The 72089-nt window shown below is 41.8% G+C and overlaps 1 protein-coding gene across 1 annotated transcript; it reads left to right on the top strand.

The window, feature by feature from the left end:
- The first annotated feature begins 25260 nt into the window (after positions 1-25260).
- Positions 25261-56024, top strand: cbx7b (chromobox homolog 7b). Its single transcript, XM_030122456.1, has 6 exons — positions 25261-25618; positions 45291-45334; positions 45543-45608; positions 52782-52848; positions 52933-53266; positions 55084-56024. The coding sequence occupies exons 1-6, from the start codon at positions 25550-25552 to the stop codon at positions 55296-55298; spliced, it is 795 nt and encodes a 264-aa protein (XP_029978316.1). The 5' UTR covers positions 25261-25549; the 3' UTR covers positions 55299-56024.
- Positions 56025-72089: the final 16065 nt, after the last annotated feature.

Raw genomic sequence — 72089 nt, 5'->3', positions numbered from 1 at the left:
AGAGCCAGCATTTTACCTGTCCAGGTGACCATTTTTAATAAGACTGAGGGTCTGCTTTTACCTGATGAAACACTGGACAGTTTTGCCCTGATTGTTGCTGAGACACTTGGTAGAGTTTTCTCCCAAGTAAACCCAACCAACTGCCTTTTAGACCCAATTCCCACATCACTTATTAAGTTATTTTATGGATCCTTTAAAGGCGAGCTTTTAAACATTGTTAATTGCTCTCTTCAGACAGGCACCTTTCCCACTGCCTTTAAAACAGCAGTGGTGAGGCCCCTTCTGAAGAAAAGCAATTTGGACCCTGACACTTTTAATAACTACAGACCCATATCCAACTTACCTTTTTTAAGCAAAATTTTAGAGAAAGTTGTTTTTAATCAATTGAACGAATTTTTAAATAAAAACACCATTTTAGAGAACTATCAATCTGGTTTTAGGATTAATCACAGTACAGAGACAGCTCTTTTAAAGATCGTCAATGATCTCAGGTGCAACTTGGACTCACACAAGATCTCAGTCCTGGTGCTACTGGATCTGAGCGCTGCTTTTGATACAGTAGATCACCCAATTCTTTTAAATAGACTGAAACACCTGGTCGGCCTCTCTGGTACTGTTTTTAATTGGTTTCAATCCTATCTCATAGATAGAAAATTTTTGGTAAGTATGGATACATGCTCTTCAGCGATCCATGAAATTAGATGTAGTGTGCCCCAAGGCTCAATCTTAGGCACCTTACTTTTTAACCTATATATGCTTCCACTTAGGGATATCATCAGGAGACATGGCATCAACTTTCACAGCTATGCTGATGACACACAGCTGTACATTGCCATGTCTCCTGAAGACACTTGGCCAACTGATGCCCTTTATAACTGCATTTTAGCTATTAAAACCTGGATGGCAGAAAACTTCTTACAGCTCAACCAGGGCAAAACTGAAGTTTTAGTTGTCGGTCCTGTGGCTACGAGAGAGAAGTACTTACCAAAACTACAAGCATACTCTTTTAACCCATCTGTACAAGTAAAAAACCTGGGCGTTATCTTTGACCCTGAGCTCAACTTCATCCCACATATTAGATCTACCGTAAAAACAGGTTTCTATCACCTTAAGAACATAGCCAGAGTCCGTCCAGTTCTCTCTCGAGCCAACACGGAGATGCTGATGCAAGCTTTTATTTCCAGTAGAATCGACTACTGTAATGCCCTGCTTTCTGGTTTTCCCAAAGATAGAATCTCGCGACTCCAACTCCTACAGAATTCAGCCGCTCAAGTGCTGACGAAGACCAGAAGGCGGGGTCACATTACACCAGTTTTAAAATCACTGCATTGGCTCCCCATGTGTTTCAGGTTTGATTTTAAGGTTCTTTTAATAGTTTTTAAATGTCTTAACGGTCTTGTGCCTTCTTATCTTTTAGACTTGCTTTTACCTTATGAACCCTCATGGACCCTGAGGTCCTCTGGCACTGGCCTTTTAACAGTTCCAAAAGCTAATACAAAAACTCATGGCGAGGCAACTTTTCAACATTATGCTCCTCGCCTATGGAACAGCCTGCCAGGGAACCTCAGGGCCACAGAGAATGTAGACAATTTTAAAACCAGGCTCAAGACCCACCTCTTTAATTTGGTTTTTAACTAATGCCTCTGTTTTATCCACTCCAAGGTTTTATAGTTATTGTTACGGCTGGGGCCGTTGGCTGTTGTTTTTTTTTTTTTCCTTGTCTCCACCTTCAATCTGGAGCCAACTGGGAACACCTGAATTCAATTCGCCACCTGCCTATAAAAGCCTGGAGCTCCGACCATAAGGAGGAGACTGGGTCCACCGCTACAGTTTACTTTTTGTTTGTCGTAACTTTTGTTATTTATAAGTAATTTTGGCTATGTACAATTTCTTTTTTCTATAATAAATTTCCAGTCTTTTTGCTACAAGCGACCTGCTCTCCACGTTTTCCTTTGCTGTCTCCCGGACCATCTTTTTCTTTCTTTTAATTTTTGTCATGTGTCAGTACCCTAGACCTCCTGGCACGTAACAGTTTGGGGGCTCGTCCATTCCAGTGCCTCTTCTGACTCCAGATTGGGGGCTCGCTCTCGTCGGAGAGACCGTATGGTTGGCGTGTGTGTGAGTATGGTTGTCTGTGTGTGCTCCGGTGTGCTTTGATCTGGGTGTTTTGTGTGACCTACATTGCGCAAGTGTTTTACGTGACTTTCCCAGACTAGATTAGGGGTGTCCAGCTTGGTCGTTTTGCGACCACTCCGTCGGGTACCCATTTTTTTGTTTTAGTTTGTTGTTTTCGGGGCGAATCCCAGGTGGGGTGTATTCTCCGAAGGGGGTAGACGTGCAGAGCTTCGGCTGCTGTGATCTGTCTTTAAAGTGGCCTCGAGCCTGGCAAGTCCCAGAAGATGTGTTAGGGTGAGTTTTTCTGTAGGTAGGACTCTGGGATTGTTCATGTATTGTGCTTTGTGGTAATTTTTGTACGTTCTGATTGATTTCCTGTTCCACTGTGGAGGGTGTGTGGAGCGAGTGTATGTTGGGGTGCGTGCGCGCGCATGAAATTTTCTTTAGGTGCGCGGATGGCTCATTTGTGTCCAGGTGCAACCCAGCTGATTGTGAGTGTGCTCAGCTGTGATCCGGATCAGCGGTGACTTTGTCCGGTGAGTAATGGCTGCATTTGATTTAGTGGAGTTTGTAGCTAATCCTACTTTGACTGTGTTTGATGCCTGTAGGAAAAATGATTTGGTGGAGGTCGCCAGACACTATGGTATTACAGTCTCGACGGCGCTGCGCGTTGGTGAGTTACGCGAAGCAATATTGGCTGTCTTAGTTAATGAGGGTATTATGGATGTGCCCGAGTTGGGTGATTTCGGTGGTGAGTCGACGACAGCGGGAGGTGCAGTGGCGTCCCCGGTGGTTCATCATCTGGAGGCGGCAGTGGATGCGCGGCAGCCCACCGCAAGTGTGCGCACCAGTTCCACGGGTGAGTCGGAGGAAAAGCCTCGAACATCTGCAGATGTAAGTGCAGACTCTTTTCCTAGGGATCCCCGTGTGGACGTGCGTATAGCCCGGCTTAAATCCCAAAAAGAAGAAAGGGATCGGGAGTTTCAGCTCCGACGTGAGCTAGAGTTAAAACGGATTGAATTAGATGCTGCCACCGCCAGGGAGGTGGAATTAAAAAAGTTGGAGGTTGAATCAAAAAAATTGGAGGTCGAATCAGCTCTTCAGATGCGTAAATTAGAGTTGCAAGCGGCCCGAGGTTTAGACACAGAGCAACCTGTCTTGGTTGGGTCCCGTGAGGCATTTGATGTGTCTAAAAATATACAGCTCGTCCCGGTTTTTCGTGAGACAGAGGTAGAGTCTTATTTCGGTGCTTTTGAGCGCATTGCGTCCGCGTTACATTGGCCAGCAGACGTTTGGGCAATTTTACTCCAGTGTAAACTCAGTGGTAAAGCTTTAGAGGCCTGCGCCTCACTGTCTGTGTCTGATAGCTTGAATTATGAGACGTTAAAAGGCGCTATATTACGCGCTTTTGAGCTTGTGCCTTGAGGCTTATAGACAACGTTTTAGGGGGTTAAAGAAGCCATTCAGCCAGAGCTTTGTTGACTTTGCTCGTGAGAAAAGTCTTTTGTTTGACCGATGGTGTGCTGCTAATAAGGTTAACACTTTTGCTGCACTTCGTGAGCTGGTCTTGATTGAAGATTTTAAGAACTGTCTTCCAGAGCGTATTATTGTTTATTTAAATGAACAAAAAAGTTTCAACGCTCCAGCAAGCCGCTGTTGCAGCCGACGAATTCGCTCTTACACATAAAAATGTCTTTAACCGTGAGCCAACGCCTTTGTTGAAAGGTAATGGAAAATCCATTCAGTCTGGTTTAAAGCCTGAGAAGCCGAAACAATGCTTTTACTGCCACAAAACTGGTCACTTAATAGCAGAGTGTGATGAGCTGAAACGCAAGCAACCAGTTGGCTTATCCAAACCGAAAGGTGTTGGACTCGTTAAAACTGTTCCCACTGTGTTAGCTGGTGCTACTGATTCCTGTCAGCCTATTACTCCTGATGACTGTTTTAAACCGTTCATTTTTGAGGCTTTAGTTTCAGTTCCAGGAGAAGCCAAGCGCCAAGTTAAGGTCCTGCGAGATACAGGAGGCTCGCAGTCATTTATTTTGTCCAGTGTGTTGCCTCTCAGTGTTAAAACTGACTGTTGCTTAAGTACCGTTGTAAAAGGCATTGGTTTGAGTTATATACCGGCTCCGTTGCATAACATCCAGGTTGAATCCAAGTTGGTTAGTGGTGTGTTTAAAGTAGCTGTCCGTGACCAATTTCCTATTGATGGGATAGATTTCATTATGGGGAATGACGTTGCAGGTGGGAAAGTGTATCCATCCCCCGAGGTTGTTGACCAGCCTATGTCTGGCTCTGAAACAGATGAATTGGCCATGCAACATCCTGAGGTATTCTCTGTTAGCGTTTTGACTAGAGCTCAGTCTAAAAAGTTAGCTCAGGAAAATGTTGACGTTGATCTGTGTGATTCAGTGCTGGCCCCGGTTTTCTGTGAGGACAGTGCGCCCTCCTCTGGTCACATTAAGAATATCACAAAGGTCAAGGCCAATGGCAAAAAGCCAGAGTCCATCTCCCCACCATCACCTCCACTAAATACTGAGGCTTTGATTGAGGCTCAAAAGTCTGATCTAACCTTGTCAAAATGTTTTTCTGCTTTAGACAGTCCAGATGGAAAGCATTTATTCTTTCTTGAGAAAGGAGTTTTGATGCGCAAATGGGTCCCAAAGTCAGGTAGTCAATCTGGTTCTGATGACTGGTGCACTGTTTTTCAGATTGTGGTTCCAAAAGGCTACAGACAGCATGTTTTATCCATGGCTCATGAACATTTGTGGTCTGGTCACCTTGGTGTCACAAAAACCTATAATAATATTCTACAGCATTTTTTCTGGCCAGGTTTAAAAGGTGATGTAGTCCGCTTCTGTAACACCTGCATGACCTGTCAGGCTGTGGGGAAACCCAATCAAGTGGTTCCACCAGCTCCACTCCGCCCTGTTCCTGCTGTCGGTGAGCCATTTGAACACGTCATTGTTGATTGTGTGGGTCCTTTACCCAAGACTAAATCAGGAAATCAGTTTTTGCTGACTGCCATGTGTGTTTCTTCAAGGTTTCCTGAAGCAATTCCGTTAAGAAAAATTACAGCTCCAGCAATTATTAAGGCATTAACAAAGTTTTTTACAACATTCGGACTTCCTAAAGTTGTACAAACCGATCAGGGTACAAATTTCCTTTCCAAAGCCTTTGAGAAAACATTACAGTCCCTTGGTATAGCTCATGCTGTATCTAGTGCGTATCATCCAGAGTCACAGGGTGCCTTAGAGCGCTGGCATCAGACATTAAAATCCATGTTGAAGAAGTATTGCTTTGACACTGGTAGAGGCTGGGATGAGGGGGTACCATTTGTAGTTTTTGCTATTAGAAATGCTACTCGGGAGTCCATGGGGTTTAGTCCTTCTGAACTAGTGTTTGGGCATAAAATACGGGGTCCACTGAAAGTGCTGAAAGAACGTCTTCTGTCTTTGTCATCCTCCAAAATTAGTGTATCAGAGTTTGTCTCCAGGTGCCAGGAACAGTTACAGCAGGCTACTGTTTTAGCCAAGGAAGCCCTGTCTTCTTCTCAAGCTAATATGAAGGAGCGCTTTGATAAAAAAGCAGTGGTACGTCACTTCAAGCCAGGTGACAAAGTTCTAGTTTTGCTCCCTAGTCTTGGCTCTGCTTTATCAGCCCGTTTCTCTGGCCCTCATGTAGTCGATAGGAAGGTCTCTGACACAGATTACCTCATTCTAACCCCTGAGCGTCGAAGAAAGATCAGGCTGTGTCCTGTTAACATGCTTAAACCCTTCCATGAGAGACATGAATGTCCTGAACAGTCCATGTTAACTGTGTCTCCTATGTTTCCAGTGTGTTCAGATATTCCAGAGGAGGAAGACTTGGTGGAGCCTTGTGCTGCTCATCAGTCTGGTAGGCTGTCTAACACAGAGTTCATGTCTAAAGTAGACTCTCAGCTATCATACTTACCTGTGGAACAGCGTAGTGATATTGTGGCCCTACTACAGTCATACCCCTCACTATTTACTGACATTCCATCTCGTACCAATGTTCTAGAACATGACATTGATGTTGGATCAGCTGCTCCAATTAAACAACATGCTTATCGGTGTCCCATAGACAAGCGTGAGGCTATGAAAAAGGAGGTAAACTATCTGTTAGATAATGGACTAGCTAAACCAAGCCATAGTCCTTGGAGTTCGCCTTGTCTTCTCGCACCAAAATCTGATGGAACACCTCGTTTCTGTACCGACTTTAGGAGAGTTAATGCTGTTACTGTTCCTGATTCATTTCCACTACCACGTATGGAAGATTGTATAGACAGTATTGGTCCTGCAGTGCACATTACTAAATTAGACCTTTTAAAAGGCTACTGGCAGGTTCGATTAACTCTCAGGGCATCTGACATCTCTGCTTTTGTTACCCCAGACCATTTTCTGCAATATACCGTTATGGCATTTGGCATGAGGAATGCCCCTGCCACATTTCAACGCCTTATGCATTCAGTCCTTAGTGATGTTGCCCATTGTAAGGTGTATCTGGATGACATTGTAGTCTATACAGACACTTGGTCAGACCACCTTTCTTCCCTTTGTGAAGTGTTTCAGTGGTTGTCTCGTGCCAATCTTACTCTTAACCTGTCCAAATGTGAGTTTGGAAAAGCCACAGTAACCTATCTGGGTAAGGTTGTTGGTCATGGTAGAGTTCGACCTGTAAACACTAAAGTTGAGGCTGTTTTGTCAAATCCCACTCCAACTACAAGAAGGGAACTGCGTCGTTTTTTGGGTCTGGCAGGTTATTACCGGTGTTTCTGCAGAAACTTTTCTGTTTTGGTTCCTCCCCTTACTGCTCTGTGTAGTCCATCTGTAGCATTTGTCTGGTCTGAAGCTTGTGAGTGTGCTTTTCAAGCTGCGAAGTCGCTGTTGTGTAGTGCTCCTGTACTATCTGCTCCTAACTATTCAAAACCTTTCAGCCTTGAAGTTGATGCTAGTGCCAGTGGAGCAGGTGCTGTCCTTCTACAGGATGATGATGCTGGTGTACCTCATCCAATCTCATACTTCTCAGCTAAGTTTAAAAAGCATCAGCTTAATTATTCAACCATTGAGAAAGAAACTCTAGCTATGCTTTTGGCTCTCCAACACTTCTACGTCTATGTCAGTTCTACTCACAGCCCCGTCTTCATCTTCACAGATCATAACCCTCTTGTGTTTCTGTCCAAAATGTATAACCACAACCAGCGTTTAATGTGCTGGGCATTGATGGTTCAAGGCTACAACCTCATCATCAAGCACAAGAAGGGCAAGGACAACATCGTGGCTGATGCACTGTCCAGAACTGAAGACTGAAGATTACAGAAGATCCGTTATATCCTTTTTCATGTTATGTAGCAACCATTTGGTAACTAATGTAGCTGAGGAAATGTTAGCCTATGTTGTGTATTTTGAGTAATTTAGAGTAACAACATTTTTTTTTGTGCTAAAACTGTTATATTTACTCTTAAGGGGGGAAGTGTTACGGCTGGGGCCTTTGGCTGTTGTTTTTTTTTTTCCTTGTCTCCACCTTCAATCTGGGGCCAACTGGGAACACCTGAATTCAATTCGCCACCTGCCTATAAAAGCCTGGAGCTCCGACCATAAGGAGGAGACTGGGTCCACCGCTGCAGTTTACTTTTTGTTTGTCGTAACTTTTGTTATTTATAATTAATTTTGGCTATGTACAATTTCTTTTTTCTATAATGTGTTTATGTTTATGTTTATGTTTACGCATTTGGCAGACGCTTTTTTCCAAAGCGACTTACAGGGGAAAACCAATTAAATCACTCAATCAATCAAATTTTATTTATATAGCGCCAGATCACAAAAAAGTTATCTCTTGACATTTTATATATAGAGTTGGTCAAAACCAGACTCTAAGTCAATTTACAGAAACCCAACAGAATCCTCCAGGAGCAAACACTTGTGACTGGTGACAGTGGCGAGGAAAAACTTCCCTTTAACAGGCAGAAACCTCGAGCAGACCCAGACTCCTGGAGGATGGCCGTCTGCCTTGACCAGTTGGGGTTAAAGAGAGAGAGTAGAGAAGGGGAAAAAGAGAGAGCGATAGAGATAGAGACTGGGGGAGAGGGGGAGAGGGGGAGAAGGGGGGAGTAGGCGGAGACACATGGAGGCGGTTGAGGATAAGTGAGTGGTGATGATGAGGGCAGGGAAGAGGCCGGACCACCGCAGCAGGTCCAGAGATAATCGTGAAAGAATCTGTGGTTATCCTGGGAAAAACCTTATTAGAATATTTAAAATGGAATGTTTGAAAGTGCTAGGAAAGGAGGTGCTCTCGGAAGAGCTGGGTCTTCAGGAGCTTCTTGAAGATAGGCAGGGATGACTCTGTTCTTGTAGCACTTGGTAGAGCGTTCCACCAACGTGGAACGACCCATGAAAAGAGCCTGGATTGTCTTGTACAAGGTCTGGGGACCACCAGACTACGTTCCCCAGATGAGCGGAGTGGTCGTCGTAATAAATTTCCAGTCTTTTTGCTACAAGCGACCTGCTCTCCACGTTTTCCTTTGCTGTCTCCCAGACCATCTTTTTCTTTCTTTTAATTTTTGTCATGTGTCAGTACCCTAGACCTCCTGGCACGTAACAGTTATATTTTTATACATATATATCGTAGCAGTCACCCCTGCCACTAATCATACACCATACACCACACATTCACTTCTTCCACATGGCAAAAAATAGCCAGGTAGCATTACTATTCATAGCTTGGTGGGTGCACACACTGGGCTACATTTAAACATCTAAGTTAGTCTCCTGTGCTGTTTTTCCCATGAAACTGTACAAAAACACACAAACACAAATAAGTTTGAATTAGGTCTTTAATTATGTTAGATTCTATATTGTGAAATTTTGTTCCTAATTAGGCCCGAGCCGAGTAAAGCCGGTGCAGGGCCTATTGAGTCTGCAGTGGGCGCATGGGGACGAAATCGCCAGTGACGCGGTCGCCTTTCGCCACCGTCGCCACTCTCACACATATTCACGTTCACGGCACTGAGACCTTTCCGACGATGTACATGACATGTGTACAAGTCGCATATTTACACCTGCTCTGAATGAATGGGAGTCAATGGGACACGCCCACTCAGGGTCAGTCACGCGGGTGTAAGTGCACGACACGTGACATCTGACCCCACAGACATGTGGGGGACCTCGAGAGCTTTCAAATACAGTCAAATACGTGGTTGCCACGGTAACGCCTATATTGTTCTTGCTCAAATTATTATTAGGCCCGAGCCGAGTAAAGCCGGCGCAGGGCCTATTGAGTCTGCAGTGGGCGCATGGGGACGAAATCACCAGTGACGCGGTCGCCTTTCGCCACTGTCGCCACTCTCACTCATATTCACATTCACGGCACTGAGACCTTTCCGACGATGTACATGACATGTGCACAAATCGCATATTTACACCTGCTCAGAATGAATGGGAGTCAATGGGACACGCCCACTCGGGGTCAGTCACGTGGGTGTAGGTGCACGACAGGTGACATCTGACCCCACAGACATGTGGGGGAGCTCGAGAGCTTTGACATAAGGCCAAATACGTGGTTGCCATAGAAACGGCTATATTGTTCTTGCTCAGATTCTTATTATTTTTCTTTCTTTCTTTCTTTCTTTCTTTATTTATTTATTTATTTTCTTCTCCTGCTCTTTGAGCTCAATTTTGACCCCCTAAACATTTATGAAAACTCACCAAATTTTGCCGAAAATTCAGGAGTGCGAGAAATTGAATTTACATATAGGTTTCGTAGATGTCGGTTAAAGAAATGTTGTGGCAGCGCCCCCTTGAAAAGTGGAAATGCATTGCGCCAATGGGAGCACGTCCAACATAAAGCTTGTCATAGAGCCACGAAAATCGATACACAGATTCATCATGAGAAGACAAACAAAAAATATTATTATGGCCATGCCCCTAAACCCACCCTTAGTCGGCCATATTGGATTGAAATTTCCAAAATGCTGAGTCAGCGTTTTCGCTGACGTTGTATTTTAACTATCTCCTACTAAGCCGTTAGGCCAAATGAGCTCAAAATCGGTGTACAGTATCTAGACAAGTGGGGCATCAAAAGTTAGCCGAATTTTTTGAATCGGTGTCACCGTTTTTGTGCAACGAGGTTGCAAACTTTGCGAAGTTTTTTCGAAAATTTACCATCACAAAAATTGCTTCAGCTCAGACATACAAACACCGATTTGGCTGAAATTTGACTCAGACGTCCATCTCCCAGGCCTACACCCATTTATTAAAAGAAATTGAAGTTTTGCACTATAGCGCCCCCTACAAATGTACATTTACAAAAATGACATCAGTTCGGACATACGAACACTGATTTGGCTGAAATTTGACTCAGACATCTGTTTCCCAGGCCTACACCTATTTGTCAAAAGAAACTGAAATTTTGCACTACAGCGCCCCCTACAAATTTTTTTTATTTTTTTTATTAAAATTGCTTCAGTTCAGACATACAAACACCGATTTGGCTCAAATTTGACTTAGATGTCTATCTCCCAGGCCTACACCCATTTATCAGAAAAATTTGAAATTTGGTGCCATAGCGCCCCCTACAAATTTACCTTTACGAAAATTACTTCACTTCAGATATACGAACACCAATTTGGCTCAAATTTGAATCAGTTGTCAATCTCCCAGGCCTAAACCCATTTATCAGAAGAAATTGCCATGTCGCTCAGTAGCGCCCCCTACAAATTTACCTTCACGAAAATTGCATTATTTCAGACATACGAACACCGATTTGGCTCAAATTTGACTCAGTGGTACATCTCGCAGGCCTACACCCATTCAACGGAAGAAATTTAATTTTAGCTGCATAGCACCCCCTACAGATTTACTTATACAAAAATGTCCTTACTTCGGACATACGAGCAATGATTTCCCTCAAATTTGAATCAGTTGTCAATCTCCCAGGCCTACACCCATTCATCAGAAGAAACTGAAATTTGGTGCTTGAGCGCCACCTGCTGAACGATGGGCATACTTCCACTGGACGTGCCCTTGGCGAGGGCCTTTAGATGCCGCTTGCGGCTTTAATTATTTTTATTTTTTTAGGCCCGAGCCGAGTAAAGCTGGTGCAGGGCCTATTGAGTCTGCAGTGGGCGCATGGGGACGAAATCGCCAGTGACACGGTCGCCTTTCGCCACTGTCGCCACTCTCACACATATTCACATTCACGGCACTGAGACCTTTCCGACGATGTATATGACATGTGCACAAATCGCATATTTACACCTGCTCAGAATGAATGGGAGTCAATGGGACACGCACACTCAGGGTCAGTCACATGTGTGTAAGTGCACGACAGGTGACATCTGACCCCACACACATGTGGGGGACCTCGAGAACTTTCAAAAAAGGGCAAATACGTGGTTACCATAGAAACGGCTATATTGTTCTTGCTCAGATTATTATTAGGCCCGAGCCGAGTAAAGCCGGCGCAGGGCCTATTGAGTCTGCAGTGGGCGCATGGGGACGAAATCGCCAGTGACGCGGTCGCCTTTCGCCACTGTCACCACTCTCACACATATTCACATTCACGGAACTGAGACCTTTCCGACGATGTACATGACATGTGCACAAATCGCATATTTACACCTGCTCAGAATAAATGGGAGTCAATGGGACACGCCCACTCGGGGTCAGTCACATGTGTGTAAGTGCACGACAGGTGACATCTGACCCCACACACATGTGGGGGACCTCGAGAACTTTCAAAAAAAGGCAAATACGTGGTTGCCATAGAAACGGCTATATTGTTCTTGCTCAGATTATTATTATTATTATTTTTTTTTTTTTTTGTCTTATTTTTCTTTCTCCTGCGCTTTGAGCTCAATTTTGACCCTCTGAACATTTATGAAAACTCACCAAATTTTGCCTGTGTGAGAAATTGAATTTACATATAGGTTTCGTAGATGTCGGTAAAGAAATGTTGCGGCAGCGCCCCCTTGAAAAGTGGAAATGCATTGCGCCAATGGGAGCGCGTCCAACATAAAGTTTGTCATAGAGCCACGAAAATCGGTAGACAGATTCATCATGAGGAGACAAACAAAAAATATAATTATGGCCACGCCCCTAAACCAACCCTTAGTCGGCCATATTGGATTGAAATTTCCAAAATGCTGAGTCAGCGTTTTCGCTGAAGTTGTATTTTAACTATCTCCTACTAAGCCGTTTGGCTGAATGAGCTCAAAATCGGTGTACAGTATCTGGAGAAGTGGGGAATCAAAAGTTAGCTGAATTTTTTGAATCGGCATCACCGTTTTTGTGTGACAAGGTTGCAAACTTTGTGAAGTTTTTTCGAAAATTTACCATCATAAAAATTGCTTCAGCTCAGACATACGAACACCGATTTGGCTGAAATTTGACTCAGATATCTATCTCCAAGGCCTACACCCATTTATTAAAAGAAATTGAAATTTTGCATGATAGCGCCCCCTACAAATGTACATTTACAAAAATGAAATCAGTTCGGACATACGAGCACCAATTTGGGTCAAATTTAACTCAGACATCTGTCTCCCAGGCCTAAACCTATTTGTCAAAAGAAACTGAAATTTTGCACTACAGCGCCCCCTACAAAAATTTTTAATATTTTTTTATTAAAATTTCTTCAGTTCGGACATACGAACACCAATTTGGCTCAAATTACACTCAGACGTCTATATCCCAGGCCTACACCCATTTATCAGAAATATTTGAAATTCGGTGCCATAGCGCCCCCTACAATTTTACTTTTACAAAATTACTTCACGTTAGACATACGAATTCCAGTTTGGCTCAAATTTGAATCAGTGTTCAGTCTCCCAGGCCTACACCCATTAATCAAAAGAAATTGCCACTTCGCTCATTAGCGCTCCCTAATAATTTACCTTCACGAAAATTGCATTAATTCGGACATACGAACACTGATTTAGCTCAAATTTGACTCAGTGGTACATCTCGCAAACCTACACCCATTCAATGGTAGAAATTTATTTTTAGCTGCATAGCGCCCCCTACAGATTTACTTATACAAAACTTTCTTTAGTTCGGACATACAAACAAAGATTTGCCTCAAATTTGAATCAGTTGTCGATCTCCCAGGCCTACACCCATTCATCAGAAGACATTGAAATTTGGTGCTAGAGTGCCACCTGCTGAACGATGGACATACTTCTACTGGACGTGCCCGTGGCGAGGGCCTTTAGATGCCGCTTGCGGCTTTAATTATGTTTTTTCCTTTACTTACCATAATACTTCCTGGTTCTGGGCTGTGGAAAAGGACCTGAAGGGAGCATCAAGCTGCCTTTTATATTGCCTGAGTTAAATGAGGGAAATAGGCTCAGCCTGTCACACTGCACCATACCAGGTTTTTCTGAGAATTAAAGAGAGTGTGTAAATGCTATAAGTAATAAGATGACTCTTTTGATGTGTTTTTAAAAACACATAAATTGTTTTGTGATTTAACTATGGAAAATAATGTACGCAGTGAGATGAAATGGTTAATTAGTGCCAATTACAGATGGTATGGTCCAGTGGGAGGGGCCTAGCCTTTAAATGGAAGGGGTCTGACATTGCTTAGGGCAGTTAGATAAGGGCTGTGGTGCTGTGCAGACCTGTGTTATTTTTTTGTTGTTATTATCATTTTGTGCTTTTTTTCCTTGGATGCACTTAAGGGCAATAAAGCTCTTCACCTTTTTTTTTAATCAAATGGACTTTGTCTTGCTGTTTTTGCTTTAGTTTTAAGACCAAATTAGACTTTTTCCAGGCAGCCTTTTGGCAACCTACCCTCACTTCAGATTGAACTGTGACATTTGGTGGCAGTGGTGGGATGGCGACCCGAAAGATCCCCGGGGGGGCAAAGGAAAATCCATACCAGAAGTGCCACCGCTGAACTAGAGACTGATCCTGATCCTGATCCTGATCCAGAGGGTCCTGAATGGGAAACTGAGGAGGAAGAGGGGGTCCCACAACCCAGCCTCCCTATTCAGAATCATCATTGCAGGAGATGGTTACCATGCTACACCAGTTTATGGGTGCTCAGAGGGACAGAGAGGAAGCGCTCATAGGGGAAATCCGAGACCTACGGACAGCTATCCAAGCTTCCAGTCAACCACCGACACCAAGACCCCGTGACAGTTCCAGACCAGGGAGCGCTGCCTCTCTAGTAGAACTCCCCACTCCGCAGCCACCAGTTCCAGCTCCACGGAAGGACCCCAAGTTGCTTCCCTTCCAGTTTGGTGAGGATATTGAAGATTTCCTCCTCTGCTTTGAGCAGATTGGCAAAACCTGGGGATGGCCAGAGACTGAGTGGGCCTACAGACTTGTGCCTTTACTGACGGGAAAGGCATGGGAGGCCTATTCAGCCATGGATGAAGAGTAGTCTGACTCCTACCCAGACCTTAAACAAGCCCTGCTCGCCAAGTTTGACATTTCTGCAGAGACCTATCGCCAGCACTTCAGGGACCTAGCTGTACCCCAGGGGGAGGCACCAACCGAGACCTACCAACACTTGAAAGGCCTGCATCGTCGTTGGATCAAGCCAGACCAGTGCAGCGTGGAGGACATCGGGGAAACCATCGTGTTGTAGCAGCTGCTGAGAGTATTCCCACATGACATTCGCACATGGGTAAAGGAGCGAGAGCCCACCACTGGCTTAGAACCAGCCAAGCTCGCCACACAGTACATCAGTGCCAGAAGGCCTGGACAGACTCCATGGCGCCAGCCCAATAAAGTTCAAGGGGACAATAGACAAGAAGTTCAGAAGGGTAACTGTGTGATGCAGGGGATTGTGGGGGTCAGTAGAGGAGGTGGGCAGTGGGCTAGTAAGGGGGCTGGGGACACCAGTAGATATGGGCAGCAGGCTAGCAGCACTCGTGGGGAGATAATTTGTTTCTAATGCCAGCAGCCTTGCCATAAGGCCTCAGATTGTCCTCTTAAAAAGCCTAAACTGTCTGGTTACTGCTATGTTCCCCACAGGGAGTTGTCTAGAGAACCAGTTACCAGGTGTTCAGAAGAGGCCTCATTTCATCCAATTACTGTTAATGGGGTAAAGGTGCTGGCTTTGTTAGACAATGGGAGTTCCATGTCACTGATTAAGAGATGCTATTTGACAGACAGTGGTATTGACTATGGAAACAAAGCTGACATTGAATGTGTTCATGGGGACCAGAAATCTTACCCCACTTCTGAGGTTACCATTACTGTAGATGGACAGGCATTTTTGCTACAGGTGGGGGTTATTGACCATTTATCTGTTGATTGTATCCTGGGGAGGGATTTGCCAATTTTGCAAGATATAATTGCTGAAAAACATAAGAAAGCTGAACTGTGTGCTATGGTCACAAGGTCCCAGGTTAAAGCTGGCCTGGAGCCCCTCCCAGGTCTTGATGCTGATCTGTGCGAGGGTGGTTCCAAAGGCCCCAGAAAACCCAGGCGCCAATGTCGCATTGAAAAAATGCAAGGCTCGCCCACCAAGGTAGACACTTATCCTGAGCCTGTGAGTGTGAACTGGGACATACCACATGACATAAGACAATTGCAAATGTCTGATCCTATTGTCTTTCTTGTACAAGCAGGTACAAGATGGGGAGGGGAATGAAGGCTCTGGTGCTAGGTTTATGGTTGAAAATGACATTCTGTATGCAGTGGGTGATGTAGGTAAATGCTTAGTGGTACCAACCAGTTGTAGGCCTCTTGTCTTACATCTGGCACATACAGTATCCTGGGCAGGCCATCTAGGGCTGCAGAAAACGTACATGAGGTTGGGGTCATGGTTTTATTGGCCAACAATGTTTAATGATAAACAGTTCTGCACCATGTGCCCAGAGTGTCAGGTCACCACACACAGTAAATCCAAGCAGGCTCCATTACACCCATTACCTGTCATCAATACCCCTTTCCGCCGGATAGCCATGGATGTGGTTGGTCCTCTGTTGAAGAGCAGTTCCGGTGATCTGTGACTATCCCACACTTTTCCCAGAAGCTTTTCCTCTCAGCAGCATAAAGACATCCAGGATAATTAATGCACTTGTCCAGCTTTTCTCCCATGTAGGAGTGTCAGATGAGATCATCACCGACCAGGCTACTAACGTCACCTCTGGTACAATGAAACAACTGCAGAAGGAGCTGGGCATCAAAGGCATTCGGATGACTCCGTGCCATCCACAGACTGATGGCTTGGTTGAGCAATTCAACCAAACGCTAAAGCAAATGCTATGTAAGTTTGTCTCTGATACTGGCCGTGATTGGGACAAGTGGTTACCATTTGTCTTGTTTGCCTACAGGGAGGTGCCTCAAGCATCAACTGGTTTCTTTCCATTCGAGCTCCTTTATGGATGGCCTGTACAGGGGCCTTTGGATCTTCTGAGGAAGGAGTGGGAGGCAAGCAAGGAACCAGCACCAGAGGGAATCGTGTCCTACGTACTCCAGATGCGTGAACACCTTGAGAAGTACCGTGAAGAGGCCCGGGTTAACCTGGAGAGGGTGCAGCAGGACCAGAAGTGTTGGTATAACAAGAGGGCTCAACAGAGGGAGCTGACACCAGGTCAAAAAGTCCTTATCTTACTCCCCACCAGCAAAAACAAACTGTTGGCCAGATGGCAGGGGCCTTATAAGGTGCTGAGGAGGATGGGGCCAGTGACGTATGAGGTGGCTCACTCAGACAAGGGGAAGGCATCCCAGGTCTACCACATCAACCTGCTCAAAGAGTGGAAGGAACGTGAGAGTCCACCTTCCAGAGTGTTGCTAGTGCATCAGGTCAAAGAGGGGGATGGTGAGTATGACTCTAACCTGCACCAACTCCTCCAGCCAAAAAACCCTCACTTGGAGCATCTGCCCTCACAACACCAACAGGAGTTGCATAAGCTGTTCCAGGGGATGCCTAGGTTATTCCGGGAGGGTCCAAGGCAGACATCAATGATCCAACACACCATTCGTCTTCAAAAAGCAGACACCCCTCCCATTCGTCAGAGGCCGTACCGCATTCCAGAACGGTGGGTGGGATCTCTGAAAGATGAGGTCCAGAAGATGCTTGAACACGGGGTGATCGAGCCATCTAAGAGTGAGTGGTCCAGTCCCATGGTGATGGTGCCTAAGAAGGATGGCTCTCAACGGCCCTGCATCGACTTTAGGAAGGTTAATGCAGTATCCTGCTTTGACGCTTACCCCATGCCTCGCATAGACGACCTGGTGGAGCGTGTGGGGACTGCCAAGTACATAACCATGCTGGACCTTTGTAAAGGCTATTGGCAGATTCCACTGGAGGAGAGCTCAAAGCAGTATACCGCCTTCCGTACACCATCAGGACTGTATCAATTTACAGTGATGCCATTTGGATTGCGTGGAGCATCAGCAACATTTCAAAGGCTGATGGATGCTGTCCTCAGAGGCCTTGAATCCTTCAGCGCTGCTTACCTTGATGACATCGTTCATCTTCAGTTATACCTGGGAGGACCATCTCAACACCTGAGCCAAGTCCTAACCTGCATCGAGAAAGCTGGTTTGACCCTCAATGCTCAAAAGTGTGAGTGGGCCAAGGGTGAAGTCCATTATCTGGGGTTCCAGCTTGGAGACGGACATATCTGCCCTCTGGTGGACAAAGTTGAAGCCATCCGTAATGCCCAGCGCCCACGCACCAAGAAACAGGTGAGGTCGTTCGTAGGCCTTGTAGGGTGGTATTCTAACTTTATCCCCCACTACTCCACTCTGGCTACCCCTCTGACTAACCTGACTCGGAAAGGTGAACCCAACCCTGTAAAGTGGTCCCCAGAATGTGAGCAGTCTTTTACGGCTCTCAAGAATGCTGTGCTCTTCACCTGTCCTCTTCAGTCCTGATTTTCAGAAACGCTTTGTGGTACAGACAGATGCTTCAGATGTTGGCACTGGAGTGGTGTTGGCACAAGGAGATGAGGGAGAAGAGAGACCAGTGTTGTATCTCAGCCATAAGTTGGAGCCCCGAGAAACGAGGTACTCAACAGTTGAGAAGGAGGGCCTAGCCATTAAGTGGGCATTGGAAAGTCTGCGTTACTATCTTCTTGGAAGAGAGTTTGACTTGGAAACTGACCACAGGGCTCTGTCTTGGATCAACACAATGAAGGATCACACGATCAATCACACGATGGTATCTTGACCTACAACCCTTCCGTTTCAGAATTAGGCACAAATCCGGCAAGACCAACCTGCTGGCGGATTACCTGTGTCGGCTGACCACCACAAAGGAGCCAGGATAGAGGGGAGGTAATGTGGCAGTCACCCCTGCCACTAATCATACACCGTACACCACACATTCACTTCTTCCATATGGCAAACAATAGCCAGGTAGCATTACTATTCATAGCTTGGTGGGTGCACACACTGGGCTACATTTAAACATCTAAGTTAGTCTCCTGTGCTGTTTTTCCCATGAAATTGCACAAAAACACACAAACACAAATAAGTTTGAATTAGGTCTTTAATTATGTTAGATTCTATATTGTGAAATTTTGTTCCTAATTATGTTTTTTCCTTTACTTACCATAGTGCTTCCTGGTTCTGGGCTGTGGAAAAGGACGCAAAGGGAGCATCAGGCTGCCTTTTATAGTGCCCGAGTTAAACGAGGGAAATAGGCTCAGCCTGTCACACTGCACCATACCAGGTTTTTCTGAGAATTAAAGAGTGTGTAAATGCTATAAGTAATAAGATGACTCTTTTGATGTGTTTTTAAAAACACATAAATTGTTTTGTAATTTAACTATGGAAAAAAATGTACGCAGTGAGATGAAATGGTTAATTAGTGCCAATTATAAATGGTATAGTCCAGTGGGAGGGGCCTAGCCTTTAAATGGAAGGGGTCTGACATTGCTTAAGGCAGTTAGATAAGGGCTGTGGTGCTGTGCAGACCTGTGTTATTTTTTGTTATTATCATTTTGTGCTTTTTTCCTTGGATGCACTTAAGGGCAATAAAGCTCTTCACCTTTTTTTGAATCAAATGGACTTTGTCTTGTTGTTTTTGCTTTAGTTTTAAGACCAAATTAGACTTTTTCCAGGCAGCCTTTTGGCAACCTACCCTCACTTCAGGTCAAAGTGTGACATATATATATATTAAGTTTCTTTTAACCGAGGCTTCTGTTTTACCATTTTAATGTTTAATATTTATATTTATGTCTTACATTTAGATTCTTTTAATCAATTCTTTTTTTTATCTTTTTAATGTTTCTTATCTATATTTTCCAGTGTTTCATCAGAGGGAGCCCTCTGTGCTGGGGGGGCTGTGGACTCTGGTGGCTGTGGCGCCTTCTTTCACTGGGGTCTGCTTCTTTCTGGTGGGTGGGGGTCTCTGCCGCCGCGATGCAGTGGCAGTTGGCCCTCTCCCACTGGTGAGCGGCACTGTGTCGCTAGCGCCTGGTTGCCGGGGTCGGCAGCTGCCTCCTGGTACGGATGGCTCCCTCAGACAGTGCCTCCTCTTTTACTCTTTTACTTTCACTTTTACTTTCTGGTCCTCTCGTGTTAGTCTTTTTAAGTATGTCTGTGCTTGTGGGTGTGCATGTGTGTGTGTAAGTGGTTGGGTGGGTGGGTAGGTGGGGGTTGGTACTGATTTTTAAATTTATATGTAAAGCACTTTGTGCTACACCCTTAATGTATGAAAAGTGCTACATAAATAAAGATTGATTGATGGATTGTCGGCTTACATAAAATAAAAAAAAAAGTCAAGTTATTTAAACATAAATTTGGCCCTCCATTCCTTTTTAAGAAAATGGTCAGTGACCTCAACGTACCAAGTAAACAAGAAAATGTTGAAATTATGTTAAATTGAAACAAGGAAGTACAATGAGTGTGTTTTACTTACAGTGCAAGAAATGAAAAAGTAATTTCGTAGTGGTTTCTCTCTTGCTTTCACAAGCAGAATGTGTGCCGGTATTAAACTGAACTCTGTCAAGCAAAGGAGTATATCTCAAAATAGCTGCCAATCAAACTGAATTCAGCCCTTCGGCTCATCTTCCAATCAGCACTTGGAAGCCTAGTGTCCAGCCCGGCTGAGCTCTGCCCACAGCTCCATTCACCCCCAGAGACACCGAGTGTCCGGGGGCGGGACAACATTGTGACATTTATCCAATTACCGTCCAGGTTTGAGGCAATGAAAAAAACTGTTCCATGATGTCCCATTGAAGTCCATGGATGCCGGGCGTCTACGGGCAAATGCACTGACCATAGATCGTATGAGAACACAGGGCAATTGGACTGTATGAGAAGTGAACAACATCGAGTCCATTGGTCTGTGACAAAGCTGATTCTGAACAAACTCGCCTGTGAGATGAACGTGTTCTAACACATTTGTAGTCAATGAAATGTCAACACAACCGTACATATTTAAAGCTACACGTACTGATGTGGCATTTCTCACAGCACTTAGTAAAAGTTTGAACATGAACAACCCGCCTCTCTCCAAAGCCCCGCCCCCTTCCCTCTGCCTGAGCACTGAGGCTCCTCCTCCTCTCTCCTCCTCTCATCTGATGCGCGATGGAAACAGAGGAGGAAGCAGAGGCGGAGGTCCGGTCCGTTTTGGCGTGTCCGCGGACCCCTCCCTCAGTAATCAGATGCATCATCCACCTGCCGTGGGCCCGCGGCTCCTGTTCCATCAGTAGACCTGGTCTGTGCAGTACTGGGTCAGTGTCTTCACTGCAGTGCCCAGGGGATGGGCGTGCACACTGTGAACACGCGGCCTCCGCGAATTTTCCGTGGACATTTGAGGTTTCATAGTCCATACAATTATCATCTTACATCATCTTACATTGTGTGACACCATGTAATTGCACCTGTATGAGTCCCACCATCATAAAAGCTGAGCTTTATGCAGACCTGTTCAGTCCAGTACAGCTGACTTCCGGACTTTTATCTCCATCCTTCATTCATCAGACTCCCGTTTGTGCCCCTCAGTTGTTGTTTCTGTTCATAAATCCGTTTATTCCCTTCCACATGTGCATGTCAGTTCTATCCAAACACATCCTAGACAGTAGACTGTGGTCAGTGACAGGAGAAGCAGCACCAGTGAAGCGTCAGATTCAGAGGGACACATATCGGATGTGAGACGGCGATAATGGATCGGATGCTGGACGGCCGTAATGGATGATTGACAGGAGGCTCAGTCAGGTTCGGCCAATTATTTTATTTGGACCGACTGAAATGATTGGTCAGACTTTTATCAGAAATATATGAGAATTAAACATTTTTGAGTTTCAATACCTGGTGGATTTCTTTTACATTTTAGTTTGACACACACTTATTAGGAGCATTTTAAGATGACAAAAGAAAAGTGTAAAAATGCCACATCATACGGTATAGCTTTAACCATTTAATTTTCGTAATTTTAGAGGAAGCCAGGCTTCCCTTGCAGTCTATGAGAAATTACCGCTGCAGGACACCTTCTTTGGAACTCCATGGTCCTGCTCCCTGTTTCACTTTCCTACATGAAAAGTAATAAAAATGCAAAAATTAATAACAGAACACGTGATGACAGATTCATATCAGTGTGATGTGATATGTGAAATGTCTTACCTGGGCTGTTGTAAAGACCAGCAGACGATGGCACAAACAACCCGCAGGTTTGGAAAAAGAGGCAAGTCTATCCAGTGCATTTCAGGTGGAAATCACAATACATAAATAACTAGAAGCACTCGGAGAGCGCAGACCTCCGCCAAGGCTGATCAGTCCCCCCCCGCCCCCCGTGGCCCCCCCACCCCCGATCACCACCAAAATTTAATAATTTCTTCCTTATCCCATTTCCAACAAACCCTGAAAATTTCATCCAAATCTGTCCATAACTTTTTGAGTTATGTTGCACACTAACGGACAGACAAACAAACAAACAAACAAACAAACAAACAAACCAACCCTGGCAAAAACATAACCTCCTTGGCAGAGGTAATAAATCAGTGTTCCGCTCACGGCAACAACATGAATACATCCAGTTCTCTGATTTAGGTTTAGTTGACTGTTGACCAGTAAGCATTAGTATTAGGTTAACCTGACTTTTGACTAAACAACTGATGTGCCACTGACTACTGTTACAGCATGTAACAAACTAAACAGTGAATATTTCTGTGATATACATACCATTGGCTTATTCGGCTGTCAAAACTACTGCGACTGTTGTGGTCCTATAGTTTCTTATAATCCTGCATAAGTTTCTTCAGCTTTTCTCATATTTCTTTAGGCTTGTATCTTACATTTGGCTCCGACAGCTTGTTGGCTAATTTTACTCGAACCTCAATCATTTCATGTCTGCGATTCAAAGTCCCTCCGAATTTCCTCCTCCACAAAAATGCTCAAAAGAGCATGGACCTCGTCGTCTGTCCACTTGTCGTAGCTTCTCATTTGGTCCATTTTCTGAAATATCATAATTCAAAGCTTGTGGAAATGAAATAAAGAATGAATGAAATAGTGGCGGGTGAACGGAATGCAGAAACGCTGGGAGTGTAGTCCACCAATCTCCAGCACACAGCCCCGTCCCTAAGAATTCCTGGTAATATGAAAAGTACTACCTCCCTACCAGGAACTTCTTCAGGGAAAGTTTGGGGCTGAGGGGAAGTTTTTTACCTGGGTAATTTAAGTACAAACGCACTGTGTTTTTTCAAAGTTCAGGGTAATGCTTAAAGTTCCTGCAAAAGTTCCTGCAGTGGAAAAGGGCCTGAGGTTCAGAGTAATGCTCAAAGTTCCCGCAAAAGTTCCTGCAGTGGAACAGGGCCTATTGAGTGTAACGCCATCGGAATGCATTCATTTCTATTGCAGCTGATCTAGCAATTCCACTGCTAAGTTTATAAGATATTGTCATCTTTCAAATTATTGAAGGTATTTCCTGTATTAGCTGACATTTATGTTGTAAATTCTGTTTTCTTTGGTATGTATTATATCTTAAACAGCTGTTATGTTTGATTTTCAGCTGCAGCCCTATAGTTAGCTAACTTGAGTTGTCCAGCTGTTGAGATTTAACCACTATAACCACAAATTATGGAGTTTGGTAACATTAGTACAAATGTTGCTCTCAATGGGTTTTATTTTAGTTGTTTTGCTGAACCTGGTGGAGTTTGGTGAAATTTGTCAGCTAAGGTAATGAGCTACTTAGGAAGAGAGATGCTGTAGAGCTAAGCTCTGCCAATATAAGTTCATTAAAGTTATAATAATAATAATAATAATAATAATAATAATAATGTATTAGATTTATATAGCGCTTTTCTATGAACGCATAAAGTGCGTACAGTGGATCCATTATTCATTTGCTCTCACATTCACACTACAGTACATTTGTAGCCACAGCTGCCCTAGGGCAGGCTGATGAAGGCATGGCTGCCAATCCACACCTACGGCCCCTCCGACCACAACCGAACATCATACGCATTCATATACCAGTGTGAGTAGCAGCACTGGAGGCAAGGAGGGTGAAGTGTCTTGCCCAAAGACACAACAGCACATGACTAGGACAGAGCGGGATTCAAAGTGCCAACGCTTCAGTTATTGGACAACCCGCTCTACCATCCATCCATGACCCATGGCCGCTCAAAGTTATTATTAATGAGTAGAATTAGGAGGAGAAACTTCTGTAACTTGACGTTTGTAAGATCCGACTTGTCCTATATGAATTCTGAGTTTTGAGTTTGCTAATGTTGAGTTTTTAATGAATTTAGTGGCTGTGCTAATGTTAACATGCTAAGTTAGCCACTATGCTATCACCAGCTACCACCAACCTTTCCCCCCAAAATTTAAGTTTTCAAAGTAATAAATGCACTCATTTCAGTGGTCAACCCAACTAAAAAGTGTAACACGCAACAATACATACAGTGGTGACACAACAGTTGTGTGTGGTTTATTTTGAGATTTACCAAGCTCACTGCTGTTTTTCCCATTGGAGCGCTCAGTTCATTCGGAACTGTTCAGGCTGACATGAACCATGTGATCACCAGAGCGATGACATCAAAGCATGTTGTAACTCTCTTTATAGGGCTCTGATCTGCATAGCAGGGGTGTCCAGATCTGGTCCTCAATCTTACATGTTTTAGATGTATCCCTCTTCCAGTACACCTGATTCAAATGATGAGCCTACCATCAAGCTCTGCATAAGTTTGATAATGACTGTCAGGTGTGCTGGAAGAGGGAAATATCTAAAATATGCAGGATACCGGCCCTCAAGGACCAGAATTGGACACCCCTGGGCTAAAGCAATCATTTTGACTAGATGTTAACCCGGCCCACAGACTTTGATTGGTGAGGCTGACAGATAAAAGAAATTCATTGTGGCATTCTCGGGCAGACACAATGACATAATTAATTAATAGTGAAATAATTATATATGCTTAAATTGCTATTTTCATTAATTCATGACACATTTAAGTAATTATTTATACATGTATTTATTTATCTAATGTATGTATTTCCAATTTTAACTATTTAATGACTCATTTAATTTTGGCATCCTTGGCGCTCCATAATATTGAAGACATATTGAATAAGTTTTATTTGAAGGTAATTCTAAAGTATCTGATACATGTTATACAAAGTGTCAATTTAATTGCAACTTAATTTTAATGACGACATTTTTGTAATACCAGGTGATGTCATGTATAGAACATGTTTGAACCACAAGAATGTCATTATTAATTCTTTGTAATTGTAGCTATAGCTACACAGTGACTAACAACATATTTTTAAAAAATGCATAATAATTTTTTAATTCAGGTTGAAGATGGTTGCAGCTCCAAAGATCATGACAGGGGGAGAGTGCAGGGAAGTCCCATGATGTACCAGGATGTGCCAGGATGCTACCTTATATAATCCTATTTAAAGACTGTACTAGTGCTTTGTAAATTAATCAGTTAACACCAATAATTGTTGATTGTGAAGTGTTTTTCTCTGTGAACAATATGTGAGTATCTTGACACGTTGGCAGGTGGTTCTTTATAATCATGCATGCCTAAATTTTGGAATAATAAAGGGGCCGTTTTTTAGTCCCAGTCCGTCCCTGGAGGGAAGTCAATGCGCTAGTTAATTCCGAAAGTACTCCATGATGTTATTTTCAGTTTAATGTGTATTTTACTTAAATCACCCGGGGACCATCACTCTCCGAACACAGGGATGAGGCGGTCGCAAGTGCGCGCAAACCCGAGTACTGAGCGCGCGCCACCGTGGACGGATCCGCGCGGAGCTGTGTGCAGATGTGTCGCAGATTTTGTAAAGTCACTGAACGGATGTAGAGATCCAGCACAAGGAAGTCTCTCCGCGGTGAATGGGCCCGTAACTGAGGAAAACAAAGAAGCAGAGCGACGGAGAGGAAGAGGGGGAGACCCGAGGGAGCACTGTCCTAACCGCTTAACGTCGGCGTAGTTTAGCCCGGAGAAAGCTCACTTTGACAGTTAAAAATAACCGGACGCACTGTGTGCACGCAGATGGAGCTGTCAGCGATAGGAGAGCAGGTGTTCGCCGTGGAATCAATCGTCAAGAAGAGAGTTAGAAAGGTAATGCTTGGAAAATTGGGGCCAAATATTACGACTCTTCAGCAGCAGGACGTTGTTAGCATTTTAAAGGAAACAGAGCAAGACGTTTTGGGTGGAGAGGATGCTACTTTGGATGCTAATGTGAGCGTGAGAGATGAAATGGACAGAACTGCGCGTCTAAGCTGGTTATTTAAGGGGGCGGGTTACTGGAGAATGGCCCTTTAACGGAACGTGCGGAGTGTTGTCATCGCACTACGCCATAACATGTCAGGTGTTTGGCTAAATAAGCAGGAGGACATTAACCAAACGCCCTTCTTCAGGCCTCTTTGTTTTCTAATTGGGTTTGGGGGTAAGTTACCATGTGGTGTTAACACCCAGGTAGAAATTTGGCCCCCTTCAAATTACCTTATTTCCATGAATCAATGAACTGAAGCATTTAATATTAATGGACAGTTTAAAGTTTGTGCAGATATTAAAAGTTTGGCAGACATGGTCATGGTCAAGACTCTTTGAATCGCTTTTCTTTAGTTTGTCTTTATTTGTTTTGTGGTTTTTTTTGTTTTTGTTTTTGTTTTTTGGGGTGGGGGGGTGGGGGTTGTTAACCCAGCAGTGTAAAATTTCCAATATACGCTAGTTAGAATACCACAGAATGTTTGACAAACAAACTGAAGGAAATTACTTATAAAGATAATAGTAAAATTAATTATTAAAATCAGAGAGCACTGATATATGCAAAATTCAACTCATACATTTACAATCTATATGTATCCGTTTCAGTAATCAATCAGTCAATCAGATTTTATTTATATAACGTCACATCATAACAAAAGTTATCTCGTGACACTTTACATTTAGAGCTTTTCAAGACCAGACTCTTAAGCCAATTTACAGACACCCAACAGAATCCTCCAGGAGCAAACACTGGCAGAAACCTTGAGTAGACCCCAGCTCTTGGAGGATTGGTTGTCTGCCTTCACCAGTTGGGGTTTAAAAGAGAGGGTTAAAGAAAGACAGAGAGAGAGAGATGGGGAGGGGGGGCATGGATGCACAGCAAACTCAACAATAACTGTTAAAAACTAGAACTGCTGTTACTAGTATAACTACCAAAAAGTAGAACAAATATCCATAACTGTTATCACTACTGCAAGCACAAGTATTAACAGTGGATATACTACTACTGCAGCTGTTAGTACCAATAATAGAATCACAACTGTTTGGATAAATGAATGATGAGGATAATGGACTCAGGAGAGAAGCAGGACCACAGCAGCAGGTCCAAAGATGATCCAAGGAAACCTGTGAGGACATAAAGCACAGAGACTCCATGGAATAAGTGAAGTCAGTAACATGTATTTGCATGAATGTAACATGAATAGAGAAGAGAAGGAGCAGAGAGGAGCTCAGTGTATCATGAGAAGTATCTCAGTAGGCTCAGCCTATAGCAGCTTGATGAATTGTGCCCATCTGTCTTCTTGATCACATTCCAGAGGTTTTCAATGGGGTCTGGAAATTTGGATTAGTCTTTTGACTGATTCCAGAACTATGTTTACTGTAAATACTGAAAAATATGCAGTTTATTGGAATTGATAGTAAATATTTATTGACACAAGCAACAGTATTAACTCAATAGCATTTAACTTTTATCCCCCTCAGAGATGTTGTGTGCAACAAGTCACTTTGCTTGTGTACCACAGTAGCATTTATTCATCAGTCAGCATTAAGAGAAAGTTCTGTAGACTTGTAAATATACAAAGGCCAGTTTTAGAGTAACCACATGTGCCTAGATGCAGTTGTGAAACCACATGATGCACTCACTGGACTCTGTGTTCCACAACCTGTAGACTTTGACTTACTGAGTATGCAGAGGCATATTGAGTTGAACTCAATGCACTAATAATATAGTTTATTTTTTAAATTGTAATTTTTTTTCATTTAAGTTATGTTATCCTCCTTGTATATAATGAGGGGATATAACAGTAAGCATGTCTGTCTGTGTGCAGTAGGCTGCAATTCTGTCTGTTCCATCTATTTAATCTGATTGCCATCAATTTGCTGTGGCCATCGCAGCAATTATGTTTCCCATATGGTGTGGACTGAGTCAAGGTGCCATTTTCTGAAACTACTCGACACTTTTGGTGTTTCTGGATTCAGTGAAACTACATAAAAAATAGATAACAAAAAACACTTTTCAGTTTTGTGGGGGCAAAGGGGATATGCAATCCTCTGATGCTTTTGTTTTGTCAAATATTTATTGGAAAGAGAAGAAAAAAGTTCACAAGTTTACACACAGGATTTTCATGTGGTCCAGTGTCTAAGATTAGGGTGAATTGAGAAGGTTATGACTACAGAAATGAAGTATTGTATGCATAGATTTTTTGTCATAATGGTAACATTTAGTGAAAGCAAGAATTGTTGTGTTGTCCTAACCATAGAATGAGTGGTTTATATCTACTGAGGAGGGTGGTTCTCTTCTTCTCAGAGTCTGCTGTGTTCCACTACCGTGTTTCTACAGAACCACCCCCCCCACCCCCCCGCTCCACATTTGGTTACCTCTGTGTCAGTGCTGTAGAAATGTCTGGCCCAAAAATGGTGCATATTTACATGTAAAAGTACAAGTGATTATTTGACTTGTTTATTGCCCACAAAGTTACATGTCCATGCATGATGTTCTTCCTGTATATGGGGAAGGTGGTGAGTAAAATAATGTCGGGAAGCAGTAGTGACTTCATCCTCTGAGAATATGTTTGAGAGCTTGAAGTTGTTAGCGCATGATGTCACAGAGTTTTTGTGGCTTTACATGGTATAAGAAAGCCTAGTAAGTTATAGTAAATGCTAATCATAGATGTTTTCCAATGGCATGGACAACTTGGATTTAACATCAAGAATTAAAGAATGGAAAGACAGCATGAAATAGATCAAATCAAACCTTAAAGGTACAGTGTGTAACTCCCCTACCCTAGGTGGCACATACCTGAATCATTGCAAAGACAGCACGATTTTTCTGTTCTGGTGTTGCACTTACCTAACAGCTGGCACTTTGGGACAAAAAGCATTGGCTCTATCTTTTGCAATTTTCGAATTCTTTGTTTCTACAACCTGCCAAAATGGTGAGCACCTCAACTTCTGTCATCACTTCCATTGAGCGGCGAGGTAAGTGTAGAAAAATAAAAACATTCATAAACTGAATGTGAAAAAATTCAATCTATCAGTTGTCACGTGGATGTATTAAAAGAACGTGATTTTGGTTATTCTAGTTCTAGCGTTTTTTGTGATAGGATGATTCTGGTCATTCATGTTGCTGTCATAAAACCGGCAGAAATAATATCTCTAAAGTTATGTCCTTTTAGGGATTCAGTGTTTGTACTTATGTCGAGTTTTGTTTTTTTAGAGTAAGTGGATTCCTACGACCAGAGGGAGAGGCGGATGCAGGGGTAGGGGTAGAGGTAGGGGTCAAGGGAGAAGCAGGACTCCAGTTGGGCCAGGAAGGAGACCCATGACAGAGAAGGACAGAATCTTGGAGTTAGAGAGACTTCGGTGCAAAAGAGTGGAGGCTTGTAGAATAATGTCTTACTATGTCTTTGTTTTTTTTTCCACATGCGTATAGGCTGTAAACTATGCAAGTAGGCTTATGGACTACATCACTCACCATTTTGTGCGACTAATTTATGTTGTATATGCCTAAATTTATGTTGTGTATGCCTACATGAAATTGTTACCTATGATCTGCAATGCTGTTTAACCCTTTCATGCACGAATTATGAGAACCTTAATCAAAATTTTTTCCTGAGTGTTTTTATTCCTGTTTAGGCATGAAAAAAACAGTGCAATTGAAAATTTTCTTGTGGGAAAAAAAAAGATAAATAAATAAAATAAAATAAAAAGAATTTTAAAAATGTAAAAAATACATAAAAAAATAATAACACTGAAAAAAATTTCTTATGAACCTATTTTTCATAAAGTGGCAAAAATGTGCACTCAGCTGGACACCACACGTTTAATTTTTGACGCACAGAAACATGTATTGACTGATAAATTGTGTGAAAACTATGGGGAGGATTTGTGATTCTGGGGGTTCATGCTTCGGAGAGAGCTACATAATGATACTAATTCATGTCAGAAAAGATATGGAGTGTCTTAAAACTTTAGTAAAGATATGTCTAAAAAAAAACAAACAAACAAAAACAACAACAACAACGAAAAGAACAACAAAAATCCATGAATATACAAGAGAACAGCTGTAGAATAACTGTCCACTGGAGTGACCACTGCGCATGAAAGAGTTAATTCCTGTACCCTATATATGTAGTTAATATTTCATCAATAAAAGTAAAAGTATTACTTGAGTCATTATTTACACAAAGATAATAATATCTATTTTGTAAATAGTGACTCAAGTAATACTTTAAATCTGTTCTCACTAGAGTGCAGTTTGAGTTAATATTGTTTTTGCACAATTGTCAATCATCTTCTAATACCTACAATCATTTTGCCATAGTAAAAACTAATATCTTTCAATTTAAACTTGTATTTGTCTATCCAATAAGGGAAATAAGGGAGATGCCCCTGGAGGAGCTTCTGGAACGGTCAATCTCCATGGTGGAGAGACAACCTGGACTCATGTTTGATTTAATGGAGTCACACCGTCAAAGACGGGGAATCCCTCAGACCACCAACCAGGGATTACCTTGGTGCACCTGTGGCAACTGTCAAGAAATGTCCATAAATGTGGAAAACGTATGTTGTGGCCAAGAACCATCCAACTGTATTACCACCTTACCTCATTTCTCCCTCTACTGCCTAGATGAGGGCCACTTTCGTCTCCATCGACAATACAGGGAGGATGTCACTCTACTGGGCCAAGCCCCTCAGCCCTGAGATGACAACAGGGAATACAGATTTGCTGCCTTCACACATTTTATATTCCAGCAACATGGATGACTTGGTCAGGGAAACAGGAGGGTGATTTCCCAGCTTCTGTGTGACCCACATCAGAAACAAATTTCCTGACCCCCATGGACAGTACACAGGTTATAAACCTAGAGTATAAAGTTTGTACATTTTTGTATATAGTTTCTCATATTTATATTCAGTTGTAGATATATTGTAAGATTTTTTTTTTTTTTTTTTAAGTTTTCACAGGTTTGTGTATTTTGGGGTATTTATCTATTAAAACTGTTGTGTGCTATTGTTTCAACAGTTGATTCATTTGTCATAAAGTTTAACAATGTATAAAATTTCCAAAAAGGCAGAATGAGCCACAATTTTAATGTCAAAATCAGTAAAAGGTCACAGTAAGTAAATATTTACTTTATAAGTACAAATATGTACAACAACAAAAATTAACACGAGGTAGCCAGATGGTTAATTACTCTAAATCAGCAGTCTGGAAGGAAGTCCCTATAAAAGACAGAGTAGAAATATACAGATACGTACGAGGGCTGTTCAATAAGTTCATGGCCTCACCCAGAACAGAACAACACAGACTGATAATTTATATTTTATTTTTCAACATAATCTCCATTTACAGCAATGCACTTGGTCCATCGATGTTCAAGCATCACTATCCCATCACCATTGACACGGACCAATGCATTTGATTTTTACTCAGTATTTCTGGGTGAGGCCATGAACTTATTGAACAGCCCTCGTAGGTGTCATGCCATGCAGGAAAACTGTCTTGGGTCTCACAGGTTAAACATACAGTGGACCCATGGGCTGCATATTCAACATTTTCAGATACAAGCAACTAAAATGAAATCTTCATTCAGGCAACCTGTATGTTCTAAGAAATGTGATCAAGTCGAAGAAACCACACACATAGATGAGAAAAATGGGGGAGGACATGAAAACACTAGTCTGTCTCCAGCACCAAGTCTTACCATTATCAGACCATGCATTGTAGCACTGAGAGTAACAAACAACTCAATCCTGAGCACTTTTCCACAGTGTCACCCTGATATACAGATGATAGTAATCTTCAAATGAAAAATCGCAATACAAATTGAAATACAATGTGGAATTACCTGTTCAGGAGAAAGCATGCTACTTTGGCTCACTTAGGCTTTTGTCCACCATCATCTTTTTCCATATGAGCAACACCGATATTCACCCAATTTTTCTGTCGCCGTCGTTCACAAAGTTTAGTAGTGTCATCGCATTTTCTTTTCTTCATGACTTGAACCACGTATGTGTGATCCGCCATCTTCCACTACTTTCACACAGCTTACTAGTTTTCAGTAAGACTTCACTCTTATTCAGTTTTTTGTGTCAAGGGACGATTTGAGTCTCCGGACAATGTGAGTCACACATGTGTCGAAGCATTTGTCTCTGTCGGCCATCTTTTACAACTCGCTGCGGCAGCCTCGCTAGAACAAATTACTGTTGTATGAGTCAAATTATGTGAAAGTACAGAGACTTAACTTTACCTTCAAGGAGTATCTTTCTAGCGATCAGAAGTGATTTTGAGAGTCAATTTATATGTCTACATTCAGTTTCTTTCACAGCTGAGAGCCTATCCAGCTGACAAACATTTTGATCTATATCTGGGGGAAATTGAGCGGTGGAGGGTAATCATGACTCTATGCCAATGACTGTCCTAGTGACGTTGCTGTAGTGAGTCGTAAAAGATGGCTGACAGAGATAAATGCTTCTACACAATCGTGATTCACATCATCCAGAGACTCAAATTGCCCCCTGACATTTGGATTTCTTCTTCTTTTTCTTTTTCTTCTTCTTCTTCTTCTGCATTGGCAGTTGGCAAGCAATGAATAGTGTGCGTTGGATTTCTTTTGTAGCACCACCCTTTTCTACTGCCAGCTGCCTTTACAACCAATGGAGAAGCCCGCCTTATTCTAGAGGCGACTACTTCAGTTTTTGTCCTCTGTAGCTTCATGCAGGGAAAAAAATAGCATTGATAAGGGTGGCACCCAGCAAGCAGTACCCATGCTATGTATATTTAAACAGGTTTTTCTAGGCTAAATGTAATTGAACAAATTGTTTTGTTTTTTTTCCCCCACATTTTCTTTATTTCATTTTGGCATGGGCTTTATCACATGAAAACACCTGAAATGTTTTTTTTTTTTTCCATTAATACACTTCTTACACACCCACACATACAAAAAACATTCACATACATAATAAGAAAAAAAAAGAAGGGGGTCACATAAAAGGGAGAGGAAGGTGGCCACTGAGCATCAAATTGTCCTTGTATTATAGCCATAATGGATCGCTGACTCATGTATGAATATAGCTTTCCTCTACTTACTCTAAGGGTAATGTAATGTGGGCCTGGACGTACTCCAGAAAACGTCCCCATATGCTATTTTATATATACAGGGTGTCCCATAAGTCTCCATACATAGGAAAAATAAATGTTTCTTGACATAAACCATTTTTATTTATCTAGTATGCTCTATATGACTGCCATTTTGTCGGGAACACATTTCAATGCGTGTCCTCCACTGCTGAAGAACTATAAAGAAGAAATATAAAGAAATACATTTTAGAACCATATGTATTATGTCTCCTATGTATGGAGACTTATGGGACACCCTGTATATATATATATATATATATATATATATATATATATGTGTAATTTCCAACTGATCCTTTAACAGAATATCTAATTTTCTCAAGTTGGAGGAAGTAAAGTACATCTTTGACCCAGTGTATAAATGATGGAGGTTTGCTGTCTTTCCATCTGATCAAAATCAGGTGCCTTGCAAGGAGTGTAAGGAATGCAATACAATTAGACTCCTCCCTACTTAGGCCTAAGTGGTTAGATGTCACGCCAAACAGCCCAGTCAGTGAGCATGGTGAGATTGGCTTTTCCAGGAAGCCTAAGATTGTGTTAAAGATGGGTGACCAACAATAGTCTAACTTTGGGCATGACCAAGAGCATATGTGTGTGTGTGTGTGTGTCAGTGGCAACTGTTCATCTTTCAGAGAGGGGAAGCTCGTTATCGGCTTACATCAAAAAAAATTGTCAAGTTATTTAAACATAAATTCGGCCCTCCATTCCTTGTGATTTGTATATTTGTGTATTTACGGTGCAAGAAATGAACAAGTAATTTCGTAGTGGTTTCTCTCTTGATTTCACAAGCAGAATGCGTGACGGTAGTAAACTGAACTCTGTCAAGTGAAGGAGTATATCTCAAAATAGCTGTCAATCAAACCAGATTCAGCCTTTCAACTGATTCTCCAATCAGCACATGGAAGCCCAGCGTCCAGCCCAGCTGAGGTCCACCCACAGCTCCATTCACCCCTAGAGATGCCGAGCATCCGGGGGCAGGACAACATCGTGGCATTTATCCAATTACCTGTGGAGGACTGAACCTGCCAAATTTAAAAAAATATATACAGAAATATAAAAATGGCTTGATAAGTTCATTTCCATACCATTTATTTATCTATTTTGTCCTTATTTACATTTTTCCTTAAAAATAGAGGAAGATAATGCAAAAGGGGGAAAACTGAAGAGGTAAATATACCTCCTTTTGCATTTTCTTCCTCTATTTCTCCAAGCCTATTTATTTCTGCTCAACCTTTTTCCATTTCTTTATGCATTTATGCCTCTTTAGGGAAATGAAGGGGGCAGTCTTTAAAGGCGTGTCCTTAGGTCAGTTCTTCTCCTATTGGTCAATGTGTATTTGGCTGCTGTGCTATCGGTGCTGAATAGACCAGGGGTCCGTTTCACAAAGCGGGTTCAACAAACTCTGAGTCTGACCCTGAACTCTGAGTTGATCTAGTCTGAGATTGGAAACTCTGAGTTTTTGGATCCAGAACAGCTGATTTGAGTTAGTTTGATCAACTCGGAGTAGTTTCACCTGGAGTTAAGTGCGTGCATCACAACTATAAAAAGACAGCATCAATGAAGCCCTGAGTTGACGAGTCAATACATTTACAGGGAGAAACTGCTTGAATGGTAGAATATTAATTCATTTCATATAGGTGCAATCCTGCGGGGGAGAAGCGCACTTGGCAGCAGCAGAAGGGTCTCGACATCTTCCACTGGTCAGACCGGACACAGTGAGATGGATGTTCTGTAAACACCAGAGGTTGATTCTGTGGAATTCATGTGCAACTGTATCATGTAATGTCCTCCTTATGTAAAGGGAATACTGACGAAAATGTAAATAGAAAGCAATGCAGAAATAAATAGGTGACGCAGAAATAAGTAGAGGAAGAAAATGTAAAAAGAAAGTAATGCAGAAATAAATAGGTGATGCAGAAATAAATAGAGGAAGAAAATGCAAAAGGGGGAAAATGTAAATAGAAAGCAACGCAGAATAAAAATTAAATAAGGAAAATATAAATAAGGACAAAATAGATAAATAAATGGTAAGGAAATGAACTTATCAAGCCATTTTTATATTTCTGTATATATTTTTTAATTTGGCAGGTTCAGTCCTCCATAATTACTGTCCAGTTTTGAGGCAATGAAAGAAACTGTTCCATGAAGTCCCATTGAAGTGCATGGATGCTGAGCGTCTACAGGCAAATGCACTGATCATAGATTGTATGAGAAAACAGCGCAACGGGAATGTATGAGAAGTTAACAACATCGAGTCCATTGATTTGTGATAAAGCTGATTCTGAACGAACTCGTCTTTGAGATGAACGTGTTCTAACACGTGTGGTCAATGAAATGTCAACACAACCGTACATGTCTGACCATTTAATTTTCATAATTTTAGGGGAACCCGAGCTGCCCTTGCAGTCTTGGAGAAATCGCCTCTGGTGTGTGTGTGTGTGTGTGTGTGTGTGCGTGTGCGTGTGTGTGTCTGTGAGATATACTGGGTTGTGTTGGCATCTGTCACATGATGGATCTACATCAGGAAACCGTTTGGATAATCTGAGTTTTGTCCAGTGTTTACTGTATAATCTTGAATTGAACCAACCAACCCGTGTCTTGCACAAATTGATGATTTGTGTACCCTGTTCAAAGCAGCCTCCCAACATTCCTCTGAAATGGACTCCCCAAGCTCACTTTCCCACTGTGCTTTAATGTCAGAAAAAAATGAAGATGAGGAAAGTGCCATGAGTGCACTGTAACAAGCTGATATGATGCCCTTGAATGATAAAGGCTTGGCTAATAAATGGTCATGGGGGCTTGTGCTGGCTGATTTGGAAATACAGAGGAAATATGCCTTGCAAAGTTGCGAATTTGTGGATATCGGAAGAAGTGTGTCCTAGGAATATTTATTTATTTATTAGGATCCCCATTAGCTGATGCAGGACATCAGCAACTCTTCCTGGGGTCCTCACACAGATATTGAAAGGTGACAAATGTCCTATTATGATACAAATCCTGGAATTTCTTGATACCTGCACTGCCCCACATAAAGGCTTTATCCATTATGGAAGTTTCAAAGAAGTGATTGGAATGAACAGGGGATTGAAAAGAAAATGTTTGTCAACTGAAGTGTTTCCTTATTTGAGTCCATACTTTCAAAGAAGTCTTCACTATCAAATTAGTTGTGTGGGCTGTGAATGATAAGGGGAGAGGTGCATATACAAGGGCTGCTAAGGAGGACGTTTTACATGAGCTAGCTTCAATGGACACCCATGAAAGGGCATGTGCACCAGGGTCTTCATAAAGCCAGTGCAGTATGGTTTGGAAGTTACACACCTAGTAACAGGACTGAAAATCTGGGAGGGCCATGCCACCAACACATTTGGGCCATATAAGAAAACTTTTCCTTGCCCTGGCAGGTTTGTGATTCCAAACGAATGCAGAAAGGATTCTGTCTAGTTTTTTTAAAAAAGGAAATTGGGATGAAGACAGGGATGCTTTGAAAAAGGTATGTAAATTTGGGGAGGATTGTCATTTTTATTGCATTAATTCATCCTGCTACAGACAGTGGAAGTTGGGTCCAACATTTTAAGAGCTGTTCAGCGTTTGACATCAGAGGACTAAAGTTCTCTTTGAAAAGTTTTGAAAAGCTATCAGGTACTGTAACTCCAAGGTAGGTGCATTTGGAGGAAACTTTGAAAGGCAATGTATCAAATACTAAAGAACGTGCTGCGTCCTTGACTGGAAATATCTCACTCTTCGAAATATTAATTTTATGTCCAGAGAGCTACTACACCTTTCTAGAATATTTAGGGTTGATGGTAAGGAGTTGTTTGGGTCAGATAGGTACATCAATAAGTCATCCGCATATAGGGAGACCCTATGTTTTTTATTCCCCCTGAAAATCCCAGTCGGACTGACGTAGTGCCAATGCTAAGGGTTCAATTGCAATCAACAGGGAAGAGAGAGGACACCTCTGTTGAGTGCCACGGGAGACTGGGAAGGGCTCAGATGAAATGTTGTTTGTACATACTGAGGACACTGGTTCTGCATACAGCAGTCTCACCCTTGATATAAACTTGGGCCCAAAGCCAAACCTTTCCAGTGTATAAAATAAATAGCTCCACTCCACTCTATCTAATGCCTTCTCGGCATCTAAAGAAACTACAGTCTCCAGTGTTGTGGACTTTGAAGGGTGGTAGATTATGTTTTGAAAAGCCAATATATGTTAAAAAATGAGAATCGGTCCAATTACCGTACTTTCCGGGCTATAAGGCGCACCGGAATATAAGCCGCATCTGACTATAAGCTGCGGCTGACTTTAAGTCATACCTGACCATAAACCGCAGGTGTCCACGTTGTCACATGAGATATTTACACAGAAAGATGGTAAACAGAAAGATTATGTAAATATTTATTTCCATACCTTAACTGCTTTTTTCCAAACAGTGTCTGTAACATGGCAGTAAAACAGCAGGAACACGGCTGGTTCAAAAACCCAGAAAAGTCATTGATCTCTATCTTCACCTTCCTTCTGCTCATTAAAACCACTGCAGTCGTCTTCTTCAGTGTTCTTCAGTTGAACAGCCTCAGAAAGGCTCCGTCACACACCTTCTACATCTCTCCTCTGTTGTTGCTCAATGGCACTTCCGTGTTGCAGCTCTATTTTCTTCTTGGACAGACACATCGATTGCTTTTAACTTAAAAGCTGCAAAATATGCATTTCTTTGTGTATTTTCCATGATGAAGGTTTGTGCATGACACGCAAAATGATTGGTAAACATTACACTTAAAACTTCTCCTCTTCGCACCACCTGTCTATCTCGCTTTTGTGCTTCCTGCTAGAGCACCCCTTGGTGGCCATTTGCCATAAATCTATACTCGAGCTGCATCACTCTATAAGCCGCAGGGTTCAAAACGAGAAAAAAGTAGCGGCTTATAGTCTGGAAAGTATGGTATGTCTGGAGCAGGGACGTGTACACGTAGACCTGAGGTGTCCCTCAAGACCTGCCCCTCTGGCCTCAGTGCCCTTCTGGCGATCGCTTTTTTTGTTTGTTGTTTTTTGTTTTTTTGTTTTTTTGTTTGTTGTTTTGTCTGTGAGAAAGAGTACTTTTGAATGAAGAAACATTGTACAAACAGTTGAGCGTTTGGTCATAAAAATGAAAAGAAGTTATGTAATAGACATTATGTATTATTTGGAATAGGGGTTTTATTTTGAAAAAATGTAGTCCGTGTACTTTGTAATGTGTGCAAAATGTCCAATATCCACAATACAACGCAGCAAAACCTGTTTTAAAATGTGAGGGGGAAAGAAAAAAAAAAAAAAAAAAAAAAGTCACTACCCTGGGTTTCAACCCACACCTCCCACATAGTAGATCACTGCTCTAACCACTGGTCTATTGTCAGACACAAAGTGGAATGCACTGGTAATCCTTATATACAGATTTTGTCATTGTGAGAAGTGAAACTAAACATACTCTTCAAAAAATCGCGATTATTCCATAACCGTAGGTCGGATCTGAAAAATTCGTTTAATTTTGGATTCTGCAGACTTGTGGGAATTTAATGAGGTATAACTTTTTTGTCAAAAGCCTGAAATGAATAAGCAGTAATTGCAGAAACGTAGAGTAACTTTCAAAGGCAGATTGCCAACTTCCTGTTGGAGTTAGCTCATGAGTGTCAGTGTATGATTTGTCGGGCTCAATCAGACCAACATTTTGGCATTTGTTTCATGTTTCTGTGACATTCCTACTGGCCGCTAGGGCAGATTTTGTGTGTTTTTTAGTACAAAGGTGGTGCTACAGAGTCCATTTTGGCACCCAAGGGGTTAATTTTGATATTGAATCAAAGTGTTCATCAGCCATGACATACATGGCAAATTTGGTGAGTTTTGGAGCATGTTAAGGGGGTCAAATGGCAGTCTAAAGTGGAAAAAGTATGAAAATAAACAAATTGTTATAAATCAATAACCGTACATCCTATCTCAAAAATTTTTGCATGTGAGAGTTGTGCTGAGTCCCAGGAATGGATAGATATGTCACATGTGGCGAAAAACTCCAAAGTGAAAAATGAGTTCCAAACATCGCAACTTTGTGGACTTCTAAAAAAAAAAACTAAGACAGTTATGGATAAAGTACATGATCAGTTTTTTGAGGAGGGTTCACTCTATCTTTTGGTGCTATTTAGCAGTCAACACGACAAACGGTGTCATCAGAGTTAGTTTTAAAAATCTTATTTTGAAAGGCATATTGCGAACTTCCTGTTGGAGCTAGCTCATAGGTGTCAGCGCGTGATTTGTTGGGCTCGATTAAGCGAAAGTTTTGGCGTTGGTTTCGTGTGTCTACGACATTCCTACTGGAAGTTTGCAATTTGAGCATTTTATTTTGAAAGGCAAATTCTGAACTTCCTGTTGGAGTTAGGTCATGATGATCAGTGTATGATTTTTCGGGCTTGATGAGAGGAAAATTTTGGCGTTGGTTTTATGTTTCTACAACATTCCTACTTGCCGCTAGGGCCGTTTTTGTGTATCTAGGGGGCACTAGAGAGCTCATTTTGGCACCTATGGGGTTAATTTTTACATTTTAGAAAATTTTTTGCCAGACCTGACGTGTGCCAAATTTGGTGAGTTTTCGAGCATGTTCAGGGGGTCAAAATCCAGGTGAAAATGGTGTCTGAGTAATAATAATATAATTAAAGCTACAAGCAGCATTGGGCGGGACCTCGCACCGGGCTTTCCGCCTCCCCCGCGATCCGCCTCCCGTGACCGTCGACACCTCAGCTCCTCTCACACCTCTCCGTCCCCATACCAGTTCCCACCCTTTAGTGTCTGTCCTCCTTACATCTGTACAGAACACCAGCGACCCTCTGCTGAAACCACCATCACCTTTAAAAGGAGACTTTTATTTTGGAAACCCTAATGTGTGTATGTGCATTTGTTTTGTATGTGAGAGAAAGAATCAGTTTGAAAAATGAACTGAAATTGTGTGAATAATTGAGCATGAAAGTGATGATTTCTCACATTAAAGGCTTTTATTTTGGAAAAACCCTATTGTGTGAGCATGTGTGTCTGTGAGAAAGAGTACTTTTGAATGAAGAAACATTGTACAAACAGTTGAGCGTTTGGTCATAAAAATGAAAAGAAGTTATGTAATAGACATTATGTATTATTTTTAATAGGGGTTTTATTTTGAAAAAATGTACTCCGTGTACTTTTGAATGTGTGCAAAATTTCCAATATCCACAGTACAATACAGCAAAACCTGTTTATAAAAAAAAAAAAAAAAAAAAATTGTGTTGCCTTGGATTTGAACCAGGGTCCGTCTGCTTTATAGGCAGCTACATGAACCACTGTACTACAGAGACACATATGGAAACATGCTCCAGCAAGATTTTCATAGGGACTTTTTCATTGTGAAAAGTGAAACTGAACATAGTCTTGAAAAAATCGACATTATTCCATAACCGTAGGTCGTATCTGAAAAATTCTTTCACTTTTGGATTCTGCAGACTTGTGGAAATTTAATGAGATATAACTTTTTATTCAAAAGTCTAAAATGAAAAAGCAGTAATTGCAGAAACGTAGAGTAACTTTCAAAGGCAGATTGCCAACTTCCTGTTGGACTTAGTTCATGAGTGTCAGTGTATGATTTGTCGGGCTCAATCGGACCAACATTTGGGCATTTGTTTCATGTTTCTGTGACATTCCTACTGGCCGCTAGGGAAGATTTTATGTGTTTTTTAGTACAAAGGTGGCGCTACAGAGTCCATTTTGGCACCCAAGGGGTTAATTTTGATATTGAATGAAAGTGTTCACCAGCCATGACATTACATGGCAAATTTGGTGAGTTTTGGAGCATGTTAAGGGGGTCAAAATCCAGTTTAAAATGACGATAGTATAATAATAAAAAACGAACGAATAACAATAGGGCCTTGCTTGCAGGCAAGGCCCTCTCACTGTGTGAGAGGGCCTTACCTTTCGGCTCGGTCCCTAATTAAAGCTGCAAGCAGCATTGGGCGGGACCTCGCACCGGGCGATCCGCCTCCGCCGCTATCCACCTCCCGTTACTGCCGACACCTCAGCTCCACTCACACCTCTCCGTCCAGATACCAGTTCCCACCCTTTAGTGTCTGTCCTCCTTACATCTGTACAGAACACCAGCGACCCTCTGCTGAAACCACTATCACTTTTAAATCAGACTTTTATTTTGGAATCCCTACTTTGTGTATGTGCATTTGTTTTGTATGTGAGAGAAAGAATCAGTTTGAAAAATGAATTGAAATTGTATGAATAACTCAGCATAAAAGTGCTGATTTATCACATTTAAGGCTATTATTTTGGAAAAACGCTATTGTGTGAGCATTTGTGTCTCTGAGAAACAGTACTTTTGAATGAAGGAACATTGTACAAACAGTTGAGTGTTTGGTCATAAAAATGAAAAGACGTTATATAATAGACATTATGTATTAGTTTTAATTGTGTTTTTTTTTTTTTTTTGAAATGTACTCCGTGCACTTTACAATGTGTGCAAAATGTCCAATATCCACAATATAATGCAGCAAAACTTGTTTTAAAATGTGAGGGGTAAAGAAAAAAAAAACTTGCACCGGGCGATCCGCCTCCCGCGTGATCCGCCAACCCCGCGATCAGCCTCTCATGACCGTCGAAACCTCAGCTCCACTCACACCTCTCCGTCCCCATACCAGTTCCCACGCTTTAGTGTCCGTCCTCCTTACATCTCTACAGAACACCAGCGACCCTCTGCTGAAACCACCATCACCTTTAAATGAGACTTTTATTTTGGAAACCTTACTGTGTGTATGTGCATTTGTTTTGTATGTGAGAAAAAGAATCAGTTTGAAAAATGAATTGAAATTGTATGAATAACTCAGCATAAAAGTGCTGATTTATCACATTTAAGGCTATTATTTTGGAAAAACCCTATTGTGTGACCATGTGTGTCTGTGAGAAAGAGTACTTTTGAATGAAGAAACATTGTACAAACAACTGAGCGTTTGGTCATAAAAAGGAAAAGAAGTTATTTACTAGACATTATTTTTTTTATTTGTAATAAGCCTTTATTTAGAAAAAATATACTCCGTGTACGTCGTAATGTTTGGAAAATGGCCAATATCCACAATACAATGCAGCAAAACCTGTTTAAAAATGTGAGGGGGGGAGAGATGAAAAAAAAATAAATAAAAAATGTCATTGCCTGGCTTGAACCCAGGATTCCTACACCATACACCAATGTGCTAACCACTGGCCTACTGTAACACACCTACTGAGTTGCACTGGTAAGCATTATATAGGGCTTTTGTCATTATGAAAAGTGAAAGTAAACATAGTCTTCAAAAAATTGCGATTATTCCATAACGGTAGGCCGTATCTGAAAACTTCTTTCACTTTTGGATTCTGCAGACTTGTGGGAATTTAATGAGGTATAACTTTTTTGTCAAAAGCCTGAAATGAATGAGCAGTAATTACAGAAACATAGAGTAACTTTCAAAGGCAGATTGCCAACTTCCTGTTGGAGTTAGCTCATGAGTGTCATTTTATGATTTGTCGGCTCAATCAGACCAACATTTTGGCAATTGTTTCATGTTTCTGTGACATTCCTACTGGCCGCTAGGGCAGATTTTGTGTGTTTTTTAGTACATAGGTGGCGCTACAGAGTCCATTTTGGCACCCAAGGGGTTAATTTTGATATTGAATCAAAGAGTTCACCAGCCATGACATCCATGGTAAATTTGGTGAGTTTTGGAGCATGTTAAGGGGGTCAAATGGCAGTCTGAAGTGGAAAAAGTATGAAAATAAACAAATTGTTATAAATGAATAACCGTACATCCTATCTCAAAAATGTTTGCATGTGAGAGTTCTGCTGAGTCCCATGAACAGATATATATGTCACATGTGGGGAAAAACTCCAAAGTGAAAAATGAGTTCCAAACATCGCAACTTTGCGGGCTTCTAAAAAAAAAAACTAAGACAGTTAAGACTAAGTTACGAGATCACTTTTTTGAGGAGGGTTCATTCTATCTTTTGGTGCTATTTAGAAGTCAATACAACATACGGTGTCATCGGAGTTAGTTTTAAAAATGTTATTTTGAAAGGCATATTGCGAACTTCCTGTTGGAGATAGCTCATGGGTATCAGTGCGTGATTTGTTTGGCTTGACTGAACGAAGGTTTTGGCATTGGTTTTGTGTGTGTACGACATTCCTACTGGAAGTTTTCAATTTGAGCATTTTATTTTGAAAGGCAAATTCTGAACTTCCTGTTGGAGTTAGGTCATGAGTGTCAGTGCGTAATTTGTCGGGCTTGGTGAGACGAAAATTTTGGCATTTGTTTCATGTTTCTACAACATTCCTACTGGGTGCTAGGGCCAATTTTGTGTATCTAGGGGGTGCTAGAGAGCTCATTTTGGCACCTATGGGTATAATTGTTACATTTCATCAAATTTTTCGCCAGACCTGACATGTGTGCCAAATTTGGTGAGTTTTTGAGCATGTTTAGGGGGTCAAAATCCAGTTTAGAGTGACGATAGTATAATAATAAAAAATGAACAAATAACAATAGGGCCTTGCTTGCAGGCAAGGCCTCTCACTGTGTGAGAGGGCCTTACCTTTCGGCTCGGTCCCTAAAAACAAACGAAAAACAATAGGGCCTTACTTGCAGGCAAGGTCTCTCACTGTGTGAGAGGGCCTTACCTTTCGGCTCGGTCCCTAATAATATAAAAACGAACGAATAACAATAAGGCCTTGCTTGCAGGCAAGGCCTCTCACTGTGTGAGAGGGCCTTACCTTTTGGCTCGGTCCCTAAAAACAAACGAAAAACAATAGGGCCTTACTTGCAGGCAAGGTCTCTCACTGTGTGAGAGGGCCTTACCTTTCGGCTCGGTCCCTAATAATATAAAAACGAATGAATAACAATAAGGCTTTGCTTGCAGGCAAGGCCTCTCACTTTGTGAGAGGGCCTTACCTTTCAGCTCGGTCCCTAATAAAAACGAACAAAAAACAATAGGGCCTTGCTTGCAGGCAAGGCCTCTCACTGTGTGAGAGGGCCTTACCTTTCGGCTCGGTCCCTAATAAAAACGAACAAAAAACAATAGGGCCTTGCTTGCAGGCAAGGCCTCTCACTGTGTGAGAGGGCCTTACCTTTCAGCTCGGTCCCTAATAAAAACGAACGAAAAACAATAGGGCCTTGCTGGCAGGCAAGGCCTCTCACACAGTGAGAGGGCCTTACCTTTCAGCTCGGTCCCTAATAATAAAAAACGAACGAAAAACAATAGGGCTTTGCTTGCAGGCAAGGCCTCTCACTTTGTGAGAGGGCCTTACCTTTCAGCTCGGTCCCTAATAAAAACGAACAAAAAACAATAGGGCCTTGCTTGCAGGCAAGGCCTCTCACTGTGTGAGAGGGCCTTACCTTTCGGCTCGGTCCCTAATAAAAACGAACAAAAAACAATAGGGCCTTGCTTGCAGGCAAGGCCTCTCACTGTGTGAGAGGGCCTTACCTTTCAGCTCGGTCCCTAATAAAAACGAACGAAAAACAATAGGGCCTTGCTGGCAGGCAAGGCCTCTCACACAGTGAGAGGGCCTTACCTTTCAGCTCGGTCCCTAATAATAAAAAACGAACGAAAAACAATAGGGCTTTGCTTGCAGGCAAGGCCTCTCACTTTGTGAGAGGGCCTTACCTTTCAGCTCGGTCCCTAATAAAAACGAACAAAAAACAATAGGGCCTTGCTTGCAGGCAAGGCCTCTCACTGTGTGAGAGGGCCTTACCTTTCGGCTCGGTCCCTAATAAAAACGAACAAAAAACAATAGGGCCTTGCTTGCAGGCAAGGCCTCTCACTGTGTGAGAGGGCCTTACCTTTCAGCTCGGTCCCTAATAAAAACGAACGAAAAACAATAGGGCCTTGCTGGCAGGCAAGGCCTCTCACACAGTGAGAGGGCCTTACCTTTCAGCTCGGTCCCTAATAATAAAAAACGAACGAAAAACAACAGGGCCTTGCTTGCAGGCAAGGCCTCTCACTGTGTGAGAGGGCCTTACCTTTCGGCCCGGTCCCTAAAAACAAACGAATAACAATAAGGCCTTGCTTGCAGGCAAGGCCTCTTACTGTGTGAGAGGGCCTTACCTTTCGGCTCGGTCCCTAATAAAGAACCAAGGTGAGAGGCTAATGGAAACTGTCTAACAAATTTGAGCTTAGCTGAGTGTAATACGGACAGCAATAACACCATGACAAGATGCACCATCTGTGCAGCTTTCACTGACTTTTGATGATGTATCATTCATAATTATACATCAAACAAGTCTTAATTCTGTATTTAGAAGGCTGAGAAAAGTCCTAATACCATTAATGAAATGGGCTTCCTATCTAATGCTTCTTTTAAACTTTCACAGGGAAATGTGGAGTATCTGCTGAAGTGGAAAGGATGGCCCCCAAAGTGAGTACATCAACTTAACCGCAGGAAGGCACATTACTTGCATTTAAAGTCACTGCACTACTAACTCTGAGTATGTACATTACACCAGTGTTAAAATGTGCACTGATTATCTGACTTCACTACAGCTATTTTTAAGTAATTGAATTTCAATACTTCTTACATTACCATAAACTATGGTAAGACTTTACTCTTTTGTATCCACTTGTAGGTACAGCACATGGGAACCTGAAGAACACATTCTGGACCAGCGACTGGTGCAGGCCTATGAGGAGAAGTAAGGCTACAACCAGTAAAGATACATATTTTTATGAAGAAAAAAGAGAAAGAGGCTTAGAAAGGCTATCATGGATAGGAGGTAGTCATTACTCTTAACAAGGAAAAGTAATTGTAAGATCAGATAAGATTTTATTTATCCCACCATGGGAAAAGTTCACAGTTAACAGCAGCAACATACAGCAAACAATCACAGAGAGAACCACACAAGTGAAAAATGAAAAATATAAGGAGAAAAACTGAAAATTTGGTATTTACATAAATACAAACAAAATAAAGAATTTGAATTTAAAATGATATATTATTTACTTATTTACATCATCATCATGGCTGCACATGTACATGGTGTGATATGGGGGGTGGGGTTGCTGGGAACTGTTTTATAGTCTGATGGCTGTGGGGAGGAATGACCTGCGAAACACAAGGGATGTAAGAATATGGTGCTGAAGGAGCTACTCAGAACCTCTACAGTGTGGTGCAGGGGGTGGGAGGGGTGGTCCATGATGGGTGTCAGCTTTGCTAACATCCTTCTGTCCGCCACCTCTTTGATGGAGTCCAGCAGGCAGCCTAGGACAGAGCCAGCTGTCCTTATCAGTTTATTGAGTCTCTTCCTGTCCCTATCCGTACTGCCTGCTCCCCAGCACATAGATGGCAAAGTGACCTGCAGAGGCCACCACAGTGTCAAAAAATGTCCAGAGGAGAGCCCTGCTCACTCTGAAGGACCTCAGTCTCCTAAGCAGGTGGGGTGGCCATGGCTTAGATGGTAGAGCGGGTCGTCCAATAACCAAAGGGTTGGCGGTTCGAATCCCGCTCTGTCCATGTGCTGGTGTGTCCTTGGGCAAGACACTTTACCCTCTTTGCCTCCAGTGCTGCTACTCACACTGGTGTATAATTACATATGAATGTTTGGTGGTGGTCAGAGGGGCTGTAGGCGCAGATTGGCAGCCACGCTTCCATTAGTCTGCCCCAGGGCAGCTGTGGCTACAAATGTAGTTTACCACCACCAGAGGGGGAATATGGGAGTGAATGAATAATGGATCCTCTGTACCTGCTTTGAGTATACGTTCATAGAAAAGCGCTATACAAATCTAATCCATTATTATTATTATTATTATTAGCCCTTCTCAAACTGTGTTGTCTGTCCAGTCTAGTTTCTTATTGAGGTGAATACCCAGGTACTTAATAGAGTCCACTATCTCAATGTCCAAGCCCCAGATTTTCACCTGTATGTGTTGCGGGGGTGACCTGCGAAAGTCAATCACAATCTCCTTCATTTTCCCGGTGTTCATGAGCAGGTTATTTTGTTCACACAGTCCATGAAGTGTGTGATGACTCCCCTGTGTTCCTGTCCATTCCCTTCAGACACACAGCCAACAATGGCGGTGTCATCAGAGAACTGCATATATATATATTATATATATATATATATATATATGTGTGTGTGTGTGTGTGAGTATATATATATATACTCACAAATACCACAAATAGAATATATCAAACGCAAAATGTCCAAAGCTGTTGCGATTCTTTATAAAACTCGAGACTTGTTAAGCAAAAAATGTTTGCATATGTTGTATTGTTCACTTGTAATGCCATATATGTCATATTGTGTGGAAATATGGGGCAATGTGTATAAGACTAATTTAGACCCAATAATTAAACTCCAAAAAAAAAGCTATTAGAGTCATAAACAAAGCTGGTTATCTCCAATCAAGTAATCCACTTTTTGTAGAATCTGGTTTGCTAAAATTTCTTGACATTGTATATTTAAAAACAATGGAATTTATGTTTCACGCTAAAAGTAAAAACCTTCCTTTTTGTATTCAGAAAATCTTTAAGTTAAGAAAAGGACATTATAATTTAAGAGGGATGTTTGTGTTTGAAAAGTGTAAAGTAAGAACAAACGTTAAATATCACAGTGTTTCAGTTATTGGTGTCAAGCTATGGAACGAATTGAAGGATGAAGTGAAATTGTGTAGCTCACTGTTGAGTTTCAAAAAGAATTTAATTGGTCAAATTATGAAGGGCTATGAGAGTAATATGTTTACAAAATAACTTATTACACTGAATGTAGTATAATTTAAGTTTAAGTATTTATCTGTTGCAACTTAAGGTGTGGAAAATGGACTAAGGGTGTAAATAGGAGAAGCAGAAATAAGCCTCCGGCTTCAGCTTCTTCCTTTTTCAGTTACAAAATGTGTTAATTTTATGCTTGTTTGTTTCTTTTTTAATATGTAGGTGTTGTTTTGTTGTCTTTTTTATATGTGTGTGTTTTGTATATTGTATTTAACTGAAATAAACATTCATTCATTCATATATATATATATATATATATATATATATATACATATGTATGTATGTATGTACATATATATATATATGTGTGTGTGTGTGTATATATGTAAATATATAAAATCTTTTGCTCTTCTCCTTCAAACTCGGGTCTTCTACCAGAGGCCTGGGATCCTGAGGGTTCTGCAGCAGGATCTTAGCTGTTTCTAGGACTGCGCTCTTTTGGACAGAGATCTCTGATGTTGTTCCTGGTATCTGCTGGAGCCATCCACTAAGCTTGGGGGTCACTGCCCCTAGTGCCATGATCACTACTGGTACCACTGTTGCCTTCACTCCATGGGATGCTGAGGGAGGTTATAGGCCGGTAGTTGGATGGTATTGTTCCCTTCTGGGGGTCCTTCATTATGAGGACTGTCCAGCCCTGGGTTAGCCACTCTGGGTGGTTTCCTGACATTAGCAGCTGGTTCATCTGTGCTGCTAGGCGTTCATGGAGTGCAGTCAGCTTCTTAAGCCAGTAGGTGTGAATCATGTCGGGCCCTGGTGCTGTCCAGCTCTACATTTTGGACCCTCTTGTTTGGATATCTGCTAGGGTGATGACTACTGGATCTTGTTCTGGAAGTTGGCTGTGCTCTGCCTGTAAGTCTATCAGCCATTGGTGTTAGTGTTATGTGCTGCCTCTTTCCCCAGATACTCTTCCAGTATTGCTCAGTCTCAGCCCTGGGTGGGTCTGTTGTCACCTTGTTACCCTGCCATTGAGAGTAGACCTTCGCTGGGTTGATGGAGAACACCTTTTTGCCTCTACTTCTCTTGTATACCTCTTTAGGCGGTAGCTAGGGCTGTGAGCCTTTGCTTAGCAGTCTCCAGTACCTCTGTAGACAGTTTGTTATATTTCCTGGGCAGCTCTGTCCTTATGTTCACACCTCTGCTTAGTTCTGTTTGAAGGCTGACTTCTCGCTGTGCTGCCACAATCTTTGCCTCTAGCCTTCCCCTCCATGGGGCAATTTGCTTCTTCTGGCTACTACTCATGCTGTTCATCTTGTAGCCAAGCATCTCTAGGATGACTGTTGCTGCTGCATACATTAGCCAATTGGCAAGAACAGGCCCTGAACACCGGAGCAATAAAGGCCGGGGTCTACCACACCAGACAAGACCCCAGGTGTAGGCTGTGTAGAGAAGCCCCTGAGACAGTCCAGCACATCGCAGCAGGGTGTAAGATGCTGGCAGGCAAGGTATACATGGAACGGCATAACCAGGTAGTGGACATAGTGTACAGGAATATCTATGCCAAGTATGGACTGGAGGTCCCAGGGTCCAGATGGGAGACACCCCTGATGGTGACAGAGAACAAACAAGCCAAGTGGGACTTCCAGATCCAGACTGACAAGATGGTGATGGCCAATCAGCCTGACACAGTGGTGGTGGATAAACATCTGAAGACAGTGGTAGTGATAGATGTAGCAATCCCAAGTGATGGCAACATCAGAAAGAAAGAGCATGAGAAGCTTGAGAAATACCAAGGGCTGAAAGAGGAGATAGAGAAAATGTGGGACGTGAAGGCAACAGTGGTGCCAGTAATGATCGGGGCACTAGGGGCAGTAACCCCCAAGCTGAGTGGATGGCTCCAGCAGATACAAGGAACAACATCAGAGATCTCTGTCCAAAAGAGCGCAATCCTAGGAACAGCTAAGATCCTGCACAGAACCTTCAGGCTCCCAGATCTCTGGTAGAGGACCCGAGTCTGAAGGAGACGCTGCCCAGGTGAGCGAGAAGATTTTTTTTTTTTATGATGTTTTGCAAAATGGGAAAATGTTTTCAACTCAGTATTGGGAACAGCAGGGAAGGATGCCAAGTCCATTAAGCCAATGCAGAGGTATCTTAAAGTTGCAATAGAGCTAACAGTCATTGGGGTTGGCTCCAAAGAGCCATGGTTCCTGTAGACGTAGAGTGAACTTCTATCTAAAAATACTAGGTCAGTCATGTCTTTCTAGGATTCATTCTGGTCTCATCCATTTTATTATTACAAGTGATCTTTTCCATCTGTAACAAACAGCCGTTTGTTACTCATAAGTTTAAGTATAAGCACCTTTTCACTTGGGCACTTTAACTTGCACATTCAGCACTTGATAGCACACAGCACTTTTAACAAACATATTTGCACATAGCAAAATAATTGCACATGATTGGTTTTAAAAATAGTTTATTGATGATTTTATTGTCTTTTCTTTTCATTTTTTACATCCAGTGGCACTAGCATTGTATTTGATGGTTGCTTGGCCCCTGAGAAAAAGGGAGACGTTAATTAGACTCCAAACAGACTTGGTACAATATAAATGTGCAATATTTAAGTTTAACTTTGTTTAGTGTCTGTGTGTTAGTGGATTTTAAAGTGTTTAGTAAATGGTGTTTTAGTGTTTGTACTTACCTTGTCCTTGTGTCCAGGTCCATCAGTTAAAAGAGTCCCAGAAGACACTACAGCCCTTAAGAAGGTTCTGGGCTGGACCAAGGCAGGGAAATGTGTAGGGGAGCCAGGATTAATGTTTTAGTGGTTTATGGGTTTCTCTTTATCTTTGGTGTTTGGGTTTAGAGTTCTATGTATATAGGTTGGGTTTTATATAGTTTATGGTTTTGGGTTTTGGTTGATGGAGGTTTTAGATTAGTTTTAACCATTTATGTAGATTTGTAAATCCCTTGTTGAGTAGTAGTGGTTTTAAGCAGTTAGCTGAACAGTATAAAAGGTGCCTGTTTCCATCAGGTGTGGTTCTGCTGCTGTAGAAGACACTACTCCCCCAACCTCCATTTGCACTTGCACTTCTTAGCACTTGCACTTTTTAGCATGTGTACTTTGTTTTGTAAATATGGATGGTTGAAAATATAAAAAAAATTATGGACCACGCCATTTCCTGCCTCTGCCTGTTCTCCTTCCTCATTTCACTTACCTCCAACTGCTAAACAGCCAGCCTACGTTACACCATCTGTAAAATTTTCCTGCATTGATCAGATCTCAGATCAAATAGAAGCTTTCATGTCTGTTGTGCTTTTGATTGACAGGTCTGTATGACTTGCCTGCCACGACAGACTTTGAGAGTTTCTATATATTTAATCAAACATATTTTTCCTTGACAGACAGCTCCACTGTGGTTGTAGTTTGTTTCACTAGCAGGTCAGTAAGCTTATATGTTGCATTTGCTCACCCATGACCTTTTGCTATAGGCCCTGACCCAACTCCACTCCTTTTATCCAGGTAGTGTCATGTCCACCTCCAAAAACCCAAAATGGCAACAGATTGTAAAGTACTAACTTCACAGTAGCAGTTCAGAAACCTCCGTGTGATCCCACAGTTCTTCTGCACAACAGCCCATGATTACTGCTGATGCTGAAAATTACATTAATTTGATTAAGTAATTTAAACAAGTAATGTGATTTACATTAGTAATGTAACTTGTTACATTTGATACCTTGTCTGGATTATAACAAATGTTCTACAACAATTTTTTTGAACCCTGTGTTACAACACAGTAACTTGTTACTGCAAAAATTAAGGCACACAAGGCCAGTACTTTATAGTATGATAAAATATAATAAAGAACTAATGCATTGCAAGGGTTACACCAGCAACACCAAGACCTTTCTGTGTGGAGTTTGGATGTTCTCAATGTATTTGCGTGGGTTCTGTCCAGATATTATGGCTTCCTCCCTCCCACCATCCAAAGACATTAACAGGTTAATTGGTTCAGCTAAAAAAATTGCCTACAGGTGTGAATGTGAAAGTGATTGGTTGTTCATCTCTATATGTAAGCCCTGCGATGAACTAGCGACACATCCAGGGGGTACCCTTCCTTTGCTCATTTGCTGGGTTAGGCTCCAGCATCCCCGCAACCCTCTCAAGGATAAGGGGGTTCGGAAGATGACTGACTAATGCATCACAATGTTAGATTTCTTTTGAGAAGAAAAATATTGTCGAATTTCTAACGCTGAGATATTCTTCCTGGGATGGCAGACTCTGGTTGTTACAAGCTATGTGCATTCATCTGATCTGTTATGCCACATTTCCACTACATGGTACCAGTTAGACTCGACTCGACTTGACTTGGCCTTTTTGTGTTTCCATTACGAAAAAGGACCTGGAATTTGGTACCCAGTACTAGTCTTTTGGTATCACCTCCGCCGAGGTTCCAAGACTGAGGAACAGATACTAAAACATGACGTCTAAGCACTGCAGACCACTGACTGGTCAGAGAGTTGTTTCTGTAACCCGCCATTTTACAAAAACAGATATGGAAGTTTACAGTAAATATAGTGGTAGGTTAATCCACATGATGACAGCCCACAAAATTACATCATGGTCAGTTGAGGAGATTCAGTCTGTGGCCATTGTAAAAATTCAGCAAGAGCTTGACGGGACAACACGCAACGAGCGAGTTTATCAGCAACTCTGAGCAGATAACATGGAAGTAGCGCATCACATCGCTATGACGTCTAGGTACTCTAATTTTGGTAGTATCCTGTAATGCAATTGATCTCCACGAATAGTACCTGGTATCTGAGTCGAGTTGAGCTGAGCCGGTTCCACGTAATGGAAACATGGCATTTGCTAGATGAGAGGTGATGAAAATTCAAAACAAGAGACCAATCAAAGAAAGCAGAGGACATACTGCCAAATGACAGGAGCCTGTCTAGATATAGAGATACAGTGAAAACATGTGAAACTACAGGGTGAATGTTATGTCTACACATACACCCCTTTTTTATTTCTAATGAATTTATTTGGATGTAGCCTGTTTGTGATCACCAACATGACTGATTCCACTGTACAACTACAGACAAGACCTATCCAGAAGACACTGTCAGCATCCTACTGTTAACATTTTGCTTTGATTTTTAGAGAGCAGAGAGACAGAGTTCTTGGTCACAGAAGGAAAGGATCCAAAGCCAAAAAACTGCTTCTGCAGGTACTGGATTTAAAAAAAGGTCACAGAAGACTTTATAAGATTGAAGATAATTTTTAAAAATATTTCTCTGTGGTTTTTATCCAGAATACTGTCTACACCATGGATCTCCGCAGTGCTCACAAGACTCCAGAGAAGCCTATGCCTCGTCTGCGTCTTTCCCTGACCCGGTCACTTGAACCTGATGATGAGGATCAGCCATACTTGTCATGCATGCAGACCCCTCAACCCCAAATTGCACATCGCAAAAGCAAATGCAGAAGGTCACAATTCAAATACTTTAACTCAAATCCACCCAGTCCCACACAAGAGAACTGGGAAGGCAGAGAAAATGAAGAGGAGGATGAGGAGGAAGAGGAGAACATAGAAGATGAGGAGGAGGGAGAAGAGACCACAGAGAAGAGCAGAGGCTTTCTAAATAGTTAAGTGTATCAGTCGGTCAGCCAGCAGACTGTAATCACAATCATGACCCAGTTTACTTGACTCTTTGTAGACTCTCTCTGATTAATCAGCCATGCTTGGAAATTGGCCGATTTTCACGTGCTTGGCCATGAGCGGCGACTGGCTGGTCCGTCTGAAATTGACTGATTTTGAGCACAGGTCAAATTCCTGCCATGCCACATAGCCAGACCCGGGGTCGTTTCCAGATAATCATATATGAGACTGCAGTCAGGATATTGAAGGGGGCACATGCTACTGACAGAGGCGGCGGCACGCAGGGGGGATTACACAAGGGGGGTGCGCTCTGTGCTGTACATACCTTACACTGAGTGCGCGCACACAACCATACAACCATAGAAAGTCAAACTTAAGATGCTTTACTAATTCCTGCTGTTGTTTACATCATTTTTCTTTCCCCTATCTTTGGAAACTTTCATTTGAGGGGGCAGGACATTTGTTTAAGGGGGCATTGCCCACTCTTGCTCCTGTGGGCTCCGCGGGTAACCTGCTGATTTGCACATTAGTGATGCACGGGTCAGGTGTTTCTTCAACCCGCAGGTTCCACTTTTGTGGAATTATTTGTCCCGCCCTGCAAATAAAGTGACACTGGGAATTTATAAATGGAGTTCTGATCCATTTAGTGCAGGGGTTCATCCTGTGCTCCACATCTGTGATCCAGACACTTGCTTTTTTCCAAGGTTCTGTTACATTATTTAAAAGTAAAACTGGTTGCAGCGTTGCAGCGTAGTAACACATTATGGTCAGTGATAATGTGTTACTAAAGCAGATGCTCTGAGCCATGTCAGAATAAATATTGGGTGTATATGATAACTGTCCTTCAAATATGATAATTTTTTGCTGCTGGTATAATCCTAAAAACTCATTAAAAGCCAGGAATTTCAATCAATGCACCTGTTTTCATACAGGAAACTTGGCACCTTTCTGCAAACTTTTCTATTTTTAAAATAAGTGTTCTAATGGGAAAGTTACATTGCAATGTCTTGTGTGTTGTGTTTGGAAAAAAATGAGATCGGAATCGGCCAAAATTGGTATCAGCCGTCCAAGCACCTTGCAAATTGGAAATCAGGATTGGCCCATCCATCCATCCATCCATCCATTCTCTTCCGCTTATCCGGGGCCGGGTCGCGGGGGTAACAGTCTAAGCAGGGATGCCCAGACTTCTCTCTCCCCAGACACCTCCTCCAGCTCTTCCGGGGGGATCCCGAGGCGTTCCCAGGCCAGCCGAGAGACATAGTCTCTCCAGCGTGTCCTGGGTCTTCACCGAGGTCTCCTCCCGGTGGGACATGCCCGGAACACCTCCCCAGGGAGGCGTCCAGGAGGCATCCGAAACAGATGCCCGAGCCACCTCAGCTGGCCCCTCTCGACGCGGAGGAGCAGCGGCTCTACTCCGAGCTCCTCCCTGGTGACTGAGCTCCTCACCCTATCCCTAAGGGTGCGCCCAGCCACCCGACGGAGGAAACTCATTTCGACCGCTTGTATCCGGGATCTGAATACTTTTACTTTTACTTCTAAATAATCCAATTGAATTACTTACCTCATCTTCTTTATAAAATGTAGATCTGAAGTGCACTTCTCTCTATCCTCAGACACTTTCTTTAAATGCATCCTATCTCCCTTTTTGAGTTTACAAAATTTATCAGAGTTGAGATAATATAGCCAGATCTATCCTCAAAGTTAACCCAATAACATAACTCATGTGATTGGTTTGATGCAATCACTGTCTACCTGAAACACTGGCCTTCTCTCACTTTGTTTGCCTCTCCTTGTCTCATTCAGGACAGAAGAGGTCAGACACATGGAGCTCTGGTATCAGACAAGATGAAGTCACTGCAGCATCAGAGAAGCCATACGATGATGACAATGTCTGGAGACCTGTCGTCAGGCCAGGAGAGGTGACTGTCACAGATGTCACCATAAACTCCCTTACAGTGACTTTCAGAGAATCCAGAGTGGCCAAAGGCTTCTTTAGAGACTGGGGCCTGGAGGTCTGAGCCCACAGTGGGGGGTGGGGGGGTTGGGAGACTATGAATTGTTGTTGTTTTCATTCTCTCTCTAAAAGGGAATGAAAGGGCCCTGTTCTTCCCCATCCAGCCCTGACAGTGGTACTTTTACATGCACAGTCACCCAAATACAAACTTAACCTCAACCTGTTTACACAAATCACTTCAAAGGCAGACTTCATTGGGCTGAAGTCTCACTTCATCCCAGACTTCTTGAATTCTAATATGATCAAAGGTTATTGTGGATTTTAGCCCAGTAACTGATGCTTTAAGATTCAAAAATAGCTGAAATTATCAACAGAGGTGGAATTTCACCTGAACTAAACATATTTGCCCTGTCACCTTTTTTTTTTTTTTTTTTAATTGCTGCCTTTAGACAGAGAGATGCTGTCTAACTCTGCAGAAGATGTTTCTGCAGCATCAATATGACAAGACTGTAATGAGTTTCACCTCTTAATGTTTTTTCACCTTGCTCTCAAAGAGAGCATATTTCGTACATTTTGGTGTTGGTGACATGCATCACAAGACAAGAAATATTGTCCATTGGGCCATTTCACACAAAACTAGATGACCTGACTACCTGTACTTAAAGTTAAACTTAAGTTAACTTAAACTTTTTTGACTATATATTTTAAATAGACATAAATCAGGGGTCTCCAGTACATTGGATTGCAATTGACTGGTAGATTGAAAAGGTAGGACGGGTAGATCACCATTCAAAAAAATGGTAGTCTATCATCGATCCACCCTATGGCATTTGGCACTTGATTGATGTACAGTATATCCAATCTGACATCTCTTCTAACACATGATTATTATGAATTTTTTTTTTTTTTTTTTAATATTATTATCACTTTTATTTAATCAGGATTAAAAACTCATTGAGATTAAAAATCTCTTTTTCAAGAGTGTCCTGGTTAGGACAGCAGCAGCAGAAGTTACATAAAATGGAAATCAGAGCTATACATCCACAGTAATATACATAAACACAGTGAAAGTCAGTACTAAAAGTATAACATTGTTCCTTAAAAGCATCTCAAAGCAGAACCAAATTCAACCAATTAGAAAAAACATCTGCACCACATTTGTCCTTTTCCCATTCATTTAACATGAGTTTGAATGTATTAAAAGAAACCGATTCCTTCAGTTTAATGTCCCTCTGTAGGTTGTTCCAGGCAGTGGGAGCAGAACATTTAAAAGCTTTCTTTCTCAGTTCTGTTCTGACTTTTGGAACCCATAAAGATAACACATCCTGGGATCAGAGACTATAATTATTCAAGTCATTCCAACAGATGTAGACCACCAAATAGGATGGAAGCAAACATAGGATACATTTATAGATAAAAGAATACAAGTGTTTCAGTCTGTGTGTAAAAAGATCTGTCCGTCCAACTCGAGCGAATAAAAGACAGTGATGAGTCTGAGCTGTAATAAACCTCAGAGCACCATGATAAACTGTATCAAGGGCATTTAAATAATGTCCCCATAATCAAGCACTGACATAAAAGTGGCAGCAACAAGTCTCTTCTTAGCCTCAAATGAAAGGCAAGATTTTATCCTGAAATTAAAACCCAATTTTAGTTTCAGTCTTCTTAAAAGTTGCTGTATGTGAGGGGTAGAAGACAGTGAGTCATCAATTGAAACACCCAGATATCTGTACCCTGATACTCGGTCAATTTGATAGCCGTAAATAGTGGTGAAGCTTTGACTTGGTTTTGACTTGGACTGGATGCTGAGGTATAAATGACTGTGTCATCTGCATAAAAGTGAAAGTTAGCATCGGAAACGTATTGAGCAATATTATTGATGTACAAAATAAACAGTAGAGATCCAAGGACTGACCCCTGAGGTACACCCTTCATAACTGAAAGTAAGTCCATTGTCTGTGCCTTAACTTGTACACACTGTGTTCTGTTGGGGAGGTAGTTTTCAAACCAGCTGACTGTGTGACGAGAAAGTCCAGTGGCAATTAATGTCTCTTTTAGTAGTAGGTGGTCAACTGTGTCGAAGGCTTTGGAGAGATCAATGAAAGGGGCTTCATAATGTTTATTATCTATAGAATCAATGAAATTTTTTATGACTTTTAAAGCTGCAGTGGTTGTGCTGTGTAATTTCCTAAAACTAGATTGAGAGACACATAATGTGTTTTTATTATGAGGAAACAACTTCAGTTGATGACTAATGAGCTGTTCAAGAACCTTGGCCAAGATGGATAATTTTGAGATAGAACGGTAATTATTAAGGACACTGGGGTCACCTCCTTTAAGCAGAGGGAGAAAAATGGCTGATTTCCTTATACATGGAATTTCATTGGTTAGACAGATTAAAATGTATGTTAAAGGAGATGCTTTAAAATTTGCTGCTAAATGAATAAAAAAAAAGGGTCTAATTGATCAGGACCATCTGATTTAGAAGTGTCTTAAGCTTTATGCACTAAGAGACATTAAAAGGAGTAAAACTAAAGGATGAGATCTCAGACAATTGAGCATCTGATTCAGTAAAAGCAGGTGTTTCATGAATGGGATTTTTTTTTTATCAACATCTTTTTATTGAAGTTTTCTCAATATAATACAAGTACAGTGCTGAATGGTCATTACAGATATCTTAAGTAAGCATGGATGTAAATCAATTTTTAGCTAGCACCATAGAGAACAAAACAACAGAACAAAACAAAGCAAAAAAAAAGAGCAAACAACAAACTGTACATAAAGTAATCCCTCCTCAGTCATTACCAGTGCACTAGACATAATAAAGTATCACTGTCATGATAGAAACCTGCGATAGGAGTAAGTACAGAGTAAGCAGCATTGTTAAACTGCACCTAAGTGTCAAGCATTTACAGGGTCTGGAATGTCTTTAGGAAGGGACCCCACACTTTCTGGAATTTCCCATTAGATTGCTGAAGTGAATATCTAATTTTCTCCAGTCTTACACAGGACAAAATGCCTTCCAACCACTCTGCATGAGTGGGAGGGAAAGCCTCCCTCCACCTGAGCAGAAAGGCTTGTCGAGCCAGAAGGGTGGCAAAGGATAAAGTGCGTTGTTTTTCTGTAGGTAGCTTATCTTCACCTTCCATGACCCCCAAATAGAGCAGTCAAGGGGTGTGGTTCTAGCTTGATGTTTATCAGATGAGAGTGTATGAAAGATTTCCCTCCAATATTTGTTAAAGCTTGAACAGGACCAGTACATGTAGATGAGAGAAGCTTCCGCATGTTGGCATTTGACACAGTATGGACTAATATCAGGGTATATAGAAGACAGTTTTGCTTTTGAAATATGAGCCCTGTGTACCACCTCAAACTGTATTAAACAGTGACGTGCACAGAGGGAGGTTGAATTCACCAGTTTGAGTATGGTAGTCCAAGTATTGTCTGATAAGTGAAAACCTAAATCCTTTTTCCAGGCTTCTTTAAGCTTATCTGTAGGGGAACACCAACAACATGCCATATAGGCATGAATGGGATTTTGAGAATTGAAGAAATCACCTGAGGATATGAAGTATTCATTAAAACATTTTAGCATTTCCGTTTTATCAGTAATTTGCTGTGAGTCCTCGACAATACACGGAGGCAGTAGTGTTACTGTCATTCAAAGATTTAATGGTCTTCCAGAATTTAGATGGGTTATTGAGATTTTTGGTAGTTTGAGTGAGGAAATGTTCACATCATAAAGTGTGTAAGATACTGCAAAAATCCAGCAAGCTAATTTAACTAGTTAACCTCCTAATTTATGTCTACTAGAATCAGAATAGCCTTTATTGTCATTTGACAGCACAGAGTACATCAAACAAAATTGAGATCGATGATTAGGGACATCGGGCTGCTGCTCCTAACTGATGCGCTGCCATAGAACCCTTTTCTTCGAAATTTGCAGTGAAGAACAGAGGATAATGCAAAGCACAAATATAAGACATACAGTTTTCACACATTACGCGTGGACACATGCTGGTACTTTTTCAATAGATTTGAAAGGATTTAGGGGATAGGGTGAAAAAACAGAGTTTGAGGGCACACGGTTAGAGTGGGGAGTGAGGAAAATGTGTTTGTGTTGTGTGTTTGTCCTTGGAAGATTGTGTGCAAAATAAGAGACACAATAGGTCCATCTGTTCTTCAGTTGTTAGAAGTTCTTATCAGTTCACTCCTACTGTTGTCCTGACCATGGAAGATGTTTTGACTGCAGGGGGAGTAGATTAGAGAAGAATCCTGCTGCTTCCTCAGCTCCCAGGGGAAAACAATTTAGGCCCTGGGGGAACCTTGATTTCTGCTTTAATTTAGTAGAATTTACATTTTGTTATACCTGACCTCAGCATTTCTCACTTCCGAGCAGTGAGGTCTCTACACAGTTCATCTACTTTCTCCTTCAGTCCCGCAGATTGACGGAGCCCTTCTACACTGGTTCTCAGCCCTTCTGCAGTCTGGCCAGCGATTTAATCCAACTTCTTATATGAGTCCACAGCCCGTCCGGCCAGGTCTCGCACACCGTCCCTCGACTGCGCCACCACCCGTTGTAATTCCTTCACATTGTCACTCACTGCTCCGAAGTGCTTCTCAATTTCGATGGACAGCAGCAGGGTCTCTTTGCATGCTACTGTCTTACCAATTTTGTGATAGATCAGGGCCATTCCAAGACCAATCAGAAGGTGTATCATAAATCCAAATAGGTTGATGTCTTCGATGTCCTCAACCGACAGAACAGAGAGACAGACCACCCTCCACGTGTCCCAACATCCCAGATGTATCCGGCTGCAAATGTTTCATCAGGGCTCCCCGGGGCTGTTCCTCCTAATAAAAAAGAACTATTCAAATGAGTGCGAGTACTCAATCAAGTATAAACCAAAAATAGGACCAATGGCCCTGTAGCTTACCGGCCAAATTCAAAGCTTTGGGAAATATATCCATATGCCATTTATTATCACCTAGTTATGTGTATGTATTACAGGGATAGCCCATGTTTTGGTCATATTCCAATCAGATTTGTAAAAAATTGAAATTCCAACTTGATATCATTGATACTTAATGATTCATTGTATCAATCCACTTCTTATCTGTTATAATGAGAAAACTTTTCAAAGTAACACCAAATCCAGAATCAGATCCGGATGGAAATAATTTCAATACCTTGTGTTGACATCATCATAAAGAAGCTGTATACCAAGTTTGAAGTCAATCAGAACTGTAGTTCAGGAGAAGAAGACAATTGAAATTTTTCCCCATAAAAGCCCATGTTAAATTTTCCGTAAGTTCCCAGATCTAGAAGAAGATCCTGATCAGCATGTGGCCATTATGTTTTGGTCATCTCCCCATCAGGGCTGTACTGTAGAAATTTACATGGGATATCATTTATATTTACTGAGTTATTGCATCGATCCACTTTCTATCTCTTATAATGGGGAAATTTTTCGAAGTTGCACCAAATCCAGAATCAGATCCAGATCCAAATAATTTCACTAACTTTTTTTGACATCATCATAAAGAAGCTATATACCAAGTTTGAAGTCAATTGGAATTGTAGTTTCAGAGAAGATGATTGAAATTTTTGTAACAGACAACAGACGACGACGATGACAGACGACGGACGATGACAACAGACGACGACAGACGCCGCCGCCACAGGACGACAATAGCTTACAGCCTATTGGCCGGTAAGCTAAAAACTTACTAACTCATGCAGAATTGGATGCAGAATTCACTATATCATATTTGAGGTGCATTTGTCTTATCTGTCAATCTATCCTTGCTATTCAAATGAGGAAAATGTGGAGAGGCACTTTATAACTGTTCATAAAAGCTACAACACTTACTTCCTTCCAAAAAGCAAGCTGAGAAAGACAAAGGTGAGGGAACTAAAATCACAGTTAATGGGACAGTAGTCAGAATAAGGTACTAACAAATGGATTGAATTCTGTTGTCAAGTACGGGTTCATGCAGTTATGCAAGATATGCCTTTTATATTGCTTATATAAAATATATCTTTATAGATAGAGAGACAGACAGATAGCTCGTAAAAATAACTTGCGAGCTGAAAAAGCACCCCTGACATAAATCATAATTGTAGTTAATAGCACAATTCAAATGGGATGAAACATTTATTTTTCTCTCACCACTAACTACTGTTCATAGTTTGTTTTTGTTTTTTTTTCAAAAACAGTCCCATAAAGTAAAGTATCACTATATGTTATAACAGTTATAAAACAATTACACCAAGGCTTCAGTCTGCCACATTCTGTTGTTGCCTTACACCTTGTCATCTGCAGCACATTTTGAAACCACCACTTCAGCAGTATATAATTTATGTTCTATGTCAGTACTCTTGTCGGTTTTCCCAAACTAAGTATTGACCTTTGCTCAGTTGTGTTGCTTTCAGCAATGAAAACGAGTCATCATCATTTAATTGATCTGACCTATTGCAGGCAACATGGGTGACTATCTCTGTGCATGTAAATGTATCTGCTGTTGCGGTCTCCCTTCCACACTATGCTTACTCTTTAGTTCCAAACTCCGAGTGTTTTGTACATACTCCAAATTCAAGTAAGGTGGGCATAGCGGTCAGTCCCATGCTAACAGGTAGTGCTGTATTCATATCCTGTAAACACATAGACTGTTACTACTGTACAACATGTGGCTTAGTTTTGTATGCGTTTCAAAATCTGACAGATGATTTGATCCGCCTGCATGCCTCTAGTACAGGTCTATCAATGCAATGATGTACGGTTTTCTCTATCCACCAAACTCTTCATCTCAGAACATACAGCACACTACACAAGCAATGAGTTGGTCTTGTACCAAAATGGGAACATTAGAGAGATAAGAAAAGGTATAGTTGCAAAACTTGCACTGTATTTAAGTGTTAAGGTAGAAGTATCCATAAGAAGCAATGTATGGAGTTAGACTGACACATAAACAACTATGAGCACTGAATTCACTCTTAACCTAATGGTTTGTGCCAATATTAATGAATTTTTATTTTCCTGACCGAAAATATCAGATGCATTGTTTACCCCTGGAGCATGTATGGTACATCTGCACTTACAGTTGAATTCAGAAGATGTAAGGTAAAATCAAACCCAGAAAACAAAACCTGACACCAATATAGACAGTGTTAAAATAAAAATGTGAATGTGAGTTTCCTGGTGTTAAATAGAATGGGTTTTGAATCAGAATCATCTAAGACTAAATACAGTAGATCCAGACACCAGATACCTCCAGGTAAAATATATACTACGTGTACTAATTTGCATGTGCAATCTAGAATTTTGCGTGTGGGGTTGAACTGCAGTTTGGGGGTGATTTAGTTAGACTGCTTGCGCAAATGTCAACAGTTGCAAAGTCTTGCAGACCGCCCCATTTAAATGAGGATTTTGCGTGCGCTAAACTGCTCTGGGATAAGCCAGCACTAATGGTAACAGTGCACTGAATGATCCAGACGCACAGAAATGTAACAGTGGAGGAGTTTTGTCATAGAAGGTATTGCATGACTCATTCATTCATTTATTTTTCATTTTAAAGGTGTGTGTGTGTGTGTGTGTGGGGGGGGGTTTGATTGAATGACTGTCTGGCGCACATAATTTTGTCACACTGTAGCCTAATTTTTAAACACAATTATCAGGAGTGGAAAAGAGTTCCATAAAGTGTGTGTATGTGTGTGTGTATGTGTGTGTGTGTGTGTGTGTGTGTGTGTGTGGGGGGGGGGGGGGCATATGTCTCAATTATTTTTTCTTTTCTTCCGTCATTCGGAAAATGTTCACACAAAGGTGAAAAATGCATTCTCTGCATCTTGTTTCATCATTTCAATGTCTCCTAACCACATGGCTCAATGATAACCTCCGGTCGCTGCATACCAACCTCAGAGCCGCAGAGAGAAAATGGCACAAAACAAAAAGCTCTTCTGACCTGATCACATTCCAGTCACTATTGGTATCCTTCTCATCCAGTGTCACTGCTGCGAAGAAGGCTTACTATAATAACAAAATTCATTCTGCCACCGACACCAAGAAACTATTCTCAACCTTTAAAACACTACTCAACCCTCCACCTCCACCACCCACTACTAATCTGACAGCAGACAATTTTGCTTCATTTTTCATAAATAAAGTGTCTACTATCAGCAGTCAGTTCACTGATCCACCCATAGACTGCACGCCTCCTTCTTCAACATCATCATCACACACTGCTTCTTCTCCCCTGACTATGGCTACTACTAACTCAACTGATAAAAGCCCAACTGCGTCATTCCCCTCATTTACTCCCCTCACAGAGAACGAGGTGTCTAAACTCCTTTCCTCTAGCTGTCCTACAACATGCCTGTTGGACCCTATTCCATCCAACCTCTTACAGTCTGTTGCCCCTACTATCACAGCACCAATCACACATGTGATTAATGCTTCACTGACTTCAGGAACATTTCCTACAGTATTTAAACAAGCGCAGGTAACACCACTTCTCAAAAAACCTTCCCTCACCCCCACTCAAGTGGAGAATTATCGACCAGTCTCACTCCTCCCATACCTTTCTAAGCTCATCGAAAGGGCGGTCTTCAAACAGGTCACAGAATTCCTCTCCCAAAATAACCTCCTTGACATCAACCAATCTGGCTTCAAAATCGGCCACTCCACTGAAACGGCTCTGTTGTCTGTGACAGAAGCCTTGAAAGAGGCTAGAGCAGCAGCCAAGTCTTCAGTACTCATTCTACTGGACTTATCAGCAGCATTTGACACTGTCAATCATGATATCCTGTTATCCATACTCTGGAACATGGGCATCACAGGCCATGCACACTCCTGGTTTCAATCTTACCTTACTGGTCGGTCCTTCAGTGTGTCCTGGCTAGGGCACACATCAGCAGTTCACCGCCTCACCACGGGGGTCCCCCAAGGCTCTGTGTTGGGCCCCCTCCTTTTTGCCATATACACCACCTCACTCGGTCAGATCATCCACTCACACGGCTTCTCATATCATTGCTATGCTGATGATACCCAGCTCTATCTGTCATTCCCACCTGATGACTCCACAGTCTCAGTGCGGATCTCAGATTGTCTCTCTGACATATCTGCATGGATGAAAGCCCATCACCTTCAGCTGAACCTGTCCAAAACTGAACTGCTGGTCTTCCCAGCTAAGCCAACCATACAGCAGGACATCTCCATCACTATTGACTCCATACCTCTGGCTCCTACCAGTGTAGTACGTAACTTGGGAGTCATGATGGATAATCAGTTGACCTTCACGGATCATGTTGCCTCTGTCACCCGATCATGCCGTTTCACTCTGTTCAACCTAAGAAAGATCAGGCCATACCTAACCGAACAGGCCACCCAGCTCCTGGTGCAGACTATGGTTATCTCCCGTCTTGACTACTGCAATGCTCTTCTAACGGGCCTCCCAGCTTGTGCTGTCAAACCACTACAAATGGTCCAGAATGCAGCAGCGCATCTGGTCTTCAATCAGCCTAAAAGGGCACATGTCACCCCCTTACTCATTGAGTTACACTGGCTACCCATAGCTGCCCGCATCAAATTCAAATCTTTAATCCTAGCCTACAAAATTCTCAGTGGGTCTGCTCCTGTCTACTTAGGTGCACTAATAAAAGCTTATGTCGCCCCACGACCACTCCGCTCATCTGGGGAACGTAGTCTGGTGGTCCCCAGACCTTGTACAAGACAATCCAGGCTCTTTTCATGGGTCATTCCACGTTGGTGGAACGCTCTACCAAGTGCTACAAGAACAGAGTCATCCCTGCCTATCTTCAAGAAGCTCCTGAAGACCCAGCTCTTCCAAGAGCACCTCCTATCCTAGCACTTTCAAACATTCCATTTTAAATATTCTAATAAGGTTTTTCCCAGGATAACCACAGATTCTTTCACGATTATCTCTGGACCTGCTGCGGTGGTCCGGCCTCTTCCCTGCCCTCATCATCACCACTCACTTATCCTCAACCGCCTCCATGTGTCTCCCCCTACTCCCCCCTTCTCCCCCTCTCCCCCAGTCTCTATCTCTATCGCTCTCTCTTTTTCCCCTTCTCTACTCTCTCTCTTTAACCCCAACTGGTCAAGGCAGACGGCCATCCTCCAGGAGTCTGGGTCTGCTCGAGGTTTCTGCCTGTTAAAGGGAAGTTTTTCCTCGCCACTGTCACCAGTCACAAGTGTTTGCTCCTGGAGGATTCTGTTGGGTTTCTGTAAATTGACTTAGAGTCTGGTTTTGACCAACTCTATATATAAAATGTCAAGAGATAACTTTTTTGTGATCTGGCGCTATATAAATAAAATTTGATTGATTGAGTGATTTAATTGGTTTTCCCCTGTAAGTCGCTTTGGAAAAAAGCGTCTGCCAAATGCGTAAACATAAACATAAACATAAACACTTTCATGTGTGCGCGATTATGCATCCAACCTGTTTGCACCTCCTTTTGAGACGTGGTAAATATGGATGCAGTTTCTATGAGCAAAATTGCTTTCGGGTTTGATAAATCACTTTGCATGTGCTAAATTAATATATTTACATTTTCTCCTCCCACCACATGCACAATTGCGTGTAAACGCCCCATATTGCATATTCATTGTGGCAAATGAACTAACTGGATGCAGACTCACTATTTTGCACCCTTGAAAGACGCAACCCTTAGTGTGCACTGTTAGTAAATCAGTTTGTACATTTTTTTTTCCTTGTGCAATGAGTTTGCACACCTTTTAATACATACAAACCTTTAGTAGATCCAGCCCTCATTGTGGCAAACGTACTAATTGGATGCAGACATGCTATTTTGCACATTTGAAAGACGCAACCCTTAGATTTATGTGCTACTACTAAAGATTTATGTGTATTAAAACATGTGCAAACTCATTGCACGTGCAAAAAATGTACAAATTGATTTACTAACAGTGTGCACTACGGGTTGCGTCTTTCAAAGGTGCAAAATAGCGCGTCTGCATCCAGTTAGTACTTTTGCCTCAATGAATATGCAATATGGGGCGTTTACACGCAATTGTGCGTGTGCTGGAAGGAGAAAATGTAAATATATAAATTTAGCACATGCAAAGTGATTTATCAAACTTGAAAACAATTTTGCTCATAGAAACTGCGTCTATACCATGTCTCAAAAGGAGGTGTAAACGATTTGTATGCGTAATTGCGCACACATGGCTGCAGTTAGGAGACATCAAAATGATGAAACGAGATGCAGAGAATGCATTTTTTACCCTTGTGTGAACATTTTTGGAGAGACAGAAGAAAAAATAACTGAGAAGTATGCACCCCACCACCACCACACACACACACACACACACACACTTTACAGCAACTCTTTTCCGCTCCTGATGATTGTGACTAAAAATACGCACCGATATTACACTACAGTGTGACAAAATTATGTGCGCTTGACAGTCACTCAATCCAACTACTCCCCCCCAACTCACACACACACAGACGCATGCATGCACAAACACACACACACACTCACAGACATACACATCCTTAAAATGAAAAATGAATGAATAAATGAGTTATGCAATACCTTCTATGACAGAATTTCTCCAACGTTACATTTCCGTGCGTCTGGATCATTCAGCGCAGTTATCATTTATGCTGGAGTATCCCAGAGCAGTATTTACAGCGTATTGTCTCCAGTAGCGCATGCAAAATCCTCATTTAAATAGGACGATCTGCAAGACTTTGAACCTGTTGTAATTTGCGCAAGCAATCTTTGTAAATCACCCACAAACCACGGTTCAACCCCACATGCAAAATTCTAGATTGCGCACGCAAATTAGTACATGCAAATTGGGATCTTAGTAGATCCAGCCCTTAGTGTACACTGTTAGTTTGCACATTTTTTTGCGTGTGCAGTGAGTTTGCACGTTTTAATACACGCAAACCTTTAGCAGATCCGGCCCATTATTTGCTGTGTAACTTTTTCATCACAATGCACTTTGTCAGAGTGATAAATGCAGAGCATCACCATCTTAAATATCCCCACATTACAAGTACAAATCATATCATCCCATCACATTACATAATAGAAATTATCATTAAAAATATACATCTCTTGTGTGAAGCAGTCTTTGCTTCACACTATAAAAAAGTAAATAAATCAGTGAAAAGCTAGACAAACGAGGAAGGTCTTGAGTTTGCTTTTAAATATACCATCATTAAATTACATATTAATTTTTCCTGAGCATAACCTTTGACCTAGAACAGCAGAATGTAACCATCTGCTATCACAGCCATCAGGAATTCACATACAAAGAATCAGAATCAAAAGTATGACTTGGCTGCTAACAGACAAACACAGTCTCTTTTACAGATGTAATATTTACATACATATGGTATATTATTGAAGATAAAACATGTAGCCCCAACAGTTCATTTCTGAGGTGTCCCTCTCTTTTCTATTTGTAGGGACAGATTAAGTAACGCTATATATAAAGATGAACAAATAAATGTGAAAAATGACAAACACAACATACAAATGTCAATGTAAAGTATGATACATGACATTAAATCATAATTTGATCTGAGAATCCCCATCGAGGCCTTAAGTACCCGTTGCACAACAAATTAAATCCTTTTACGGGAGTTATACAAGCTATGTGTAGATCTATATAATTTCTACTCTGTAATTTGTAGTTTCCTGCCATAAGACGATCATTTTAGCCAATTTCTGATCTCACAGGATCCTCAAGGCAGTGATCACTTTATGTTATGGCTATAACAGTAAAGCACCACACTATGTGTTAAATTGGATGCATTTACTGTTTTAAAGTTTTAAGTCATTTGGGGCTGGGCTTAAAATGAACAGTATTTGTTTTCAGTGTCACAGACTCATGTCAAGTGAGTCTCGTGTCAAGACAGGACATGATTCAAAAATAGTTTTCCTTATCAACAACAATAACAAAACGCAGAAGATGTAGGAGTGTCCATGTGCAGTATGCGCCAAAAAAGTCCAATTCCAGAACCTAAGGGCAATTATGAATCCAAGCTATGACACTGACAACATATCACGCAAAAACATCTTTGTGCAAATCTGTCAAGCCAATTACAAGACATAAACTGTGACATCCCCCACAAGCCCTTGGTGACAACTCCCAGACATATGACAATTTTCAGGTCAGCATTTCAATGGGTTTGTGAGATTTACACATTTATGACAATGACCTATTGTTTTATTGTTTTACCCTAAATTGAATTGACAAATGAATTGTTTTGTTGTTTTATTTATTGTTTTACCCTATTGTGCTATTGTGATTATTAGTTTATACAAGGGACAGATTGACATATTGAAATATGTTAAACAACTTAAGAATAGCAAATGGCCTCAAAAAAAAAAAAAAAAAAAAACACTTTTGGAATGATCAATCTGACATTTTTTAATGAGACTGTCAAAAATATGTTGCTGTGAAATTTGAAAAAAAAAAAAAAAAAAACACAAAATTTGTCACTTGGTGGCTTGAGAGAACTACAAAAAATATAAACTTGTTAATGGAAGCACCACCTGTGGGTGCAGTGCCTCAAATGTTGGGTGAGTAGTAGGTGAATATACAATCCATGTGTCAGTTTTTGTCATCGTGGCGCATTCAGTGTTTGTTTTTCCTAGTAGACAAAATTGAGAAGCGGCAAAATAATAAGTAATAATAGGGTCTGTGATGAATTGCTACTTGGACCATAATGGAACAATGTTAATGGCATTTCTGTCCTCAATTTTGCAATTTAGGCATTTTTCATGTTGTGAAAAAAAGTAATTAATACAATATACAGCCCAGCTCTAAAGTCTCTTAAAGCATTAAATTAAAATACAATTATAAATGATAGAGTGCTGAAATAGACCTGTTGTAGCCTAGAAAGTAGCATAACGTAAAATAGTTAATGGATGTAGTTATATGGACATTTAAGGTAGGAGAATCAAAATAAATAACTACTACTTAAAAGTGGTGAGCTGAAAGTTTCGACAGCTTTGCAAGATGGTTTCAGGAATGAACCCAGAAATAAAAGTCAAACCCTTCAAACCTTTTTCCACAACTAAACAACACATGAGCCGTTGTGATGTGTCACCTCTGTGGAATCTCAACAGAAGGGTGTCTCATGCTGCTGCTGCTGCTGATGATGTTGATGAAGCTGCAGGGAAAGAAAGTGCCTAATGTTGTACCATTATTTTTTGTTGTTGATGGAGCTTTCTAGGGCTAATGTTTCTGTACTTTACACACAAACACACACCTTTACTGTGGCAGTTAGGTTTCTGTTTTATCTGAATGCTGTTCTAAGACTTGAATACAAGCAGGAAGCAGGAGGGGACAGAAGGGAAAACATGTATTTTTAGTGGTTATTTTTCTACATTTGACTTGAATGTAAACTACTTAATCTTTAAAGGAGATATCCTGTGTATTTGTCACGCAGATGACTGATCAGACTAGTTTTTATACCGTTTGTGATAACCACTGAGCTGATGCCATATCTACATGTACTGACTGGTGAAAAAAACAAAAAAAAAACAAGCACCCTGAATTTTACTGTAGCTTGATGTGGTTGCTTGTGCTGCTTTTCGTCCAATGTTTAGCAGAGAACTTTGCACTTTATGTGATGTAGTAAACCTGCACATTACCTGCTCCCATCAAGTGTCACTGTGGAGAGAATATTTCTATGGTCAAACTCAAATAAATGTTGCTCATGTTTAATATCACTTTTCTGTTGCTTATTCAAGAAAGGCCCAGATCATTTCAACCACATATAATCATTTAAAAAGATTTTGACTCATTTTTCATCACTCAAATGATTATTTTCCAACAATGAGACAGGAGATGGTGAGACACAGTATCAACCGACAGAGGCTTCCTGTTGCCTCCCCGGCGTTAGCTGATCCTCTGGCCTGTCAGAGCCAGCTGCTGATGCCCGTCCGACCGGCATGGGTCTGTGCTCACCCGAGTCACAAGAGGACATCGTGAGGACAATCGGCGGCATCAGTGAGCACCTGGACTGACTAATAAATGTTCTCACAGACATTAACACTACATTAAATGCATTTATCAACCAATGAATTTCGTGTCCTTGTCTCTTTATATGGTTGTTGCAGGGCTCAATGTCCTCCCAGGCAGGATTGGCATTGATGGGTCCAAGGTTGGTCTGTTTGGTTCTGGTTCTGGTGGGGGGATGTGCTGCTCTGGCAGTAGGATGATGTGCTGGTGTGTTCATTGTTCATCAGTGTATCTCCAATGTGCACATCACACACCAGAGGGGATTCCCTGTGGGATTCCCCTCTCGGCATGATCAGTGATGACGTCAAGGTGGATGCGAAGCGGAGGCCAAAACAGGCAGAGGGAGAGAAGAGAAGAACTCTGCCCGTTTGAGCAGAGAGTCGATGATATTGTGGGTGACACTGCTCTTACAGGGCTGACTTGGATCACCCCCAAGATAAATATATATTTAGTATTTGTGTAACTCACACATTAGTTCATTCTATCATACTGTAACACCCCGGAGAGTTTTACGCAAGGATGAAGCCAGGAGTGACGTTCAGAAGGTTTAATAGTCATTAACAAGGCACTCGATAAACGGCTCCTCTCAGGTACATAAACATACACCTCTCTCTGTCACTTCCACCCCCACTACATGTGAGCCCCTCCTCTCTTTCTCACTGACTCCTCCCATCTCAGTCACAACCACCTGAACCAAAACAGTGCAACTAAACAGCAGAACATAATGAACATAAATAACCCATAATGATTAACTATTACAGATTATCACACTGCCCCCCCTTTATGAAGCCCCTCGCCCACGAGGGGTCAAAGAATTGTCATTAAACTGGGGAGGCCTCCGTCTTTGCCTCCTGGGCCTACCCTGCCCGGGGCCAAGTCCAGCTCCTGTCCATGTTGGTGAGGGGCATGGAGTTGACACAGGTGAAAGAGGGTCAATGGGACCAGGGGGTGTTTTGAGAATAGAATAGAATAGAATAGAATAGAATAGAATGCCTTTATTGTCATTATACATATGTACAACGAAATTGTAAGTGACAACTCTCTGGTGATGCGAAGTGCAAAAGTTTAAAGAAGAAAGGAAGTGTAAATATATATACAGTATAAAAACAGACATGTCACCAACCGAGAAAAAAAAAACAAAAAAACAGTAGAGCTAAGTATATATTGCTCTTTGACCCTGGCTGAACACTATGACTTATGTTAAGTATATGTCCTTTGTGAGGTATTGTCATTGTAGTGTGTTCAGCACCCGTATTGCACTTGGATAAAATGTGCTGCTAAATCTGGAGGTGCGGGCCTGGATGGACCTGTACCTCCTCCCTGAGGGCAACAGTGAGAACAGGCTGTGTCCAGGATGTGAACCGTCAAGGGTGATGCTTCTGGCCCTGCGCAGACACCTGGTGTTATAGATGTCTGATAGAGAGGACAGCTGGACTCCTATGATGCTCTGGGCTGACTTCCTGACTCTTTCCAGAGCCTTCTTGTCAGCCTGAGAGCTGCTCCTATACCACACTAAGATGTTGTTGGTAAGGATGCTCTCCACAGAACATCTATAGAAGGACAGCAGCAGTTCCTGGAACAGGTTCACCTAACTCAGTGACCTTAAAAAGTACAGGCGCTGCCGTGCTTTTTTCACAAGGACACTGGTGTTTCTGCCCCATGTGAGGTCCTGAGAAATGTATGTACCCAGGAATCTGAAGTCACTGACCCTCTCTACAGTGTCCCCTCGGATCAGAAGGGGAGGGGGATCCTCCCTCTTCCTCCTGAAGTCCAGCACTAACTCCTTTGTTTTGGAGGAGTTGAGTGCTAGATTATTAAGGGAACAC

This window comes from Sphaeramia orbicularis, chromosome 19 (genome assembly GCF_902148855.1).
Source record: "Sphaeramia orbicularis chromosome 19, fSphaOr1.1, whole genome shotgun sequence".
Taxonomy (NCBI): domain Eukaryota; kingdom Metazoa; phylum Chordata; class Actinopteri; order Kurtiformes; family Apogonidae; genus Sphaeramia; species Sphaeramia orbicularis.
The sequence above is the reverse complement of the archived record's forward strand: the minus strand, read 5'-3'. Positions and strand labels throughout refer to the sequence as shown.

What these genes read in the sequence shown, in the direction of transcription:
- cbx7b (XM_030122456.1), top strand. Translation starts at nt 25,550, where the DNA reads ATGGAGCTGTCAGCGATAGGAGAGCAGGTGTTCGCCGTGGAATCAATC. An exon ending in CCAAAAAACTGCTTCTGCAG is followed by an intron (nt 52,849 to 52,932) that starts GTACTGGATTTA and finishes GTTTTTATCCAG; the next exon opens with AATACTGTCTACACCATGGA. An exon ending in GAGCAGAGGCTTTCTAAATA is followed by an intron (nt 53,267 to 55,083) that starts GTTAAGTGTATC and finishes TGTCTCATTCAG; the next exon opens with GACAGAAGAGGTCAGACACA.